Source organism: Mandrillus leucophaeus, unplaced genomic scaffold, assembly GCF_000951045.1.
Source record: "Mandrillus leucophaeus isolate KB7577 unplaced genomic scaffold, Mleu.le_1.0 Scaffold1032, whole genome shotgun sequence".
NCBI lineage: Eukaryota > Metazoa > Chordata > Mammalia > Primates > Cercopithecidae > Mandrillus > Mandrillus leucophaeus.
Window position 1 is genome coordinate 262,381 of NW_012098455.1, and position 72,089 is coordinate 334,469.

General features: G+C 40.3%; 3 protein-coding genes across 3 annotated transcripts in view; 1 reads left to right on the forward strand and 2 right to left on the reverse strand.

Moving 5' to 3' along the window:
* Nucleotides 1–1,384: 1,384 nt before the first annotated feature.
* LOC105538595 (cancer/testis antigen 55-like) lies at nucleotides 1,385–18,714 on the reverse strand. Its single transcript, XM_011978491.1, has 5 exons — nucleotides 18,618–18,714; nucleotides 16,966–17,150; nucleotides 4,470–4,614; nucleotides 2,269–2,381; nucleotides 1,385–1,576 (listed from the first exon to the last, which is right to left on the reverse strand). The coding sequence occupies exons 1-5, from the start codon at nucleotides 18,712–18,714 to the stop codon at nucleotides 1,385–1,387; spliced, it is 732 nt and encodes a 243-aa protein (XP_011833881.1).
* A 9,390-nt stretch (nucleotides 18,715–28,104) lies between these two features.
* On the forward strand, nucleotides 28,105–41,161 carry LOC105538476 (cancer/testis antigen 55). The gene is made up of 6 exons (XM_011978350.1): nucleotides 28,105–28,856; nucleotides 30,125–30,309; nucleotides 37,178–37,322; nucleotides 39,405–39,517; nucleotides 40,213–40,400; nucleotides 40,688–41,161. Exons 1-6 carry the CDS (start codon nucleotides 28,763–28,765, stop codon nucleotides 40,755–40,757), a joined length of 795 nt encoding a protein of 264 aa, XP_011833740.1. The 5' UTR covers nucleotides 28,105–28,762; the 3' UTR covers nucleotides 40,758–41,161.
* A 25,904-nt stretch (nucleotides 41,162–67,065) lies between these two features.
* ZNF75D (zinc finger protein 75D) overlaps nucleotides 67,066–72,089 on the reverse strand; it is a 10,597-nt gene continuing 5,573 nt past the window's right edge. The window contains exon 4 of the mRNA XM_011978363.1: nucleotides 67,066–69,132. Within this exon, the coding sequence (XP_011833753.1) occupies nucleotides 68,423–69,132 (710 nt within the window). The 3' untranslated portion in view covers nucleotides 67,066–68,422. The remainder of the gene's footprint in view (nucleotides 69,133–72,089) is intronic.

Consider the following 72,089-nt stretch of genomic DNA (forward strand, 5'->3'; position numbering starts at 1 on the left):
GGATGGTTAGGGGGTGGGGGCATTGAAAGAACACAAGTTCCATTAGGGCCTGGAATTTTGTCCTTTTGGTTAAGGGTATAACTCCAGAGCCTCAACAGTGCCTGGCACACCAAAGAGAGTCAGTAGGATTTTGTAGAGTGAACCAATGAGTGAAAATGGGAACTCTACGAGACCTTCACTGTTCCTATCAAGTGGGAAACAAATCCCTGGATGATTGGGAGGTCTCACTGGATCTGTAGTGGAAAGTTAAAACACAACTCTATTTAAGGACCGGGGGTAATGGTGGAATTATGAATCACAGGAGTCAGGGTCAGTTCACAACCACATTCAAGCTACGCCCATAGTTCTGAATACATCCCTTCCCCTAGGTCACAGTTACCCGGTTAACTGTTCTGTTAGATGAAAGCATGAAATTTCATGGGATGTATTTGTTGCATTTTAGTATAACCCTTCCCAGTGGGTAAGCAGGTTGTCCTTCCTTCAAAAGCTCTGTGTTTGTATTTTTCTTCATGACTGCACATGAGCTGCACCCCTGCAACAAAGTGGCTTACAGAGGCTCATTTGCAGCAGAGTCTGTTTTCCGTGATTGTTGGTGTTGTTAAAAAGTCAAGAGAGGTCTTAATGCATTGCTCAACAATTTTATTACTAAGGAACCAGTGATGAATGAAGCACAGCTAAATATCATTGCTGGCCCAATCATTCAGTCATTGAAGTTAATAACATTTTATCTGCTCCTTGAGTCTGTGACACCTTCTTCTAAGTGTTGGTGATGCTTTAATGAAAGAAAAAAGAAAAAGAAAGAAAGAAAAAACAGACCAAAACACATCCTGCCATTGTGGAGTTCACATTCTAGCATGGGGAAGAAGGAACACAAGGAAACAATAAACATTGCAAATTGTGTGAATGACAGAAGATGAAAGAGACTATGGAACAATACAGATTGTACAGACAGCATAAGGGGGACTCAAAACTGAAGTTAAATTGTAACTTTAAATCATGCCTTTAACATGCTGTCCCTGCTGCCTTTTCAGTTAAATGCTTTGGCTCCGAGGTTCCCTTTAGGGCCGCCCCAGGCCTCCGCCATCCTGAATCTGCTGCTGCTAATGGGAAACATGGAATTCAAATTTAATGGCAGTGTTCATTTTAATTAAGAACTCCTTTCCTCCAGTGCCTAGCAAGCTAATTTAGCATGCTTTTTAATTGATAAGTTATTTCCCTAAGCTGGGTTCATGGTCCAATTGAACTAGCCAGTATCTCAATTAGATTTGCCGGAAAAGCCATATGTAAAATACTATTTAGGCTTACTAAGCTAACCTTTTCAGTTAAACCACCCCCTTTACTGCTCATAGAAGGAAAGATAAACAGAATAAAAAATGCTTTGTCATTACAGTTTTTGTGCTGGGATGATAGAAACCGCTCTCCACTTAAAGCAGAACTGAGTGCTCTCCACCATAATCACATTGACGATATCATCTACTTTAGGTACATATCCATCAGGAAGTTTCACAGAATCCAAGGTGAAAAAGATATTATTACTTATCACCCCATTTCTTCCACGTACGTGAGTAACGCGGACCTGTGAGTATAAATAATGGAAATGATTATGAGAAAGCCCAATAATCACTGTAAACAGCTGTTCACCTCCTCACTCTGGGTCCTGCGGGTCACTTCGATGCGAATCAATAATTCCCAACCTGGTTGACCCGTTGCTAACACCAGGGGTGCTTTGTAAGGATCCCCATGTCCATGCTCCACCGCAGACCAATTAAATCAGGCTCTCCAGGGATGAGGCCTGGGTCTCTGATGAGAAATCCTGCTCTAAATATTACCAAAATATGTCCATTACCCTCTATTGCCCTGAATTTCCTGGTCATATTCAGGCTCCAACACCCAAATCATTCTCAGCATTTACTGTTAAGCTCAAGTACCACAACACACTTCGTTCATTCTTTCCCTACAATTTTCTGGCACAAAGATTGTTTTTCTTCCTCCTGTTGTTGGAAGATTCTAATAACATTTGGGTATCGAGTAAAATGCACAATTTAGAACTTAATCAATTAATGTGCTTGTTCTACATAATTTTCAAATTATTTCCTTTGGAAAGTCCTGCCTTTTCAATAAGGAAAGTGGCTCCTTTGTTGGCAAAGAATGTATTTCTTCATATTTTCTGGAATTCCCATTACACCAAACAGAATCTTGGGCATGAAATTTATCATGAAAGGAAGGGTTTGCAGAAACCGATGATGGGAGCAACAGGAAAGAAATTACCTCTTCCGCATGAATACAACGGGTGGGCTTCACAGAGCTTGCCTTGAAGTTTGAGAAGCCTGGTTCAGTGGAATATTCAACTTTTAACCAGTCACCCTTATAAGGCACAAAATCTAAAACAGCCATGGAGAAATGTGAGTGTCATGATCTCTTAACTAGGTCATTTGGATTTCACACGTTATTTGATAGTGTACTACTTTAAAGTCAGTTCTGCAACATCTAAAGTCATTTTTGCACACATTTAAACAGACACACTGTAAATCTCTAAGTCCGAAAAGAAGTTTATAATCCTTAGGCACTGATTCTCCTCTGCTGATTTAACAAAGTCAAATGGAGGAAAGTGTGAACTGTACATCACAGCCAATCTAAGGGAGCGGCACAGGATTTACTAAACAACTGTTCGTGTTCACAATTGCTTAGTGAGAGGCAGTCAAACATGTAGATAGGAGCACAAGTTTAAACCTGCTTACATGGCTTCGAATCTTGACACTGCCACTCACTCAGTTTGCAACCTTAGCCAAGATGTTTAATCTCTCTGTGCCTCATTTTCTTCATCTATAAAATGAGAAGCACGATAAATAGCCTTCAAGATACTGAGCTGCTGTGACACTTAATAGATATTGTTGATACACACAGAATCATCACTGGTGCATAGTAACCACCAAATAACTGTTGATTGGTAGTAGTGGTAGCAGTACCACTAGGAAATGTTGTTACTTTCAGAATGAATCCATTCTCCCTAGTGTTGTGTTCCACTGATGAACTCTTAAGTCTGTGCCTTCAGGGTTACCGTTAAGACCATCGAGGTTGAAACACAAGTTTACGATAAGTTAAAACTGACTCAAGGATAACAAGGGTACGTGAAAGAATCTGGAGCAAATGGAAATCCCAACTGCAAGTGAGACAGTAAATTGTCACAATGACTCCAGAAAACTAGCAATATCAACAAAGTGAAACATTTCTTCACCTTAGGATCCAGCATTGTAGTATGACACAAGACACCACGTTAGACCTCTCTCTCTCTCTGTATCTGTTAATTTACATACATTTCTTTTGTGTGGGTGTACCATATATCTATGGGCCAATAACTCCAAAATGTGTATGCCTCCAGCTCTAACCAACCTCAGGATCAATTATCCTTATGCTTACGCCAATCTAACATGTGTAAAGCTGAGTTGTTGGTATTCTCCGTATTCACCAACTTTTGTCTGCCTCAGACGTCTACATTGCAAACTGGCAACTCCACCCTCACCACTGCTCAAACAAGAAACTTTGGAGGTACCTTGGACTCATCTTTCCTCCACATCAAAGATCTAATCCATTACCTCCTGGGTTCTTCTCTAACTTCAAAATATATCCAGAGTCAACTCAATCCTCAGGTCCTCCACTTGTCCACTTTCATTCACATCTCCATCATTTCTCACCGGGAATATAACAACGGTTTCCTGACTGATTTCGTGACTCCACCCTCTCCCTCATAGTCTCTTCTCGACAAAGCAGACAGAGTCACCATCTTAAAACAAAATTCAGGTCAGAGTCCTGCTTTTGCCCCCAAGAAAACAAACGAGCCAGCTGCCTGTGGAAATGGAGCTAATCTACCCTTTTACACCCAAGCTATACAACTGTTGCAATGGACAAAAATAGAAAAAAAAAAAAAAAAAAAAAAGTGTATCTTTGGTTATAATCAAAATATTAGAACATATCTGCTGATTACAAAGAGAATTCAACACACACACACGCACACACACACAGCCACAAAGCACTATCTCCAATCCTAAATTTGAAGCATTTGAAGTGTATTCTTTTAAAATTTGGTACTCCACCCTGTCACAGAAACTTCTCAAGTAACCAACTACAGAAATGATCCCTGCAAGCATAGTCTCTGAAGGGTATTAAAAATAGCGTCTCTGGGTACTTGTAGGATTGTTTCCATGATTAGAAATTAAATTATCATGTGAATAAAAAATATATCCAGGCATTACTGAGGGTATTGAACAAATGAACACACAATAGATGACAGCAGACATTTTAAAATACTGCCTATTTGCCCCTATATTGTACATAATTTTAATTGGAAAGGTCTACCTCGAATATTGAAGAGCCATTGACTGAAGCCAAGTACACTGTTAAATTTGTTCTAGGACTAAAATCCTCTCAAAAAATTAAGAATTACATCATATATCACAAAACGCAAATCATACCTTCAGAAAAAATGTCCATAGGGAAATAAATGATGTTACTAATATAAATAGTATCTTCACTTATAGAAGCAACACATCCATTTAAAACTCTGAGTTTTGAGTCTGAGGGTCCATTACCGTTAAGAGGGTGAGGCACAACATCCACCTGTAAGATTTACAAAAGAGTTACTTCAAAAATAATACAAATTTAAACACAGGAACTTACATGGTTAAAACACTGGTATTCCAAAATGTTTTCAAAAACCATCCTAAACATTGGTGAATATAGTTCATGTGCTAAATGGCCATAGACTGGAGATAATGGTAAAAATCATGTGTGTGCCTTATGAATTGTGAAATGTATCCCAAAACATTAATTGCATACCCAAGTTTAACGCCCTTGTACCATTAGATTCCCAGATTTAAAAACTACTGTCGTTCGCCTACAGGAATTCACAGTGAAATGACGGTAAAGTGGAAAGATATGCAGTCATAAGCAGGTTGCGATGAAGGATATAAAACTTGTTCAAAGATAGTTTCTGTGACTTATTTAGAGGGAGAACATTTCAGACAGGGAGAAAATAGCGGCATTGCTTGGGGGAAGTCAGATTTGTGTTGGGTTGTGAAAGAAGACAGAGGTGTAACCTTGTAAACAGGGGTAGAGGAGCAGGGAGGCAGAGAGGAGATACAACACAATTAAGGAGCCTAGGGAGCAAAACCTTAACACTGGAGATCCAGGTCTAGGAGACAGAAGCACGAGATAAAGTTGGAACAATAACCTCAACTGGGGGAGGTTGAATAAACCAAGCCAAATTAGGGCTTTACTTTATCTACAATAGAGAGGCATACAAACCTTTTTCCTTATTGGAAGTGTAATAGTCCTTATTTTATAATTTTTAAAACTTACAGAAATAATGCAAGTTCATTGTACTAAAAATAGGAAAAAAACAAACCAGATATGCAGACAGCAAAAGGCGGTTACCCCATAATCCATATTCCATTACCAAGAGAATACCAGGGACTACATTTTGGCAGTAACACTCATCCTGATGTTTTTGTCTGTGCACAAATATATATACATATGTAAATGCCTGTTTTAAAAGCAAATTAGCATGGTATTCAGTATTAAAGTATCACATTAAATTAACACAAAGGTTTTTAAATAACAAGAAAGGACAGAAAGAGTCATAGGGAATCCCAATTAATGGATGTGCCATAATTTACTAACCCAATTCCACATAATTAGACATTTCACTTGTGTCCTAGCATTTGGACTACTTGCCTGACTGAACTATAGGATAAACTCCTAGGGTTGGAATTTGCTGATCAAAGACTTCTGATGGAAACTTGAGCCACTGAGTTGTAAATAATTTTCCATGGTTTTAAAGATAGCTTAGTTTGCTGCTATTCCCATTTCTTAACTGGTGTCCTTCCAGCTGTCAGTACCAATCTGATGTTTATTTTCCCCTCACTTCCTGTCATGAGGGAATGAGGCATTAGCCTCCCGTCCACGCATCTACCACCACTTCCGTCAGTATCCAGTGGATGATTCACGCACCCTCGAACCTCTTTGTTCCTTGACTCCACACCAACTCACAGACATACTGCAGACTAAAGCTTTGCCCATGTTTCGTGGCTCCCAACACTGTTTCTTATGCCTTGGAAATACCACCAACACAACAGCAGGTACAAACAGATGGAAATGTTTGCAATAATGCATTGCATGTCATAAGTGGCATTTCAATAAAATAGGGTCAAAGTGGATTATCCTATTAATGTTGAGGGACAATTGAGTAGCCAGTAGGGAAACAAGACACGGATCCTTCTCTCAGTCCTGAACACGGAAAGCAAACCCAGGCTGACTGTATGTTTAGATATCAATAAATTAATGACTTTCAGAAGAAAAGTTAAGTGAATACTTGTGTAAATTATGTGTTAGAATTAGCCTAAGGAAACTTCCTGAACCCAGAAGTCACATGGACAAGATGGACATATTTATAGTATGTAAAAATTAAACAGATGGAGGAGGAAGGGAGCAAGATGGAGAAATGGAACTGTCCAGTGATCGTCCTCCTGCAGAAAATCAATGTGAAAAACTATCCTTGTATGAAAATACCGTCACTTGAGAGAAGGAAACCAGGTGAGAGGCCATGGTACCCGGTTATAGCATGAAAATAAGAAAAGATGCATTGAAGACGGTAGTAAAGACAGTTTTACATTGCCCATATCACCCCCTCCCCAACCTTCAACAGCACAGCATGGAGACAGATACCATCCACCTGGAGGACAGAGAGAGTGGCAAGCATAGGACATTGCCTGAGAACCCAGTATCAGGCCTTCCACACTATACGCCACCACTTGACAAATGCCCATGGCACGTAGCCCCAGATGCTGAGATGGTACTTGTGGAACCAAGTCTCTAGACCCACCCTGGCACCAGACAGGAAGCCGCAGCCACATCAAAACAAACTCAATACCTGGCCCACATCTCTGCCAGTGATTCCACTGGCCTTATGCTCAGAATATTCTACAGCAACAGGGAGTCCTCTGAATGGAGCCTTGGATTCCAGACTCTCAAGGCACCAGCCTCAATAGCTAAGGGAGTGCATGCCATTGTAGCATCTGTCGCTGTGTCCCGGGGATTGGGAAGCCCCCAAGTGCTTCAATAGCTGCAGTGTTCACAAACATAAGGACCAAAAGAGACCTATATAGAGTTTCCGGACAGGCTTACTGCTAAAGGATGTCCCCTAAAAGCTAGACTGCAAAGACTGAAATGAATACCTACTTCTTCAACACACAGATATAAACACATGACCACAAAGATTAAGAACAATAAGGAAAACATGACATCACCAAACTGACAAAACAAGGTGCCAGTGATTGACCCTAGAGAGATAGGAATGCATGAGCTGTTTAACAAATAATTAAAAATATCTATTTTCCACATGCTATGTGAACCTTGAAAATAATTACAGAGAAATGATTCAGAATTTGTCAGAGTAATTTGAAAGAAAGATTGAAAGAATTTAAAAAAAATAAACAAATCAAAAAGTCGAAAAATACAATGAAAGAAGTACACAATAGAGAGCATCCACAGGAAAATTGATCGAGTAGAATAAAGAATCTGTAAACTTGGAGACAGCTTCATTGAAAATATACAGTCACAGGAGACAAAATTAAAAGGAAGGACATGGAATGAAAAAAAACTTACTGAATTTCTGGGACAATTATCAGCAGAGCAATAGTATGAGTCATTCATATTCTAGAGGGAGGAATGAAAAAGAGGTAGAAAGGTTATTTAAAAAATAATAATGGGGAGCCATCCAAACCCAGAGAAAGTTACAAATATCTAGGTACTGGATGACCAAAGTTCTGCATTCAGATACAATCCAAATAAGATTACCTCATGACATATTAAAATCAAACTCTCAAAGATGAAAAATAAAGAAAAAATCCTGAGAGCAGCAAGAGGAAAGAAGCCAATCACATATTCCAATATGCCTACCAGAAGACTTCTCAGCAGAAGCATAACAGGCTAGGAGAGAGTGTGATGATATATTCAAGGAGATCAAGGAAAAAATGTCTAACCAAGAATAATGTACCAAGGAGTAAAGCGGAGATAAAGACTTTTACAGAGAAATCATAGCTGAGGAACTTCCTCACCACCACAACTGTCTTACAAGAAATCCTATGGAGAGTTCTTCCAACTGATGTAAGGGATGCTAATGAATAATGCAAAAATATCTGAAGGTATAAAACTCACTATTAAAAGTAACCACACACATTCACAATATTCTATTAAGGTAACGGTGGTGTCCAGATCACGTATATCTTCCATGTAATGGTTAAAAATGGAACTAGTAAAAATAAAATACGTACAATAATCCATTAAGGGATATAAAATATAAAAAGTTGTAAAGTGTAAAATAGAGAACTCAAAATCTGGGCATGGAGTTAAATGGTAGAGTGTTGGTATTTTGTGATCAAAGTTATATTATCAATAAATAAACTGTTGTGATTATGTTTTTGTATGCCCCATGCTAACCACAAAGAAAAAATCAAGTAATAGACACATTTTAAAATATCTAGGAAACAAAACATACTAATGGAGAAAAATCTCTTATCCATCAAGAAAGACAGTAAAAGAGAAAGAAAGGAAGAAATTACCAACAAAATAAGTAGAAAAAAATCTAAATGACAACAGTAAATCTTTACCTATCAATAATTAACTTGATAGAAATGGATGACATTCTTCAACTAAAATACACAGAGTAGCTGAATGGATTTAAACAACAACAACAACCAACCTAGGAGAGACCCACTTCTCCTTAAAGGACATTCGTAAACTGCAAGTGAAGACATGAAAAAAGACATTCTTCCATGTAAAGGGAAACCAAAATAGAGCAGGAGCAGCTAACCTAATTTCAAATAAAATAGGCTTTAAATCACAAACTGTAAAAAGAGACCAAGAAGATCATTATATAATGGTGAAGGGGTCAATTCATCAAGAGGATATAATGATTTCCAAAAATATGCATCCAACATAGCAGCACCTAAATATATGAAGCAAATATTAAGGTCCAAATGCTGAGATAGAGTGCAATGCAATAATAGTAGGGGACTTCAACACCCAGCTTGCAGCAATGAACAGATTGTACCGATAGAACATTGACCCCCAAAAAGTCGGATTTATCTGCACTCCAGACCAAATGGACCTAACAGTCATTTACAGAACATTCCATCCAAATACTCCAAAACACATATTCTTCCAACTGCATGTGGAACATTCTGGAGGACAGATTATGAGTCAGGCCATAAAACAGGTCTTAGCAAACTAAAGGAGTTTGAAACAATATCAAATCACTTCTCTAACCGCAATAGTAAAATACTAGAAATGAATAAAAGTAGGAACTTTGGAAACTTTAGAAGTGGATGGAAATTAATGTCCTAAATAACGAATGGGTCAATGAAGAAATTAAAAGCAAAGTGTAAACGTTTCTTGGGATAAAGCAAAATGAAGGCACAACATATGAAAACCCATGAAATACAGCAAAAGCAAATCCAAAAGTGAAGTTTACATCAATAACGCCTACCTCAAAAGAAAAGATATATCTTCAATAAACAACCTCACACTGCACCTTGAGGAACTAGAAAAAAAATGCAATCCGAAAGTAGGAGGACAGAAATCATAAAGGACAGAGCAGAAATAAATCAAATAGATATGAGAAGAACAATACAAATATCAATGAAACAATCAGTTGGTTTCTTGAAGAGGTAAACCAAATCAACATAACTTTAGACAGACTAAGGAAAAAAGTAAGAAGATTCAAATAAATAAAAGCAAAGATGAAAAAGGAGACAGCAAAACTGACATCACCAAAATAAAACACATCATAAGGACTATTATGAACAATCATCTGTCTACAGTAGGACAAGCCAGAAGAAATGGATATATTCCTGGACACATGCAACCTACCAAGAAGTAATGGTGAAGAAATGGAAATTCTGAACAGACCATTAACAAGTAAGGAAAGTGATTCCGTAATAAAAAAATCCCCCATCAATGAAGAGTCTAAGACAGAATGGTTTCCCTTCCTAATACTACCAAAATTTATATATAAAGAAGAAGTAATAGCTATACTTTTAATACTATTCCAAAAAAAAAAAAAACCGACAAGAAAGGAACACTTCCAAATGCATTTTATCACACCCGCATTACCCTGGTAGAAAACCCAGACAAGGAAACACAAAGAAGAGAAAAGCAAAGAAAACCACATGCCAAAATTCCTGACGAACGCAGTTGCAAAAATCGTTAAGAAGGTGTTAGTAAACCAAATTACACAGCTCATTAAAAACACCATTCATCATGTTCTAGAGGGATTCATCCCTGGGATACAAGAAAGTTTCAACATACACAAATCAATAAATGTGCTATATCACATGAACAGAATGAAACACAAAAGCCATAGGATCATTCCAATTTAAGCAGGAAAAGCATTTAACCGAATTCCACATCCCTTCATGATAAAAACTCCACAAATTAGATATAGGAGGAGTGCACCTCAATACAGTAAAGGTCATATATGATAAAACCACGTGTAACATCATTTTCTGAATGGGGAAATGTTGCAGACTTTTCCTCTAAGACCTAAAACAGACAGAAATGCCCACTTTTGCCCTTTCTATCGCACATAGTTCTGGAAGTACTAGTCAGAGAAATTAGGCAAGAAGAAACAAAAGGCATCTAAATTTAAAAGGAAGAATTTAGATTGGCCCTGTTTGCAGATGGGAAGCTCTTACATATAAATAACCCTGAAGACACCACCAAAAACCTCCAAGGTCTAATAAACACATTCAGGAAAGTGGCAAGATACACAACCAACATATAAGAATCAGTAGCATTTCTATACACCAATAGAGAACTATCAGAAAAAGATATCAAGAAACAATCCCATTTAAAACACCTTCAAAAAAATAAAACAGGAATAAATTTCACGAAGGAGGTGAAGGATTGCAATGTCGAAAACTATAAACCATTGACGAAGCCTTAGGTTTTGCCTAAGAGTCAGCTTATCTGCTTCTTGTGCTAACAGGGCCGTTGCTGCCAGGGACCTTAGACATGGGGACCAGCCTTTGCAAACCCCGTCTAGTTGTTTTGAGAGATAGGCCACTGGCCTTGGCCAGGGCCCTACAGTCTGGGTTAAAACTCCAACTGCCTTTTTTTTTTTTTTTTGACACACAGTGTAAAAAGTTTTGTCAGGTCAGGTAGCCCCAAGGCTGGGGCCAACCTGAGTTTTTCTTCTAACTCATGAAAAGCTTGTTGCTGTTGGTTGTAATAGATGTAGTTTATCTAATTTATATTTTTATTAACTGTCATCTATCAAAATATTGACTTAAATTCTGTAACTCTTTGATTTCAAGCTTTAAATTGATCTGGTATTCCTTGCGGGGCTCCAGTTGCGTCTAAATAGATGTGAGAATTGAAAGACCTATAAGGGGCTTCTCTCACTTTACGATGTCTTATTTTTTTTTTCCTCTGGTTGGTGAAATGCCAGGGTAAAAGGGATAGCCAAATGGACTAAAGCACAAGTGCCACTCTAATTATTCAGCAGAGTGCCCAGTAAAGGTCCACCACAATACCACCACACATCCACTTGGGGATGAACAAGGGCTGACTGATAAGCTCTTGAAAATTCTTAAGCTCATCGCATCCCTTCAGGTCTCCAAGGAATGCTAAGTTTCCTCCCTGTTGTGAGAGACATGAAGTGAACTTAGTGTTGGGAGATGGAGGCTGGAAGGCCCTTGGGGGCTGACCCGCAGGGTGCTGGACTTTGGGATATAGCAGAGAGAGCTTGGCATGACTTGTTACTCCAGGCTGTAGAATCCTGGAAAAGAGCTACCATGCAGCCCATGCCTGGTTGACTGGAGGGCCACCTTAGTGGAAGGGGGACAATCTTGGCCTCTGGCCTGCCGTGTGCACAAGTATAATAATTGCTTTTGTTTAACGTGTGGATGGAATATTTGATCCATTCCAACCAGGCATTTGCATCTTGGTATGCTGTTTTAATTGCCAAAGTTTGTTTTAAGTCTTCAACTTCTATGATCCCCTAGTAAAATGAATGTTTCCTTTAGCACTTATTAGTTTTTAGACCAAAGAAAGCTAAACACCATTTTATATTTAATAATGCTTCTTGTATGATTTTTATACCAGATAAGCTAAATTTTACCTTTATATTAGTGTTATTAATGTTAAACTTAATTTTAATAAAACCTTGTAGACATATTCATCTAATTTTTCATGTTTGACCATAAGGTAAGATTTTATAGACTATTTTTAACCTTTTATAATCTTTGTGGAAGAGCATGTTAGTGCTTTAAGAAAAAACTGTTGCATTCTTACTTTAATGTCCAGTTCACAGGAAACTGGACAATACCTTTTTAACTTTAGCTAATATGTTTACACACAGAATTTTATTTACAATTAATGTTTTAAAACTTGTTTAAACTTTCAAAGCAATAATTTTTTTAACCTTTTAATGTAGGTAAAAATCCACATTCTTATGCCTCTTTATAATCCCTTTACCAAAGGCATATTTTACTTTTCTTATACACCTTGCACATAAACTCTTTCTTCAATAGTACTCAGGAGGCTTTATTACTTTTAAATTGTACAACATTTTTTGCATAAATTTTTTAATAACATTTTTGCTTTCACAGTTTTTGCAGACAATTCTTTGACATGTCTTAACTTTCTGACTTATTACAAACTTTTTTCTTTAAACAACCAGTTAATTTATTTCAGGACAAGAATTTACCATATAACACTCTTTTTACATAAATTTCGCCTCCCCCCTTTTTTCCTTTTTTTTTTTTTTTTTGAAGATAACCATTCTTTTTTTTTTTTAAGCGAAGTTTTTTTATGTCTGTGGACTAGACTGTCTAAGGTCACAAGATTAGAAGTTACTATAATACATGTTACACTGTTAACTTTTAGCAAACTTTACTTTTGTTGAAAACCTTGTAAGTTTGGGATTTCAATTATCCTTTGCTGTTAATAAGACCTTGTTTAGTCTAAATTAACTTAGAATTGGTATAGATGGCCCACACCCCCGCCTTTGTTTTTCAGATACTTCTGAACTGGTGAGGTGTGCTTACAATGAGGTTTCTTTTAAGTTACTTTTTAATTTTTTTTTTCTGTTAGCAAAGCAGCTGCCGTTACAGATTGAATGCATCTGGGCCATCCGCGGGTTACTGGGTTAAGAATTTTTGACAGAAAGGCCTCAGTACTTTCGGGATACGCCCTTGTTTACACTGACAACAAAGTGGTAATAGAGTGTTACAGGGTTACAGAGGCTATCTTTAATTATCAATTGTAACGGTTTTAAATTTACCTTGGCTTTTAAAGGAATAGGGTATACTGTTTTTTTCTTAACTGCTTGTATATTTCTCTCTTTCTCTTTTTCTTGACTCCTTCTTTGTCTCTCTGTCTCTTCCTCTCTGTCTTTTCCTCTCTCTCTTTGGCTCTTTTTCTCTCTGTCTCTTTCCTCTCTTTTTTTTTCTGCTGGTCTTTCCTTTCCTCTGCCAGCCGCTTATGCTGCTGTTCTCTTAACTACCGTGGGGGAATGGGGTCTAAAACCAGCTGTAACTCTCTATGTACTGAAACTGGTCTGCCTGCCCTGGCTTACAGGTTACCTTGTGCCATACGTTTGAAACAAGGGACCTGTCCAGGCTTCCTTCTGATGGCCAACCTACCTCTAATGCTGGCCTGTCTATTTCACACAAAGTTCTAAGTTTTCCTGGTGTCGTAGTAACACCGTAATCTCCCTTAAATCCTTTCTTGAAATTTTTCAACATAGTTCCTAGTGGGGTGGGCTTACTTTGTGCCTGACCCATGTCTCCTCGAAACAAAACACCACACTCACACCACATGCACACTACAAAACAAAGAACGGGTAAAAGGGCACACACACACTTTTATCGTTTACGTCAAACCAGAATCAAAACCAAAATCAGAGTATCAAGAAATCCAAGCCAGGTCAAAACCAAAACCAAAGTATCAAGCAATCCAAGTCAAGTCAAAAACAAAAACCAAAGTGCTGGTACAGGCACGTCGTGGGTGATCAGGCCAGCTTCCACTCAAATGGAGTAGGCAAGTTCCCAAGACCAGTCCTGTCAAGCAATTCAAACCAAGTCAAAACCAAAACCAAAGTGCCAATAAAGGCATGGCGTGGGTGATCAGGCCCCGCTTCCACTCAAATGGAGTGGGCAAGTTCCAAAGATTAGTCTTACCAAGTTTTAGATGTCTGGACTCCAAGTGCCAGTTCCTTCCCAGTGTTCAGCCACTGCGTTGATCCTCCATGGGGGCCTGCCACACACTGCTCTGGCGAGGCATCCCACTGGGGCAAATGCCTACTCGGAGTGCTCTCAGGATCCGCGTTGCTCCAGCTGGTTGGAGTCCCCCTCAGGGATGTTCCACTGTGCAGGCTAAAGCCGCCTAAGGAGCTGCCTCGACTGTCCATTAATCACCTCGCTTCCCGGTCAGGGAACCAAGAAATGTAGTAGGATGAGCTGCGGACAAAACCCCTCTGACACTGAGATAGTGAAGGGAGTGGCTTTAATCAGCTGCGAGCATCGGCCCGCTAGCGTCTTAAAATCCAAGCTTATCAGGTGCTCAACTTCTGTCCCTTTTAAGGGCTCACAACTCTAAGGGGGGTCCATGTGAGAGGGTCGTGATCGATTGAGCAAGCCAGGGGGTACGTGACAGTGGCTGCAAGCATCGGTGGTCAGAGTGAAACAGAACAGAACGGGAGGTTTCACAGTGTCCTTTCATACAATGTCTGGAATCTGTAGATAACATCAGTTGCTAGGTCAGGAGTCGAATTTTAACTACCAGGCTTAGGTCAGGCAGGCACAGGTCTGGTTCCTTGGTTTCGAGTCTGGTTTCTAGGGGCCAGACTACCTGCCTTTAGTTTCACTTCTCTTTCCTTTTCTGAGCATAAAACAACATAAAACAATATGAGAGGGTCTCTCTCTTCCCTCACATTGGCAATCTATACATCTAGTAAGGGGTCAGTTTCCAAAATGTATGAGTAACTCCAACGACTCATAGCAAGAAAACAAATAATCCTATTAAAAATGAGCAAATTCCTGAATAGCCATATCTCAAAAGGAGACATACAAATGGCCAACAGGCATATGAAAAAACAAAACAAAACAAAAAAACGCTCACGTTTTCTAATTATCAGGACAATGCAAATCAAAACCACAGAGATACCGCCTGACACATATTAGAATGACTAACATTAAAAAGAAAAGTGATGACAAGTATTGGCAAGGATGTGGAGAAATTGGAACCTTTATGCACGGTTGGTGGGATGTAAGTTGTTACAGTCATTATGGAAAACAGTATGGAAGTTCTCCAAAATGTTAACAGTGGAACTATCAAATGAACCCATGAATCACATGAATCCATGAACTACTGAGCATGTATCCAAAGACAGTGTCATCAATGTGTCAAAGAGATATCATCACTTCCATGCCTATTGCAGCCCTATTCACAATAGCCAAGAAACGAAAGCAATCTAAGTGTCCATCTGCGGATGAGTGGATAAAGGAAATGTGGTATAAATACACAATGGAATACTATTCAGCCATAAAACAGAACAAAATCTTGCCATTTGGGACAACATGGATGAACCTGAAGAATGTAAGTGAAATAAGCCGTCACACAAACACAAATAACTGCATGGGCTCATTCATATGCAGAATATAAAAATTTGACCTAATAGCAGTGTAGAGTAGAATGGTGGTTGCTAGATGCTTGGGTTGTTAGGGTTGATGGAGGAATAAGGAGATGTTGGTGAAGGGACATATCATTACCGTTATATAGAAGGAATCTTTTTTACTGTCCAGAATGGGTGAATATATACAAACAGAAAATGGATAAGTGATTTCCTGGGGCTGGATGTTGCGGGGGGAGAGGACAGTTGGGGGAGCAGGCAGAAATGGGAAAAGGCTATGAATGGTTATGGAGCTACCTTTTTGAGTGATGAAAATGTTCTAAAATTGTTTGTGGTGATGGTTGCCCAACCCTGTGAACAAACTAAAAACCACTGAATTGTACCCTGTAGATGGGTGAATTGCATGGTGAATCACGTGACTTATATCTCAATAAAGCTGTAAAAGAATGAAAGACATAAAGTAAAGACAAAAGATGGTATCGGAGGAAATACTACAAGGGCTTCATATACAGACTTTCCTATTACAAATCTAATTTTTCTACCATAGAGATAGCTGTAAATGTCCCTATTGTATAAGTAGGTCCAAGAAAGGAAACTTGCTGTAATCTCATGAAAATCCTTAATAATTCCAAATGAGCAATGTGACTGCTTTTCCCTTCTCATATTTGCAAAGATTTCAGATTGATAGTATTGTTGTCCTTGCCTATATGGGCAGATGGGCAGTCTCACCACCTATTGCTGAGAGAATCAATTAGTACAGTAGAGCTGAAGAATAATTTCATAATAGCCACTGAATGGGTAAATATCTGGACTCAGGTGCTATTCTCAGGACTCCATTAATCTGCCAAATATTATTGAATTGTACCCTTAAGAGAGTTCTGTGATTTGTGAACTATACCTCCATGAAGCTCTTTTTAAAATGTTTACAAGGCACATGGTTTCACATAGTAATTCCACTGCTATGGATGCACAGCACAGAAAACGTTTTTTTACCTGATAAGAGAAGTTGCAGGATTTTATCGAGTTCAATAATTATTATTGTTACCCATATTGTTTAAAGATTAGAAGAATACATAAGTGATTTTTATGTTTTAAAGCAGAAATCACTACAAATATTGGAACAGAAGAACCTACAGCTTCAGAGGGGTGGGGCTTCAAATTGCAGTTGACATCCACTCTATGGATCACAGCAGAGATGCTGGATTAATGCAATAGAAAGATGGAGAAAGAAAACCCATTGGGATAAGACACAATTCCCAAACTCATGCACATCTCACCTTGATTGCTCTCAATCCGTAAAGTGGTTTATCTTCTTCCACAACCACATTAACTTTCTGTCCAATTTTTAGAGGCACGTCGCCAGTCACAACATCACTACTGAAGTAGATCGACTCATCAATCATGCCATAATCATCACAGAAACTTGTGACAACTCCCTGCACAGTTGTCAACTCAGTGTCACCTACAAGATAAAGAAACAAAAGTCACATTATTAGCCTCAAATACAAACATCTACTACAAATATGTCTTACACTCACCATCTGCATAAACCTGGGCAGAGAAGTTTTTTAACGTCTCTGATCTTATTTTCATCTGTCAATCCACAACAATCAAAATTTCGCCTAATAGGGTTGTTGTAGTTTTCTTTTTTTAATTTTAAAATATTTCTAATATTTTTAATTTTTAAATTTTCAATTAATTTTTAATTTTTTGAGCAGAGTCTGGCTCTGTCGCCCAGGCTGGAGTGCAGTGGCGCGATCTCGGCTCTCAGCAACCTCTGCCTCCCAGGTTCAAGTGGTTCTCATGTCTCAGCCTCCCATGTAGCTGGGACTACAGGTGCGTGCCACCACACCCGGCTAATTTTTGTGTTTTAGTAGAGACGGGATTTTGCCATGTTATCTCAGGCTGGTCTCAAACTCCTGGACTCAAGTGATTCACCAGCCTGGAACTCGCAAGGAGCTGGGAATAGAGGCATGAGCCACCTGCCCACCTTGTATTAACTGACACATGCACATGAACTGTTGAGAGCTGTGGAGTGCCTTGCACAAGAGAGTGTAAATGTTACCTGTTATCACCATATATACATATGAGAGTCTTTAAGCTTCTGTTCCTGTTATATCCCTTCCTCATTATCACCAACATAATGAGTAGCATCTTGTATAGATACTTAACCATCTCAGCAGACAAAGCACTAAAAGGTATCTGGAGATTGATGGCCAGCCCAAAACGGCATCCAAAAGGTCTAGGTCTCCTTCTCTTTCTCCTTCTCCTCCTCCTCCCTTTTCTTTCTCTTTCTTTCTTTCTTTCTTTTCTTTCTTTCTTTCTTTCTCTCTCTCTCTTTCTTTCTTCTCTCTCTCTCTCTTTCTTTTTTTTATTCTACACAAGCCTAGCTGACCAGCAATATTTAGGGATCTGACCTCAGCAGCCCACCCGCACGATGGGTTCTCTGCTCTCCTACAGGATCAGATATGTATGAGGCATCCACTTGGCTTCAAATTAAATTTCCGCTTGGGATACAAGCCTAAATTCACTCGCAATTAGGAATTTTCTCGCCTACTGGAAATATAAACAGGCATGTGCTGCACAACCACGTTGGGGGAAGCCACAGTCTCCAAGGTGGTCTCTGACAGCGCCTTCCCACTTTAGATGGACAGGAGACTTTGGGAGTTGGTTCTCAGGGACTTGTTGGGGACGCAGGACGCCTACCCATGCACGCACAGAAGATGGAGCCGCCGTCCCGTGCTGTACCCGCCAGAGCCACCGGATCCTCATATCGGGGGTGAGGAGAGACCCTATTGGGAGGCTTCTGGGGTGGGGGACAAGGGAACACACAGAGGAATACCTTCTAGGAGCCCCTGCTGCTGTGGGCCCTGCTGCTGTGGACCCTGCTCCTGTGGGTCCTGCTGCTGTGGGCCCTGCTGCTGTGGACCCTGCTGCTGTGGGCCCTGCTGCTGTGGTCGCTGCTGCTCTGTGGGGTCAGCCGTAGTCCGGAAAAAGGCCAAAGCACTTCTCAGAAGCCTGAGCATCGTCCCCGTTGTCACCACCAGCCTGGGCACCACTTGTGACAGATGAAGCACGAGGTCTCCTCTGTAAGGGAATCCCTCAGGTCACGGCGTCTCCTCAGGGACTCGCCTCCTGCTTCTCCTCCTCAGCCTCCGTGGGATGGGACCCAGCCGTTAGTGAGCCCCCCTCAGGAAAGCCAGAGAAACCACAGCCACTTGAGGAGCTGGCAGGTGCTCCTCCCTCTGAGCATGCGCCCCTCAGGGTCTGCTTCTACCACTGTCCAGCCAATGGGCATGCAGTGGGTGGGCGGGCAGGTTCCTGTGGCCACTAAGAGGTGATGGGCATGAACATCATGGCTCCTCCCATCAAGGCTGAGGGCGCCATTAGGATGGCCTGGGGGAAATGGCTTGGGGGCTTGGGTTCTGCGTGTACTCAGGGCATATGGGGCTCTTCTCTTGGGTTCCCTGGGAGGATGGGTGCCTGAAACACTGACTGTGCAACCAAAAATCCTGCTCCTGCCCTTGTATTCATGGTGCTTAGCATAAGGACTGACCACTCAGTGGGTGGTCAATCGTTACTGCTCAGTAGGGATCAATTTTGTGGAGAGAAGGCATCATGTGGGTAGGCAATGTTTTAGTGATAGCAAGTATGTGTCTTTTGTACTAGGACTCCCATTTTGAGTCCAGTGATAATTTATAGTAGAATCCTTTTATAATCACTGCTACCATGTACTCATTGTTTACCTAATTATACCTACATTATCCTGCTATATACATTACCCTTATTCATTCATTCAGCAAAAATTTATAGAACACTAACTGTGAGCCAGACACTGTTCTGTGTTCTTAAAATTTGTTAGTGAATGAATGAGTCAAGAATCCTGGCCCTGTGAGGGTAGTTTTTTCACAGGATGACAAAAGGGCAACGCTAAGCATCACATAATAAAATGTATGATATGTTGGAAGACAATAAATGCCGTGGAAAAATACGGCAAGACAAGAGGGATCCACAGTGCTGGGCATGGGGGGTTGGATTGCACTTTACAATAGCATGGTCAGAGTAGCCCTCATTGGAAAGCAATAGTTGAGAAAGATGTTGGAGTTAGTCAGGCAGCTATTTTGGGGAGAGTCATTCAGACGGAGGGCTTAGTTTGTGCAAAGACCATACAGCAAGACTGTGCCTGATGTGTTCAAGGAAAAGCCAAGTGGTTGGAGCAGAGGCAGTGAGAGCTAGAAGAGTAGGAAGTATGGTCGGACAGGTAATAGTGTTTCAGGCTGCGCATGGCCTTGTGGGGCACTGGAGTATCTCTGGCTTTTATTGTCCATGATGTGTAAAGTCCCTGAAGGGTTTGGAGCCTTCCAGGGATCACTCCAAGTGCTTGGTTGTGAACAGGCTGGAAGAGGTCACAGCATGAAGCAAGGCAAACAGTTAGGGGCAAGCAGGAGCTGTGGCAGCACTAGGTCCCTGTGAATGTCGTCATTCAAAAGCAGCCCCACACCCTGTGGAATTACAGAGCAGTCCACGTTAGACTCAAGAGATGCAAGGGCCATGACTTCCACTACCTCCCATTTAATTCTGCAGTTTGGTTGATGTGGAAGAATGATCTCTGGGAGTTATAATGCATTATGATAAGCCCAATCAGCTGGTGATTCAGTCACAGCCGCTGTTTCACAAACTTCCTCACCGGACTGAGGATCACCTGGGAGGCAGCAGTTCAACTGGGAGGTGAGGCGGGGATTTGTTGCAGGAAGTCAGGGACCCCGAACAGAGGGACCGGAGGGACCGGCTGAAGCCGCAGCAGAAGAACATAAATTGTGAAGATTTCATGGACATTTATTAGTTCCCCAAATTAATACTTTTTTAATTTCCTATGCCTGTCTTTACTTTAATCTCTTAATCCGGTCATCTTCTTTGTAAGCTGAGGAGAATGAATGTCGCCTCAGGACCCTGTGATTGCATTAACTGCACAAATTGTTTGTAGAGCATGTGTGTTTGAACAATATGAAATCTGGGCATCTTGAAAAAAGAACAGGATAACAGCGACGTTCAGGGAACAAGAGAGGTAACTTTGAACTGGCCACCGGTAAGCCTGACGGAACAGAGCTATATTTCTTCTCTTTCAAAAGCAAATAGGAGAAATATTGCTGAATTCTTTTTCTCAGCAAGGAACATCCCTGAGAAAGAGAATGTGCCCTGAAGGTAGGCTTATAGACGACCCCTTTAAGGCATGCCGTCTTTTATGGTCCAAGCCGAAGGGATGAAATAAGCCCGGTCTCCTGTACTGCTCCCAGGCATATTAGGAGGAGGAAATTCCTGCCCAATAAATTTTGGTCAGACAGGTTGTCTGCTCTCAAACCCTGTTTCCTGATAAGATGTTATCAAGGACAATGCATGCCCGAAACTTCATTAGCAATTTTAATTTCGCCTCATCTGGTGGTCCTGTGATCTCGCCCTGCCTCCATTTGCTTTGTGATATTTTATTACCTGGTGAAGTGTGTGATCTCTGTGGCCCATACCCTATGCGTGCACTCCCTCCCCTTTTGAAAATCACTAATAAAAACTTGCTGGTTTTACAGCTCGGGGAACATCACGGATGCTACTGATATGTGATGTCTCCCCCGGATACCCAGCTTTAAATTTCTCTCTCTTGTGCTCTTTCCGTTCATTTCTCAAACCAGCTGAGACACCTAGGAAATAGAAAAGAACACACGATAAACATCGGGAGCGGGTTCTCCCGATAGGGATTGGATACATTTCCTCTATCTTCTTTCAAATAGCAAATAGCAAAGCCCAGAACCGCTTTGCTTTCATAAGGCAGACCAAGGGGCAGTACATTTTGAGTATGTTGCCTCAGGGATGTGTAAATGCCAAGGCTGTTTACCACAATTGAGGATGAATGGTCCTTGATCATCTCACCCTCATCACAGCTGTGTCCCTAAATGGATGACCTCATGGCACAAGGACAGAAGGACCCAGGGAGTAGGAAATAGTGGACTCTGTCAGAAATGTGCTTTCCCCGCGTGTGAAAGAATTGGTTTGAAAATACAGGGACCTGTCACCACGAGTTTCTGGGGCTCCAGTGTTCTGTCACAGAGCATCCAACTGGCATACCGTGAAAGCGTTGCAGATGTGCTGATATCAGATGCTTCCCAGCTCATTTAGGGATACATGCAATAAAGAAAATGAAATAAGATAATGATCTTTAGCCAGGTTTGGCAAACTATGGTCCTTATGCCAATTCTGGCCTGATGCCTGCAATGATTCTCAAAACGTAAAGTTCTATTTAGGTACCCGGAGCCTAATCATGGCCCAATAGATTGAACCTAGTGTTCTTGCCGTCATGATTATGCACACTGTTAATCAAAGGGGCACCTTGAAGTCTCTCATCATGATCGTGGTTTCATCCTCTAACCACTTGTAGTTTCTACAGGTTCTGGTTCATCATTTCACTCCTCTTCTGAGATGCATACATCTTTAACTGTACATCTGCAGAAGAGATACGCTCTGTGAACGTAAACAACTCCTCTTTGTTATGCTTAGTGTGTAGTTCTCTGTTTTGTCAAAATTTCAAATTCTGCTTAATCAGCCATATTTACAAGGATCCCTGTTCCTTTCGTGTTGGAGAATATGGTGTTTCAAATTGACATTCTTATTTCTATTGGCAAATTGAGGTTGCACATACACCTCCAGTACCATCCCAGGAATACAGAGTTTATTCTATGTTTTCCTTTCTTTCCATCTTTCCACGTGTATTGTTTCCTTCTCAGCTTTGGAGAACCCTACCTTCCATTATCCTTTGTGTATTTACTTCTTTGTGCAATCCTGCCATATATACTCTCCTACTCTGGGCAGCCTTCCATCTGTACTCTAACTCCCTGTTCTCATGGACCCTGGCTTGCACAAGGCCTCCTTGGAACCATTTTTTGGCAGACTCCCTGCCTGCCTTCCTAAACTTGGGTGCCCTGCTCTACAGAGATGGGAGGGCTAGAGAAAAAGGCTCTCCGTTGCCTTTGGAACTCCTCACAGAACTGGCTTTCAGTCACCACGTCATTGTAATAGTCACCTAGGACCGCCTGGGTTAAGTGTTTCATGAGTTTCTTTCCAGAGCTGATGGCCTGGCCAGAGGAGCGAAGTCTTGGGGTTGGTTAAGGGCTATCGGTCTAAACATCCACAACTGAGGACTCAGATTAGTTAGCACTCTTGTTGGTCTCATAAGGGGGAGGAAGTGAGTTCACCCTTCTGGGGCAACTTCATCCTACAGTGGTTTCACTTCCTAAGAGCATTGCCCCAGTTAACCCTAAATGATGTGGATTAGAAACTTCATTCCCCAAATCCTATGGATAGTTGAAGGCCTATTGTATATACCAAAGATGAAAAGCAAAACCTTGTTGTTGAAGTTCCTTTGAAAGGAAACAAAAGGTGGTTGGGCATGGTGGCTCACGCCTGTAATCTCAGCATTTTGGGATGCCGAGGCGGACTGAGCTCAGGCATTTGAGACCAGCCTGGCCAACATGATGAAACCTAATCTCTACTAAAAATCCAAAAAAATTTAGCTGGGCCTGGTGTTGGGTGCCTGTAGTCCCAGCTATTTGGGCTTGCTGAGGCAGGAGATTCCTTTGAACCCAGGAGGCCGAGGTTGCAGTGAGCCAAGATCATGCCAATGCAGTCCACCCTGGATGACGGAGGGAGACTCCATCTCAAAAAAAAAAAAGAAAAGAAAAGAAAGGAAACAAAAAGTACAATTTATTTTGACAGCATAAAGAACTTGCCTCACAGTGGTTAGGGGGACTGATCATCTGTGTTCTCCTAAAACTCCTTTGTTGAAACCGTAATCCCCAATGTGATCTATATGGAGATGGGGACTTTGGGATGCTATTAGACTTAGATGGGTTATAAGAGTAGAGTCCCATAATGGGAGTAGTATCCTTAGAAGAAGAGGAGAAGCCAGCGTTTGCTCCCGCTCCTCCATGGGAGGAAACAGCCAGAAGTTGACAATCTTCTAGCCAGAAAGAGGGCCCTTGCCCTGAATCAAATCAGTCAGCATCTTATTCTTGGACCTGCCAGCCTCCAGAACTGTGCAATATAAATGTCTGTGGTATTGTGTTATAGCTGACAAAGCTAAGACAACAGAGAGCTGACATTGACATTCTGTAACAAATAAAAGCAATCCAAACACTCATTGTGTTTTGAAAACCAAAGATATGAATTGGAAAAACTCCCATCACATGAGAATTCCAAATTTCCCATGGATGGGAATTGTCCCCATCCATTAAATCATAATGAATAATATACTTATTGATACATGTCTTCTAAAGTCTTGTCACTCTATTCTTACAGAAATATTTGTCTAAACACTAGTCCAATACTTATTTCCAGTGTAGCTTTTGTAATGGAAGGAGTAACATTTTACTCCATGGTGTAACTCATGTACACAAGGGAGGCTGAATCACTGATATGCAAGAAAACCCAATTTATTGGCCGATTTTACTTACAAGGTGCTGCTGTGGTCAGACCCTGAGGACAGGTTGCAAAGCCAGGAAAAAGCTGAGTTGAGCCGGGATCTAATGTCTTCCGAACTACAGCTCTTACCTTTACAGCCAGCTGTAACATTACCCTGAATGAGGCCAAATACTGTTTAGATAGATGCATGTAGGAAAGCAAAGTATTCAGATTTGGTGTGAATTGCCTTAAAGCCAGATTCTTTCTCAGGTTGCCTGGAATGGTTCAGGATGTTACCCTTTTGTGATTCAATTAATTGCTGTGGTATTTATTGAAAACCTACCATGGGCCCAGCACTGTTCTAGATGCTTAACGCCCAGCAGATGGAAAAAGCAACAATGAACAAAAGCTCTGCAGTCATGAAGCTGACATACAAGTGGGAAGAGACAGACAACACTCGGATAAGCATATGAATAAGTAAGAATTTCTGTCTAGCAGTTAGTGACATAAAGAAAAGTAAGCAGGTGTTTGTGATAAGAGGTTTTTGAAGGCAGTGACCACGGACAGATTGTTTTCAATATTTTCAGTCGGAGTCAGTTTCCCTGATTTGAGGGTGAAACATGCAGGTCATTAGAAGCCAAGAAGGCAAATCACATGATTATATCTTTGCTGGAATCTGGCAGTGAATGGTTGCTTCATGGATACTTGTGAAGGTGTGCATTTTGTTCATAGGAGACAGTTAAAATGTGCAAAGGTTTAATGGGGTGCATGGCATCCCTGTTCAGAATTGCTGTTAATCTACTTTGTGTCAAGCATCTGTATATGGCATGCACTGGGCTAAGGCCTTGGGACACACACGTCATTTAATCCTCACAAAGAATCCTATGAAGGAAGTCCCAGTAGCGTCGTGTCCATTCTACAGCCAAGTCAGGGACACAAACAGGCAAGATGGGGCACACAGCTGCTCTGTGACCCAGTGGAATTCATCCCCTGACATTCAGGCCCAGCAGCCATTTCTTATCTGATGTGTTCCCGGCCTCTGGAGGCACCTGCCACCACAAGAGATCATTCACAATGTTTTCAGCAGGGTGGTAGAGAAGAGCCCCTTCTTTTTTCTGCAGTATTCTCTCAGCAGAGACCTGTCTTCCTGGTGCTAGAATCTACCTGTAGCTTCTCTGCCAGCAGAGTTTGATCCCTGCAGAGGAGGCTGAGTCTTACTTAGTGAAGTTTGCCAGAGAAGGCTATTTCTTACCTCTTTCTAAGGCTATTTCTTAGCACCAATCTCTTGCTGCAGTATCCATTATTAGCTCTATTTGTGCCAGCAGGTATACATGGAAGGGTTTTGGGCATGTTTTCATGTCTGAATGGCTGCTATCTCTTTGGTTCTTTCTGCTTTCTTCTGTGCCATGATTGAAACTAACAAATTTAAGCCATTGATATTTTTCAATCATTCTTTAGAGGTGGTGAGACTACAGGTATGTTTTCAAAGGATTGATAGTTTTTGCTGATGGATGGCATGGAGTGTGTAAAGAAAATGGAGAAAACTAAGGGTTTTGGCAGGGATATGATGTTAACCCACTGTTTGAACTGAGCTGGCATCGTCTGAGATGGAGAAGATTTAAGGAAGTGCAAGGGTTGAAGGAAGCTCAGGACATGTGGAATTTTGGACACCTTACCCTTGAGATATCTATGGGATAACGATGTGTGTAACTCAGTATATACACGGGATTGGGAGTACCTGAATGTAGATGCCATAGGGCTGGCATGTGGAGAGAGAAGCCATTCAGGGCCTGAGTTCTGGAGCAGTCTTGTGGGATCCTGATAGGAGGAACATCTCCCAAAAGAGGCTGAGAAGGAGTCTTTCTAGGAGAGGGTGGTCACACAGAAGACTGAAGAACTTGTTATAAGAAATGGGGAGTCCTCAACTGTGTCAAACACTAAGAGGTTGAGTGATGAGAGCTTAGCATATTGACCACTGGATTTGGTGACGTGGAGGTTTCCTGTCATCTTAAGAGCAAATTAGGGGCATGATGGGGATAAAAGCTTAATGCCAGAGGAATAAGGAGGGAATGAGAGCTCAGGAAGTGAGCAGAGGTGATTCTTGAAATAGCATTTGCTGTGGGGGACAGGATACAGAAGAATGGGACTGAAGGGGAAATGAGGTCAAGGAAGCTTATTTATCTATGTACACTTTTAAGATGGGAGTTATTTGTGAAGTTTTTAAGATAGGTGATTCTTGTGTATGTTTGTATGTTATTCTTTTATAGGCAAAGATTAAAAAAAAAAAGATTGTTGATGCAGAATGAAGAGAGGCAATAGCAATAGAAACAACATTCTCAGAGAAAATGTGTCAAGAGAATGGTTCTATGTGCTCAGTGGAGTGTCAGCCCTGGCCAGGGGCTGCGATGTCCTTCCACTGTTACAAGAGAAAAGGAAGAGAAAGCCAGGATGGGTGTCAGGAGGTTCACAGAGGGGCTCCTGTTTCGCGGCCTGTGTTTTCTCAGAGAAATAAGAGGAAATGTCTGCGTACCTGTGTGTCTTAATTTTTCATTGATAATCGTAGAATATTGGAGTAATCAAAATGTACAAGAGCAGTTGCTATGGGTTGAATTTTGCCCTGAAAGAGATATGCTCAAGTTCTGAGCCCCAGTACCTATGAATGTGACTATTTGGAAATAGGGTCTTTGCAAAAAAAAAAAAAAAAAAAAATCAAGTTAAGATGAGGTCCTACAGCATTGGGATTAGTCATACATCCCTAATCCAATGAGTGGTGTCCTTATAAGAAGAAGTACATCGCACACACAGACAGATGGGGAAGAACACCATGGGATGAAGGAGGAAGAGACTGGAGTGATGCATCTGCAACCGAAGGAAAGCCAACCAATTACTACTGGCAACCTACAGAATCTTGGAATAAACTCTCCCTCAGAGCTTGCCAGAAAGAACCAACCTCACTGAAACCTTGATTTCAGACTCATAGCCTGCAGAACTGCCAGAGAATAAATTTCTGTTGTTTAAAGCCACGTAGTTGTAGTAATGTGCTGTGGCCTCCCTAGGAAATTAACACAGCTGTGTTACATCTTGAGACATAGATAACCCTCAACCGATCCTGTTAACCAGATGCTAAACTTTGGCAAGGCTCTTACTTGTTCTCATAGTAGGAGAGGAAAGACAAACAGCTTTCATGCACAGTGCCCATGGGTTGCAGCAGAATCATCCAAACTGTTCTCCTTGCTTCCTGCTCTGACCTCTTCCAGCCTGTTCACAACCAAGCACCTGTGATCCCTGGAAGACTCCAAATCCTTCAGGGACTTTACACATCATGGACAATAAAAGTGAAAGGACTTCCAGTGTCCCACTATCCCACATGCAGCCTGAACCTCTATTACCTCTCTTACCATACTTCCTACTCTTCTAGCTATTCACTGCCTCTGCTCTAATCACTTGGCTTTTCCTTGAGTACATCAGGCACAGTCTTGCTGTATGGTCTTTGCACAAACTAAGCCCTCCGTCTGAATGACTCTCCCCAAAATAGCTGCCTGACTAACTCCAACATCTTTCTCAACTATTGCTTTCCAATGAGGGCTACTCTGACCATGCTATTGTAAAGTGCAATCCAACCCCCCATGCCCAGCACTGTGGATCCCTCTTGTCTTGCCGTATTTTTCCATGGCATTTATTGTCTTCCAACATATCATATATTTTATTATGTGATGCTTAGTGTCGCCCTTTTGTCATCCTGTGAAAAAACTACCCTTACGGGGTGAAGATTCTTGACTCATTCATTCACTAACAAATTTTAAGAACACAGAACAGTGTCTGGCTCACAGTTAGTGCCCTACGAGTTTTGCTGAATGAATGAATAAGGGTAATGTGTATAGCAGAGTAATGTAAGTATAACCAGGTAAGCGATGAGTTCATGGTAGCAATGATCATAAAAGGATTCTATTATAAATTATCACTGGACTCAAAATGGGAATCCTAGTACAAAAGACACGTACTTGCCATCACTAAAACATTGCCTACTCACATGATGCCTTTTCTCCACAAAATTGATCCCTGGTGAGGACTAACTATTGACTGCCCACTGAGTGGTGACTCCTTATACTAAGCACCACGAATACAGGGGCAAGAGAAGGATGTTTGGCTGCACAGACGGTGTTTTAGGCACCCATCCTCCCAGGGAACCCAAGAGAAGAGCCCTGTATCTCCTTAGTATATGGAGAACCCAAGCTCCCAAGCCATTTCCCCCAGGCCATCCTAATGGCACCCTCAGCCTTGGTGGGAGAAGCGACAATGTTCCCACCCATCACCTTTTAATAGCCACAGGAACCTGCCCGCCCACCCACTGCACGCCCATTGGCTGGACAGTGGTAGAGGCGAGCCCTGATGAGCGCATGCTCAAAGGGAGAAGTCAGAGGGGAGCCTGGGAGCTCCTTTGGAGGCTGCGATGTCCCTGACTCTCCCGAGGGGGCTCACTTACGTCTGGGTCCCATGCCACAGAGGCTGAGGAGGAGAAGCAGGAGGTGAGTCCCTGAGGAGACGCCGTGACCTGAGGGCTTCCCTTACTGAGGAGACCTCGTGCTTCCTCTGTCACAAGCGGTGCCCAGGCTGGTGGTGACAACTGGGACGATGCTCAGGCTTCTGAGACTTGCTTTGGCCTTCTACGGGAGAACGGCCGACCCTGCAGAGCAACAGGGCCCACAGCAGCAGGGGCTCCCACAAGGTATTCATCTGTGTGTCCACTTTTCCCCCACCCCAGAAGCCTCCCAGTAGGAGTTCTCCTCACCCCTGGAATGAGGCTGTGGTAACTCGAGCGGGTACAGCATGTGACGGCGGCTCCATCTTGTGTGTGCATGGGGAGGCAACCCTAGTCCTCAACAAGTCCCTGAGAACCAACTCCCAAACTCTCCTGTCCATCTAAAGCGGGAAAGGTGTTGACAGAGAAGACCTTGGGGGCTGTACCTCCTGTGCTTTCCCCCCACGTGGTTGTGCAGCACATGCCTATTTATATTTCCAGTAGGCGAGAAACTCCCTAATTTGCGAGTGAATTTAGGCTTGTATCCCAAATGGGAATGTAATTTGAAGCCAAGTTGATACCTTATACTTATCCGATCCCGAAGGCACAGAACTCCTGTGGGGCAACTGCTGAGGTTTGATCCCTAAGTATTGCTGTCAGCTAGGCTTGTGCAGAACAAAAAAAATAAATAAATAAATAAAGAAAACCATTCAGATGCCGTTTTGGGCTAGCCTTCAATCTCCAGATATCTTTTAGTCTGCTGAGACAGTTAAGTATCTATAGAAAGTGCTACTCATCATAATTGGTGATAATGATGAAGGAATATAATAGGAGCAGAAGCTTGACTCATATGTAGACATGGTGCTAACAGGTAACATTTACACACTCTTGTGCAAGGCACTCACAGCTCTCGACAGTTGGTGTGCATGTTAATATTAATATTCACAAGCTGGGCTCGGTGGCTCACACCTGTAATCCCAGCTCTTTGGGAGTTCCAGGTAGGTGGATCACTTGAGGCCAGGAGTTGGAGACCAGCCTGGGCAACATGGCTAAACCCCATCTCTACTAACAATTCAAAAATTAGCTGGGTGTGGCGGCACACACCTGTAGTCCCAGTTGCTTGGGAGGCTGAGACATGAGAACCACTTGAACCTGGGAGGCAGAGGTTGCCGCTAGCCCAGATTGCGCCACTGCACTGCAGCCTTGGCGACAAAGCCAGACTCTGCTCAAAAAATTAAAAAATAATTTAAAATTTTAACATTTAAATTTTGATAAATTTTAAAAAATATTTTAAAAACCTACAACAACCCTATTAGGCGAAATTGTGATTGTTGTGGATTGACAGATGAAAACGAGGTCAGAGATGTTATAAAACTTCTCTGTCCAGGGTTATGCAGATGGTGAGTGTAAGACTTATTTGTAGTAGGTGTTTGCATTTGAGGCCAATAATATGACCTAGTTTCTTTATCTTGTAGGTGACACCCAGTTGAAAACTGTGCAGGGAGTTGTCACAAGTTTCTGTGGTGATTATGGCATAATTGATGAGTCGATCTTCTTCAGTAGTGATGTTGTGAGTGGCAACGTGCCTCTAAAAGTTGGACAAAAAGTAAATGTGGTTGTGGAAGATGATAAACCACTTTATGGATTCAGAGCAATCAAGGTGAGATGTGCATGAGTTTGGAAATTGTGTGTTATCCCAGTGGGCTTTCTTTCCGCATCTTTCTTTTCTTGTATTAATCCAACATCTCTCCTGTGATCCGTAGAGGGGATGTAGACCGCAATTTGAAGCCCCACCCCTCTGAATCTGTGGGTTCTTCTGTTCTAATAGTTGTAGTAATTTGTGCTGTAAAACATAAAAATTCCTTATCTATTATTCTAATCTTTAAGCCATATGGGTAACAGTAATAATTACTGAACTCTTTATAATCCTGCAACTTCCCTTATCAGGTAAAAAAACATTTTCTGTAGTGCGCATTCACAGCAGTGGAATTTCTATGTCAAACCATGTGCGTTGTAAATATTTTAAAAAGAGCTTCATGGAATTATAATTCCATGAAGAATGTCATTTGTATTTTCATAGGAGTTGCATTGAATCTGTAGATTGCTTTAGGTTACGGACATTTAACAATATTTATTCTTCCTGTCCATGAACATATGATGTATTTTCATTCATTCCTGCCTCCTTCAATTTCCTTTGTCAATGGTTTATAGTTTTCAGTGTTGCAATCCTTCACCTCCTTGGTTAAATTTATTCCTATTTTAATTTTTTTGAAGGTGTTGTAAATGGGATTGTTTCTTGATATCTTTCTCAGATAGTTCCCTATTGTTATATAGAAATGCTACTGATTCTTGTATGTTGTTTGTGTGTCGTGCCACTTTCCTGAATTTGTTTATTAGACCTAGTAGCTTTTTGGTGATGTTTTCAGGGTTATTTATATATAAGAGCTTCCCATCTGCAAACAGGGTCAATCTAAATTCTTCCTTTTGAATTTAGATGCCTTTTGTTTCTTCTTGCCTAATTTTTCTGGCTAGCACTTCCAGAAGTATGTGTGATAGAATGGGCAAAAGTGGGCATTTCTGTCCTGTTCCCGGTCTTAGAGGAAAAGCCTGGAACATTTCCCCATTCAGTATGTTGTTACCTGTGGGTTTATCATGTATGACCTTTATTGTGTTGAGGTGCACTCCTCCTATATCTAATTTGTGGAGTTTTTAATCACGAAGGAGTGTGGAATTTGATCAAATGCTTATCCTGCTTAAATTGGAATGATCCTATGACTTTTGTCCTTTATTCTGTTCATGTGATATAGCACATTTATTGATTTGTGTATGTAGAAAATTCCTTGCTTCCCAGGGCTGAATCCCTCTAGAACATGGTGAATGATTTTTTTAATGTGCTGTGGAATTTGCTTTACTAATACTTTGTTAAAGATTTTGCAACTGTGTTGATCAGGAATTTTGGCATGTAGTTTTCTTCGGTTTTCTCTTCTTTGTGTTTCCTTGTCTGGGTTTTCCACCAGGGTAATGCGTTGTGACAGAATGAGTTTGGAAGTGTTCCTCTCTTGCCCGTTTTTTTTTTTTTTGGAATAGGTTTAAAAGTATAGCTATTAATTATTCTTCTTTATATATAAATTTGGTAGTATTAGGAAGGGAAGTCATTCTATCTTAGACTCTTCACTGATGGGGGATTTTTTATTACTGAATCACTTTCCTTACTCATTAATGATCTGTTCAGATTTTCTATTTATTCACCATTACATCTCGGCAGGTTGTATGTGTCCAGGAATGTATTCATTTCTTCTAACTTCTCCTATTTGTAGCCAGATGATTGTTCATAATCTTCCTTATGATACGTTTTGTTTTGGTGATGTCAGTTGTGCTGTCTCCTTTTTCATCTTTGATTTTAGTTATTTGAATCTTCTCTCTTTTTTCCTTAGTCTAGCTAAAGTTTTGTTGATTTGCTTTACCTCTTCAAGAAACCAAGTCATTGTTTCATTGATATTTGTATTGTTCTTCTCATTTCTATTTCATTTATTTCTGCTCTGATCTTTATGATTTAGGCCCTAATTTTGCATTGCAATTTTTTCTTGTTTGTCTAGTTCCTCAAGGTGCAGTGTGAGCTTGTTTATTGAAGATGCATATTTTATTTTGAGGTAGGCTTAATTGATGTAAACTTCACTTTTAGAATTGCTTTTGTTGTATTTCATGGGTTTTCATATGTTGTGCCTTCATTTTGCTTCAACTCAAGAAATGTTTACACTTTGCTTCTGATTTCTTCATTGATCCATTGGTTATTTAGGAGCATGTTTTTTAATTTCCATCCACTTCTAAAGTTTCCACAGTTCCTACTTTTATTGATTTCTAATACTTTACCATTGTGGTTAAAGAACTGATTTGATCTTATTTCAAACTCCTTTAATTTGCTAGTATCTGTTTTATGGCCTGCCGCATAATCTATCCTCGAGAATGTTCCACATGCAGTTGGAAAGGATATGTGTTTTGGAGTATTTGGATGGAATGTTCTGTAAATGACTGTCAGGTCCATTTGGTCCAGAGTGCAGATAAATTCCACTTTTTGTGGAGTCAGTGTTCTGTTGGGGCAATCTGTTCATTGCTGCAAGTTGGGTGTTGAAGTCCCCTACTATTATTGCATTGCACTCTACCTCACCATTTAGACCTTAATATCTGCTTCATATATTTAGGTGCTGCTATGTTGGGTCCATAGTTTTGGAAATCATTATATCCTCTTGATGAATTGACTCCTTCATCATTATATAATGGTCTTGGTCTCTTTTTACAGTTTGTGATATGAATCTTATTTTATTTGAAATCAGTTTAGCACCTCCTGCGCTCTTTTGGTTTCCCTTTACATGGAAGAATATCTTTTCATGCCTTCATTTTCAGTTTACAAATGTCTTTTAAGGAGAAGTGGGTCTCTCATAGGTTTGGTTGTTGCTGTTGTTGCTTTTTAAATTTATTCAGCTACTCTGCATTTTAGTTGGAGAATGTCATCCATTACTATCAAGGTAATTATTGATAGGTAAGGATTTACTGTTGTCACTTAGAGAATTTTTTCTACCTATTTTGTAGGTAATTTCTTCCTTTCTTCCTCTTTTACTGTTTTCCTTGATGGATAAGAGATTTTTCTCTATTAGTATGTTTTGCTTTTTTATTTGTTTCAGTGTGTCTATTACAGGATTTTTTTCTTTGTGGATAGCATGAGGCTTACAGAAACATAATCACAGCAGTTTATTTTACTGATAACATAACTTTGATCACAAAATGCAAACACTCTACCGTTTAACTCCACCCGTGGATTTTGGGTTTTCTGTTTCACACTTTACTACAATTTCTTATATTTTATATCCCTTAATTAATTATTGTACTTATTTTATTTTTACTAGTTCAGTTCTTTAACCTTTACATGAAAGATATAAGTGATCTGGAAACCACCATTACCTTATTAGAATATTCTGAATTTGTGTAGTTACGTTTACTGGTGAGTTTTATACCTTCATATAATGTTTTTGCATTACTCATTAGCGTCCCTTATGCCAGTTGGAAGAACTCTCCTTAGCATTTCTTGTAAGACAGTTGTGGCGGTGAGGAAGTTTCTCAGCTGTGATTTCTCTGTAAAAGTCTTTATCTCCCCTTCACTTCTGGGTACATTATTCTTGATTAGAGATTTTTTTCCTTGCGTTCCTAAAATAGACTATCCCACTCTTTCCTGGCCTTTTATGCTTCTGCTGAGAAGTCTTCTGGTAGGCATATTGGAAGTGCCTTATATATGATTTGCTTCGTTCTTCTTGCTGCTCTTGGGATTCTTTATTTTTCATCTTTGACAGTTTGATTTTAACATGTCAGGGGGTAATCTTATTTGGATTGTATCTGCATGCAGAACTTTGGTCATCCAGTACCTAGATGTTTGTAACTTTCTCTGAGTTTGGATGGCTCTCCTTTATTATTTGAGATTGGATGGCTCTCTATTATTATTTTTTAAATGATCTTTTTACTCCTCCCGCTTGAATGTGAATGACTCATACTATTGCTCTTCTGATATTGTCCCAGAAATCCAGTAAGTTTTTTTTTTCTTTCCGTGCCATTCCTTTTAATTTTGTCTCCTCTGACTGTATATTTTCAATGAAGCTATCTCCAAGTTTCCAGATTCTTTATTTTGCTCGATCAGTTGTTCTTTGGATGTTCTCTATTGTGTACTTCCTTCATTGTATTTTTCAACTTCTGGATTTGCTTGGTTTTTTAAAAATTCTTTCAATCTTTCTTTCAAATTACTCTGATAAATTCTGAATCATTTCTGTGTAATTGTTTTCAAGGTTCACATAGCATGTGGAAAATAAATATTTTGAATTATTTGTTAAACAACTCATACATTCCTATCACTCTAGGGTCAATTGCTGGCGCCTTGTTTTGTCAGTTTGGTGATGTCATGTTTTCCTTATTGTTCTTAATCTTTGTGGTCATGTGTTTGTATCTGTGTATTGAAGAAGTAGGTATTCATTTCAGTCTTTACAGTCTAGCTTTTAGGGGACATCCTTTAGCAGTAAGCCTGTCCGGAAACTCTACATAGGTCTCTTTTGGTCCTTATGCTTGTGAACACTACAGCTATTGAAGTCCTAGGGGGCTGCCTATTCCCAGGGACACAACGACAGATGCTACAATGGCTGAGATTCCCTTGGTTATGGAGGCTGGTCCCTTGTGAGACTGGAATCCAAACCTCCATTCACTGAGAACTCCCTGTGGCTGTAGAATATTCTGAGCATAAGGCCACTGGAATCACTCGACAGAGATGTAGACCAGGTATTGAGTTTGTTTTGCTGTGGTTGTGGCTTTCTGTCTGGTGCCAGGGTGGGTCTAGAGACTCTGTCCACAAGTACCATCTGAGAGTCAGGGGCCATGGGCGTCTGTCAAGTGGTGACCTGATATTGGGTTCCCAGGCAATGTCCTATGCTTGCTACTATCTCTCTCCTCTGGGTGGATGGTATCTCTCTCCATGCTGTGCTGTTGAAGGTCGGGGAAGGGGTGATATGGGTAATGTAAAACTGTTCTTACTACCCTCCTCAATGCGTCTTTTCTTATTTTCATGCTATAACTGGGTACCATGGTCTCTCATCTGGTTTCCTTATGTCAAATGAGGGTATTTTCATACAAGGATAGTTTTTCACATTGATGTTTCTGCAGGAGGACGATCACTGGAGAGTCCTATTTTTCCCTCTTGCTCCCCTCCTCCTCCATCTATTTAATTTTTACATGCTATAAATATGTCCATCTTGTCCACGTGGCTTCTGTGTTCAGGAAGTATCCTTAGGCTAATTCTAAGACATAATTTACAGGAGTATTCACTTAGCTTTTCTTCTGAAAGTCATTCATTTATTTATATCTAAACATACAGCCAGTCTGGGTTTGCTTTTCATGTGCAGGACTGAGAGAAGGATCCACATCTTGTTTCACTACTGGCTACTCAGTTGTCCCTCAACATTATCTGTTTGTACCTGCTGTTGTGTTGGTGGCATTTGCAAGGCATGAGAAAGAGAGTTGGGAGCCATGAGACATGGGCAAAGTTTTAGTCTGCAATATGTCTGTGAGTTGGCATGGAGTCAAGGCTCAGAGAGGTCCAAGGGTCCTGTGGATCACCCACTTGGATACTGTCGAAAGTGGGGATAGATACATGGGCAGGAGACTGGTGCCTCATTCCTTCATGATAGTAGGTGAGGGGAAAATAAACATCAGATTGGTATTGACAGTTGGAAAGGCACCAGTTAAGAAATGGGAATAGCAGCAAACTAGGCTATTTTTAAAACCATGAAAAATTACTGACAACTCAGTGGCTCAAGTTTCCATCAGAAGTCTTTGATCAGCAAATTCCAACCCTAGGAGTTTATCCTATAGTTCAGTCAGGCAAGTAGTCCAAATGCTAGGACACAAGTGAAATGTCTAATTACGTGGAATTGGGTTAGTAAATTACAGCACATCCATTAATTGGGATTCCCTATGACTCTTACTGTCCTTTCTTGTTATTTAAAAACCTTTGTGTTAATTTAATGTGATACTTTAATACTGAATACCATGCTAATTTGCTTTTAAAACAGGCATTTACATATGTATATATATATTTGTGCACAGACAAAAACATCAGGATGAGTGTTACTGCCAAAATGTAGTCCCTGGTGGTCTCTTGGTAATGGAATATGGATTATGGGGTAACCGCCTTTTGCTGTCTGCATATCTGGTTTTTGTTTTTCCTATTTTTAGTACAATGAACTTGCATTATTTCTGTAAGTTTTAAGGATTATAAAATAAGGACTATTACACTTCCAATAAGGAAAAAGGTTTGTATGCCTCTTTATTGTAGATCAAGTAAAGCCCTAATTTGGCTTGGTTTTTTGAACCTTCCCCAGTTGAGGTTATTGCTCCAACTTTATCTTGTGCTTCTCTCTCCTAGGCCTGGATCTCGAATGTTAGGATTTTGCTCCCTAGGCTCCTAACTTCTGTTGTTGTTTTCTCTCCGCCTCCGTGCTCCTCTACCCCAGTTTACAAGGTTACACCTCTGTCTTCTTTCACAACCCAGCACAAATCTGACTTCCCCCAAGCAATGCCCCTATTTTCTCCCTGTCTGAAATGTTCTCCCTCTAGATAATTCACAGAAACCATTTTGAACTAGTTTTATATCCTTCATCGCAACCTGCTTATGACTACATACCTTTCCACTTTACCGTCATTTCATTGTGAATTTCTGCAGGCTAAGGACGGTATTTTTTAAATCTTGGAATCTAATGGTACAGGAGCATTAAACTCAGGTAGGCAATTAATGTTTTGGGATACATTTCACAATTCTTGAAGCACACACATGACTTTTACCATCATCTCAAGTCAATGGTCCATTTGCCAAGTGAACTATATTCACCAGTGTTTAGGATGGCTGTTGAAAATATTTTTGAATACAAGTGTTTTAATCATGCAATTTCCATGTTTAAATTTGTATTATTTTTGAAGTAACTCTTTCCTAAATCTTACAGGTGGATGTTGTGCCTCACCGCCTTTATGGTGCTGTACCCTCAGACTCAGGAACCAGAGTTTTAATTGGATGTGTTACTTCTATAAGTGAAGATATTATTTATATTAGTAACAGCATTTATTTTTCCATAGACATTTTTTCTGAAGGTATGATTTACATTTTGAGATATACGATCTAATTCTTAAATTTTTGAGAGGATTTTAGTCCTGGAACAACTTTTACAGTGTACTTGGCTTCAGTCAATGGCTCTTCAATGTTAGAAGTAGACCGTTCCAATCAAAATTAGGTACAATATAGGGGCAAATAGACAGTATTATAAATTGTGTGCTGTCGGCTATTGTGTGTTCATTTGTTCAATGCCCTCAGCAATGCCTGGATATATTTTTCATTCACATAAGAATTTAATTTCTAATCATGGAAACAACCCTACAAGTACATAGAGACACTATTTTTAATACCCTTCAAGAACTATACTTGAAGGGATCATTTCTGTAGTTGGTTACTAGAGAAGTTTCTGTGACAGGGTAGATTACCAAATTTTAAAAGAATACACTTCAAATGCTTCAAATTTAGGATTGGAGATAGCGCCCTGTGAGTGTGTGTGTGTGTGTGTTGTTGTTGTTGAATTCTCTTTGTAATCAGCAGATATATTCTAATATTTAGCTTCTACCCAATGATATTTTTTTTGTCTGTTTTGTCTACTGCTGCTGTCATATAGCTTGGGTATAAATGGGGAGATTAGCTCTGCTTCCCCAGGCAGCTTACTGGTTTGTTTTCTTAGGTGCAAAAGCAGGACTCTGACCTGAATTTTGTTTTAAGATGTTGACACTGTCTGCTTTGTGGAGAAGAGACTATGAGGGAAAGGGTGGAGTCAGGAAATCAGTTAGGAAAATGTTGTAATATTCCTGGTGAGAGATGATGGAGATGTGAATGAAAATGGAGAAGTGGAGGACCTGAGGATTGAGTTGACTCTGGATATATTTTGAAGTTAGAGAAGAACCCAGGAGGTAATGGATTAGATCTTTGATGTGGAGGAGAAATGAGTCTAAGGTACCTCCAAAGTTTTTGGTTTGAGCAGTGGTGAGAGTGTAGTTGCCAGTTTGTGATGTAGATGACTGAAGTAAACAAAAGTTGGTGAGTACGGAGAATACCAGCAACTCAGCTTTACACATGTTAGATTGGTGTAAGCATAAGGATTATTGATCCTGAGGTTGGTTAGAGCTGGAGGTATATACATTTTGGAGTTATAAGCATATAGATATATGTTAAACCCACACAAAATAAATGTATGTAAATTATCAGAGAAAGAGAGAGAGAGAGACAGAAGAGGTCTAACACTGTGTCTTGTGTCATTCTACAGTGTTAGGTCCTAAGGTGAAGAAATGTTTCACTTTGTTGATATTGCTAGTTTTCTGGAGTCATTGTGGCAATTTACTGTCTCACTTGCAGTTGGGATTTCCATTTGCTCCAGATTCTTTCATGTAACTTTGTTATCCTGTGACTCACTTTTAACTTACTGCAAACTTCTGTTTGAAACTCAGTGGTCTTAACTGTAACCTGTGAGGCAGATACTTAAGAGTTCATCAGCCGAACACAACACCAGGGGAAATTCATTCATTCTGAAAGTAACAACATTTTCTTGTGGTACTGCTACCACTACTACCAATCAACTGTTATTTGGTGGTTACTATGCACCAGGAATGATTCTGTGTGTATTGCACATATCAACTAATTCTCACAGCAGCTGCGTATCATGAAGGCTACTTACTGTGCTTCTCATTTTATAGATGAAGAAAACGAGGCACAGACAGTTTAACCACCTTTCTTAAGGTTGCACACTGAGTGAGTGGCAGTGTCAAGATTCGAAGCCACGTAGCCAGGGTCAAACTTGTGCTCTTACCTACATGTTTGACTGCCTCTCACTAAGCAATTGTGAACACGAACAGTTGTTTAGTAAATCCTGTGCCGCTCCCTCAGATTGGCTGTGATGCATAGTTGACACTTTCCTCCATTTAAATTTGTTAAATCAGTAGAGGAGAATCAATGCCTAAGGATTATAAATTTCTTTTTGGACTTAGAGATTTGCAGTGTCTGTTTAAATATGCACAAAATGGACTTTAGTTCTAGCAGAACTGACTTTAAAGTAGTACACTATCAAATAACGTGTGAAATTAAACGTGACCTAGTTAAGAGATCATGACACTCACATTTCTCCATGGCTGTTTTAGATTTTGTGCCTTATAAGGGTGACTTGTTAGAAGTTGAATATTCCACTGAGCCAGGCATCTCAAACATCAAGGCAACTTCTGTGAAGCCCACCCGTTGTATTCATGTGGAAGAGGTAATTTCTTTCCTGTTGCTCCTGTCAGCAGTTTCTGATAACCCTTCCTTTGGTGAGAATTTACGTGACCAGGATTCTGTTGGGTGTAATGGGAATAACAGAAAATATGAAGAAATACATTCTTTGCCAACAAAGGAGCCACTTTTCTTATTGAAAAGGCAGGATCTTCCAAAGGAAATAATTAGAAAATTACGTAGAACGAGCACATGATTAAGTTCTAAATTGTGCATTTTACTCAATATCCAAGTGTTATTAGAATCTTCCAATGACAGGAGGAAGAAAAACAATCTTTGTGCCAGAAAATTTTAGGGAAAGAATGAGCGGAATGTGTTGTGGGACTTGAGCTTACCAGTAAATGCTGAGGATGACTTGGGTATTAAAGCCTGAATATGCGCAGGTAATTCAAGGCCACAGAGGGTAATGGACATATTTTGGTAATATTTAGAGCTGGATTTCTCATTTGAGACCCGGGCCTCATTCCCAGAGAGTCTGATTTAATTGTTCTGAGGTGGAGCGTGGACATGGGTATTCTTACAAAGCACCCCTCGTGTTAGCAACGGGCCAACCAGTTTGGAAATCAATGATTTGCATCGAAGTGACCTGCACTCACGCAGGACCCAGAGTGAGGAGGTACAAAGCTGGTTACAGTAATTATTGGGCTTTTTCATAATCATTTCCATTATTTATACTCACAGGTCTGCGTTACTAGCGTACATGGAAGAAATGGGGTGATAGATTATACTATCTTTTTCACCTTGGATTCTGTGAAACTTCCTGATGGATACATACCTCAAGTATACGATATCGTCAATGTGGTCATGGTGGAGAGCATTCAGTTCTGCTATATTTGGAGAGCGGTTTCTGTCACCCCAGCTCAAAAATCGTAATGACAAAGCATTTTTATTCTGCTTATCTTTCCTTTTATGAGCAGTAAAGGGACTGGTTTAACTGAAAAGGTTAGCTTAATAAGCCTAAATAGTATTTTACATATGGCTTTTCTGGTAAATCTAATTGAGATACTGGCTAGTTCAATTGGACCATGAACCCAGCTTAGGGAAGTGCCTTATCAATTAAAAACCACGCGAAAATAGCTCGCTAGTCACTGGAGGAAAGGAGTTCTTAATTAAAATGAACACTGCCATTAAATTTGAATTCCATATTTCCCATTAGCAGCAGTGGATTCCAGGATGATGGAGGCCTGGGACGGCCCAAAAAGGAACGTCGGAGCCAAAGCATTTAACTGAAAAGGCATCAGGGACAGCATGTTAAAGGCATGATTTAAAGTTACAATTTGACTTCAGTTTTGAGCCCCCTTTATGCTGTCTGTACAATCTGTATTGTTCCATAGTCTCTTTCATCTTCTTTCACCCACATAACTCGCGCTGTTTATTGTTTCAATATGTTCCTTATTCCCCATGCTAGAATGTAAACTCCACAATGGCAGGATGTGTTTTGATCTTTTTGTTGTTGTTGTTGTTCTTTTTTTTTTCTGTTGTCATTAAAGCATCTCCAAGCACTTAGAAGAGTGCCTAACATAAAATGTTATTAAGCTCTATGACTGAATGATTGGGCCATCTATGATGTTTAGCTGCGGTTCATTCATCACTAGTTCCTTAGGAATAAAATTGTTGAGCAACGCATTAAGACCTCTGTCGATTTTTAAATAACACCAACAACCATAGAAAGCCGACTCTGCTGTACGTGAGCCTCCGTGAGCCACTTTGCTGCAGGGGTGCAGCTCATGTGAAGTCACGAAGAAACGTACAAACACAGAGCCCGTCGAAGGAAGGATAAGCTACTTACTCACTGGGAAAGGTTATACTAAAATTCCACAAGTAAACCCCATGAAACTTCATGCTTTCGTCTAATAGAACATTTAACTAGGTAGCTGTGACCTAGGGGAACGGATGTATTCAGACCTTTGAGCATAGCTTGAGTGTCGTTGTGAACTTACCCTGAGTCCTGTGATTCATAATTTCACCACTACCACTGGTCCTTGAATAAACAGAGTTGTGTTTTTACTTTACACTACAGATCCAGTGAGACGTCTCAGTCATCCAGGGATTTGTTTCCCACTTGATAGGGACAGTGAAGGTCTTGTAAAATTCCCATTTTCACTCATTGGTTCACTCTACAAAATCCTACTGACTCTCTTTGATGTGCCAGGCACTGTTGAGGCTCTAGAGTTATACCCTCAACCAAAAGGACAAAATTCCAGGCCCTAATGGAACTTGTGTTCTTTCAATGCCCCCACCCCCTAACCGTCCTTGGCTTCCTGACCCATGCAGCAGTAGCTCCTATGATTGAAAGGGGCAAGCGGGAGATGTGGCAACACCAGGTGCCTGTGAATGTCGTCATTCAAAAGCAGCCCCACACCCTGTGGAATTACAGAGCAGTCCACGTTATACTTGAGAAATGCAAGGGCCATGACCTCCACTACCTCCCACTTAATTCTGCAGTTTGGTTGATGTGGAAGAATGGTCTCTGGGAGTTATAATGCATTATGATAAGCCCAATCAGCTGGTGATTCAGTCACAGCCGCTGTTTCACAAACTTCCTCACCGGACTGAGGATCACCTGGGTGGCAGCAGTTCAGCTGGGCAGGTGGTGGGGATTGGATACATTTCCTCTACTTTCAAATAGCAAAGCCCAGAACTGCTTTGCTTTCATAAGGCCGACCAAGCGGCGGTGCATTTTGAATATTTTCCCTCAGAGATGAGCTAACTCCAAGGTTCTTTCCCACAACTGAGAATGAATTGTGTTTGATCATCTCACCCTCATCACATCTGTGTCCCTAAATGGATGACCTCATGGCACAAGGACAGATGGACCCAGGGAGTAGGAAATAGTGGACTCTGTCAGAAATGTGCTTTCCCCAGGTACAAAAGAATTGGATTGAAAACACAGGGACCTGTCACCACGAGTTTCTGGGGCTCCAGTATTCTGCCACGGAGCTTCCAACTGGCATACCATGAAGGTGTTGCAGATGTGCTGATATCAGATGCTTCTCTGCTCATTTAGGGATACATGCAATGAAGAAAATGAAATAAGATAATGATCTTTAGCCTGGTTTGGAAAACTATGGCCCTTATGCCAATTCTGGCCTGATGCTGCAATGATTCTCAAAACATAAAGTTCTATTTAGGTACCCAGAGCCTAATCTTGGCCCAATAGATTGAACCTAGTGTTCTTGCCATCATGATTATGCACACTGTTAATCAAAGGGGCACCTTGAAATTTCTCATCGTGATCATGGTTTCATCCTCTAACTACCTGTAGCTTTCAGAGGTTCTGGTTCATCATTTCACTCCTCTTGTGGGATGCATAAATCTTTAACTGTACATCTGCCAAAGGGATATGCTCTGTGAATATAAACAACTCTTCTTTGTTATGCTTAGTGTGTAGTTCTCTGTTTTGTCAAAATTTCAAATTCTACTTAATCAGCCATATTTACAAGGATCCCTGTTCCCTTGGTGTTGGAGAATATGGTGTTTTGAATCGAAGCTCTTATTTCTATTGGCAAACTTGAGGTTGCACGTAGACTTCCAATACCAGCCCAGGAATATGGAGTTTATACTATGTTTTCCTCTCTTTCCACCTTTCCACCTATGTTGCTTCCTTCTCAGCTTTGGAGAACCCTAACTTCCATTATCCTCTGTGTATTTACTTCTTTGCACAATCCTGCCATATATGCTCTCCTACTCCGGGCAGCCTTCCATCTGTACTCTAACTCCCTGTTCTCATGGACCCTGGCTTGCAGGAGGCCTCCTTGGAACCACTTTTTGGCAGGCTCCCTGCCTGCCTTCAAATCCTTGGGTGCCCTCCTCTACAGGGAAGGGCCCTAAGAAGCATATGAAAAAAATGCTCTACATCACTAATCATCACATAAATGCAAATTAAAACCTCAATGTGAGACCATGTCACACCAGTCAGTCAGAATGGCTATCATTAAAAAGTCAGAAAATAATAGAAGCTGGCATGACTGTGGAGAAGAGGGAATGCTCATACACTGCTGGTGGGAATGTAAACTAGTTCAGCCACCGTGGAAAGCAGTTTGGAGATTTCTCAAAGAACTTACACAGAACTACCAATCAACCCACCAATCCCATTACTGGATCCCATGTACCTAACTAATTATATAAATCCTTGTGCCATACAGACTCATGCACACATATGTTCACTGCAGCACTATTCACAATAGCAAATACATGGAATCCACATAAATGGCCGTCAATGGTAGACTGAATAAAGAATATCTGGGGTATCTATATCATGGAATACTACACAGTCAGCAAAAAGAATGAGATTGTGTCCTTTGCAGCAATGTGATGGGGCTGGAGGCCATTATCCTAAATGAATAAATGCGGGAACAGAAAACTTAGTACTATGTTTTCTCACTTACAAGTGTGAGCCAAACCTTGAGTATACATGGACACAAACAATAGACAAATAGACACCTGGGCCTATGTGATGGTGGGGGGTGGGAGGAGGGTGAGGGTAGAAAAACTACGTGATGGGTACTATGTTTATTTTCTGTGTGATGAACTAATTTGTATATGAAGCCCCCATGACATGCCATTTTCCATATAACAAACTTGTGCATGTACCCCCTGAACCTGAAATAAAAGTTGGAAAAAATTTTTAAAAGGTGGCTCTTTGACAAGATCAATACAATTTTGAACCTCTAGCTAGGCTAAGTTAAAAAGAGACAGAGAGAGAGAACACAAATACTGACATCAGAAGTGAAACAGGGGCCACCACCAATGATCCCATATGCATTAAATGAATAATAAATAACTCCCACAGATTCCATAACCTAGATGAAATAAAACAATTCTGAAAAGGCACAATCTATCAAAACACACAGAAGAAGAGGCAGATACTTTCAATAAGCCTGTGTCTATCAAGAAAATTGAATCAATAATCAATACCTTCTAAAAGAGAAATCAGGAAACCCGGCTGGGTTTACTGGGAAATTCTACCAAACATTTAAGTTTTAATTATACGAATTGTCTACAATCTCTTCAAAAGTTTGAATCAAAGAGAATTCTTCCTAACTCACTCCTTGAGGCCAGTATTACCTTAATACCAAAATCAGACAAAGATGTTATAAGGAAGGAAAACTATAGGCTAATATCTCTCATGAACACCAACGTAAATATTCCCAATAATACATTATCAAATTGAATCCAATAATGTATATAAAGAAATATACGCCATGACCAAGTGTGATTGATTACATTTGTCAAAGCCCATAGACTATGCAACACAATGAGTGAGCCCCACATAAATTACCAGCTTTAGTTAATAATAATGTATCAATACTGGCTCTTTGGTGGAAACAAATGTCCCACACTAGTGCAAGATGTGAATCATAGGGGAGACGGTGGTGGTGGGCATATGTGAACTGTCAGTACTTTCCACTCGATTTTTCTTTAAAACAAAAATAGTGTATTAGCCTAAAAATCTTGAGTATGTAGATTAAGTGAACAATTGAGAAATAATCTAGCACTGCTATTACAATCTAACAAGTCTATGTGTGTCAGGTGATGAATGGATTTGTCTAACAATGTATCCATAACGTCCTGGGTCCCATCATGCTCTTACTCGGTAGATGCTGTGGTGTCCCTGCTGCTTCCCACACACTGGTCTGACTGCATTCTTTAACTCAGAGCAGTAGAGCCTCACATTTTTATTTTGGTGACATGGGATACAGGTGGGCTTTCTATGCCTTGGAAAAGCTGAGGCTGAAAGTGGACCTGTTCCTTCCTAAAATCTCCTGAACCACAACCTGTCTGGTACAATTCAGAGACCCCCAGAAGTGCAGTCATGGAGCCCCAGTGAGGGATCCCTATCACCTCCTTCTGTGTGAAGCAAATCCCTCCCCCGTGTTTCTAAATGGCCACAGATACATGCCAAGCCTTGTCCTGATCTGTCAAACACCCCCTCTCTCCAGGGTCTTTACCACTCCCTGGGGAGGTTCTTGAATGAAGGGAGGAAGAAAGAAGTAGAAGAATGGGTGTCTGCACTCAGCAGGTAACTGGCCTCAGGCTGCTGAGTCAAACACTGTGCTTATGGGCACTGATGACAGAGCCAGGCTGCTTGGACCCAAATCCCAATTCTCCCAGGCTTGGGGCCTTTAGGCAAGTTGTTCAACTTCCTTAGGCATTCGGTTCCTCATCTACAAAAAAAGCAGTGATAATAACCCCTGCCTTGCAGAGCTTTGAGGACTAAATTAGTTGTCACACATAATGGACACAAAACTGTGTCCAGCATAGATTACACACTCTATGAGTCTTTGCAATCACAAGTATCATAAAGAAGGAGTCTGCATTCACCTTTCTTCCCCTCTCTTATGTTTTTCATGCTGAGGCTTGATGAAAGGACAGGCCACGCACTCTATGCTCCTTTACCACCCCAATTCATTCTCATGACTCTCAGCAATCCTCTACGTTCACTGAACCCTTCCAACCCGCTGCACTGGGGACTCCTGTCCTCCACCCTGTAGACCTCTCTTGATGCCCCAGCACTGCTTCCACTTGGTTCTTAAGACCCTCACTTTCCCCCCTCCCTCAGTGTGATCATCTTTTGCAGTGATCATGCCTGTTTTCTCTACAGGAGATGAAAGACAGAATACATTCACAGTGCCAAGGAATTACAGAAGACCCATCCTAACTGGTCACCCTGCTTCATGTTTTGGCTCCTTCCAGCCTGTTCACAACTACACAGCCTGAGGGATCACTGGAAAGCTCTAAACCTTTCAGGGATTTCAAATATCATGTACAGTAACGTCCAAAACACTTTCAGTACCCTACAAGACCCCGCAGAGACCAAAACTTTATTACCTCTCATGACATTTCTCTCTATATTTTGCAAATTTAATATCATGTCATTTTTTTAATAGAGATGGCTTTTAACCTTCCACTTCAAAAACTCCTTTCTTTTCTTTTTTTTCCCTGTATTGACTTGGCTCGAATGTCTAGTGCAATACTGAATAGACGTAGTAAAGTTGGCATCCTGATCTTGTTCCTGATGTCAGGGAAAAAGCTTTCAGTCTTACCAAACTCTATGCTCCTACAAGAGACTCACCTCATATTAAAGAAGCACGTAGACTGAAAGTGAAGGGATTGAAAAATATATTCTATAAAAACAGAAACCAAAAAGAGAGTATCTTTACCCATATCAGATGAAATAACTAAATCAAAAGAGAGAAAAGGAGACAAAGAAAGTCATTCTATAATAATAAAGACATCCATTACTCAAGATAATTTAACAATTATAAGTACACTCAATATGAGACCACCAGCATGCATAAAGGAAATATTAGTAGATCTGAAGGGAAAGATGAGCCACAATACAATAATAGTAGGGGAGTTTAAATACCCACTTTCAATAATAGAAAGATCATCCAGACAAAAGGAACACTGAACTTAAACTACACTTTAGACCAAATGGACCTAACAGACTTCTACAGAACATTCCATCGGAGAGTAACAGAAATACACATTTTTCTCCAGTGCACACAGAACATTCTCCAGGATAGATTGGTCCTATGTTTGGCCACAAGACAAGTCAAAACAATTGATTGTGAGGACTGAAATCATATCAAGTATGTTTTCTGATCACAATCTAGAAACCAATAATTGGGGCAATCAGGAAATTCATAAACATGTGGAAATTGATGCACAAGCCACCGAACAAGAAACGGGCCAAGGAGGAACGCAAAAGTGAGATAAAAAATACCTTGACACAAACAAAAATGGAAATATAACATACCAAAATGTATGGGATGAAGTAAAAGCCTTTCCAAGTGAGAAATTCATAGCAGCAAATGCCTGTATCAAGAAAGCAAAAATATCTTAAATAAAAAAGCTAACATTAAACCTCAAGGAACTAGAGAAAGACAAGCACATTAAGAACAAATTAGCACAAGGAAGAACACAACAAAAATCAGAGCAAAAATAAATGAAAAAGAGACTATAAAAGGAATAGAAAATGCAATTAAATCAAGAGTTGGATTTTTGAAAAGATAAACAAATTCGTCTTAGCTAGACTAAGAAAAACAGAAAGAAGACAACATAAAGAAAACCAGAAATAAAAGAGGGGACATTACAATTGGTACCACAGAAATACAAAGGATCATAAGAGATTACTATCAAAAATTATATGCCAACGAATTGGAAGACCTAGAAACAATGGGAAAATTCCTAGATACATATAAGCTACCAACAGAGAATCAAGAATAAATAGAAACTGGAGGACATTATGTTAAGGGAAATAAGCTTGGCACAGGAAGACACATTTTGACACATTTTGCCTCTTCTCACTCATTTGTGAGAGCTAAAAATTAAAACAATTGAACTCTGAGAACAAAGAGGAGGTTTCTCTGCCCGACTCTTGCTTGTGGGTTCTGGGCTTGAGAGGCACCTCTGGGTTTGAGCTCTCCAGTGTCTCTGCTAGACAGGGATTCTGACAGTCCACAGACGTTGTGTCACCCAGTAGCTGCTCTTGGGGGGGTGGGGAGGGGCCGGAGGGCGGAGGGGGGGCGGTGATGCTCAGGCTGTTCACAGTCTTTTTGTAAATTGCGACCATGAAGTGCATTCCTGTCTAAAGGGAAGAAAATGAAAACATGCTCGCCAGTTTTTGTTTTCTGCTCTGACATATTTTCTTCATTTTCTCTGCCAATATCAAACCCGAGAGGAGAGATAGGAATTGTAGATATCACCCTGCTCCAAGGAGAACAGAGAGATGGGGAAGAAGAAGAGCCATCCTCGATGCCTAGTGGAAAGGTAGAAGCTCCCAAGCGACATCCTAAACCTCTTTACCGTGATTAAGGCTGCATTTTTCTTTTCTTTCTTCCCGGGTGTTCAGTGAACACTTGCCCACCTCCCTTGGGACCAGGTAACTGAATCACGCTCTTTGAATCCTGCAGTTCTCAGTGCAGACAATGTTTTGCTTGAGAGAAGCTACTTTCTAGGCACCTCAACATTCATTCAAGAGAGCTGCCTCACAAGTGCCCTGAATGCGGGAAAGGATTCATTCCCCCATAGGTCCAACGATTATCGGCACCAGCCAGTTCACGTGTGGGAGGCCTTTTTAAGGAAGTTGGAGTTTGGTTACCCAACCAAAACTCCAGCTGTGGCCTAAAGTGACCACAACACGCTTCATCAAAGAGCAGCCGAGTACATTCTGGGACTTTCCCAGATTTCATCCAGTAGTGCAAGGAAGAAATCGCCTTGTGAACAGGATTGAAGAGCCGTATGAGAGGAATCAAGAGGGGTGGTTGTTATTGTTTTAGCTTTTTGTTTTGCTATGTTTTCTGTTTGCAAATTTGCAATATAGTTCTCTCAACATGTGGCTAGGTCGGAATGTGTCGTGCACATTAACAATCCTATGAATGTCGTGCTATTCCTGTTCACATTTACAAATTATTGATATCACATTTAGTAAGCACCCTCTATGCATGAGTTCTATTGTGATGGGGATACAGTGACAAAGATGGACCTAAAGATGAGACTTAGAGATGGTCAAAGCCTGGCCCACTGTCACACAGCCAGTGAATTACAAAGCCTTGGCTGTGCACTGCCCATCCCTGGCTTGTCCCTTGGTTCTGGTCTCTACTCCAATAACCCCCAAGAGATGCCTTCCTTGACAACCCTAGTATTGACTCCCTTGCTGGGCACACTGCACACCCTTACCTTGTTCATGGTTTCTCAAAGTACTTATTCCTATTGAAATTTCATATTCTTACAGGTTTGGTTGGTTATTGACAGTGTCCCCCACCCAGAATGTAAGCTGTGAAGCTGTGGGAAGGGGGCTTTTGTCTTGGTCACGGGTCTGACCCTAGCCCCCAGCAGCACAGTCTGGCATATGGGTGGCATTTATTGGAAGGATGGGTCCTTAGAATCTCGGCATAGACTGCAATTCCCCTGACCCAGTTCCTGCTCTCAGTTTGGCCTCAATTTCTCTGTGCTCCTACAACAATCAGTACTACTTCTGCCCTAACATTAATTCTACTCCCTTGTAGCTATTTGCTCATGTGTGTGGCCCACTAGACAGTAAGGACCCCACATCTGTCTCATTTATCCATTATAGCCCAGCATGCAGCACAGACCCGGGCACACAGTGCAGGTGTAGAAACTATGTATTGGATTAAGTGGTTGAATGAGAATATACTTGGAAATGTGTGGAAGATCAAGAAGTGTTAGTAATTAGGGAATTGTGCTTTTTATATAGAAGGTTAATTGTAAACTTTTGTTGAATTGACTTGGATTTCAGCATAATGTTTAATATAATCAGAATACTTTTGATAAATTTTACGTTCCTTTCATGCCCCTCCTCAGTCCCATTGACCTCCTTCTTTCCCTAGAAGCAATCACTGTCATGATGTCATTGCCAGTCATAATTTCTTATTTCACGAAATGTTAGCCATAAATGACAGGCCAATGTTGAGTGTTGAATCTGGGGTAACAGTGCCACAGGAATACTACTGCCTCCATGATGGTCCTCAGCAGCAGAAACAACAGACACACAGCCACTGCTTCTGCCTCTGCCTCTCACTACCCCTCGCCCTCCTGTGGGTGAACCTAACTCCTGTTTCCACCCCAGTCCCTTTGGATATGCATTTCTGGTCACAGCAATTTACTTTTGGCCATGGAGTGTGGTTGTGTGTAGCTTCAGCTCCATTTTTCCTCTGTTCTTTGCATCCCCTTTTGGTCCATGGAGATGGTTATCTCACTTTTATGCAGGAATATATCTTTTTTACCTCTTTACAAAATATACCTCCTCTATCATTGTTGTGGACTTGGAGAAGATGGAGGATTTTTTTTCCCTGTGAAAGGTTACTATTTTGCTCTCCATTGAACATTTCTCCCTAGTGTAGCATATCTGAAATCAAGATGTGTATTATATTCTATGACCTTTTAGATTTGATGAAATGTGATAATTATACAATGATATTGCACATTTCTCAATATCTGGTTCACACTATTATATATAAAAATAAATGGCCAGATTTGTAACATGCTATCTGTAATCACTTTTGGTGGTGCCTGTTTTAAATGCAGAGAGAATCAGGATACTTTTGAGAAGTATTGATCTGATGATATAAATGTTGAATTGTTACTGAGAAGTGCAGACTCCTCTGTCTTTTATGTTTCTGGGAGAATGAATTTGGCCAAGAGACAATTGAGCCACAAAAGAGAAATTATTGAAGGAAAATAGCAGAGAGTTTATTTAGAGAGACAACACATTCTCAATGATGAGGCAGAGCAGGCTGCTGTAAGAGAACAAGCCAACAGCAGTGAGAGTTCTGTGTTGCCATTTTAATTATGTGCTGTTTTCTCGTGAAGTCCCCGCCTCTATCTTAAGCCTCTGTCTTTTTCTTTGTCTAGTTTTCCCAAGTCCCTGCCTTTTTCTTGCCTAGTTCCCACCCCAGGGTTGTGGGATTCTCCCTTACTGTCAGTTGATGCACATGTGTTGGCCCAATGTTGGATATGAATTCTACCTAATGGGTGCATTGCTCATTATCACCACCCCAGGAATGTTGTAGAGTGGTTAAATCAGTGTGTATTGCACCAGCATATCGCTTAGGAATTTCTCCTTTGCCGTCTTTCTTTTTTACTTCTTTACAAAATATAGCTCCTCTATCTGGAGCTATATTTTGTAGCTAGCTACATTCTGACAGATTAACTGCAGAGTGAGCGATTACTGGGCATCTTAAGGGCCATTTCTTTGTGCATAGGTATTTCCCGTCTTCTCTGCTCATATCTACCATATGCGTTTTGGGTGGTCTCCGGGGTGTCAGATTTTCCAGATCTCATTTTTTTCAAGGGCTCCTCCTCCTCCTTGTGTCATGCCCCTCCTCAGTCCCATTGACCTCCTTTCCTCCCTAGAAGCAACCATTGTCATGATGTCCTTTCAGGTCATAATCACTTACTTCTATTCCACAAAAAGTTAGCCATAAATGATAGGCCAATGTTGAGTGTTGAACCTGGGGTAATGGTGCCACAGGAAAACGACTGCCTACATGATGGTTCTCAGCAGCAGAAACAACAGACACACAGCCACTGCCTCTGCCTCTCATTACCCCTCGCCATCCTGTGGGTAAACCTGACTCCTGTCCCCACCCCACCCCCACCAAGACCCTTTGGATATGAATTTATGGCCATAGCAATTTACTTTTGCTCATGAAGCCAAACAGGCTGTAACTTCAGCTCCATTTTTCCTCTGTTCTTTGCATCCCATATTGGTCCATGGAGATGATTATCTCACTTTTACTCAGGGATATATTTTTTGGCCTCTTTACAAAACATAGTTCCTCTATCATTGTTGTGGACTTGGAGAAGACGGAGGATTTTTTCCCTATGAAAGGTTACTATTCTGCTATCCATTGAATGTTTCTCCCTAGTGTGGCATATCTAAAATCAGGATGTATACTATATTCAATGACCTTTTAGATTTGATGATATCTGATAGAGAATTGTACAATGATATTATGCATTTCTTAATATCTGGTTCACACTATTAAAAATAAAAATAAATGGCCAGATTTGTAACATGCTACCTGTAATCTCTTTTGGTAGTGTCTGTTTTAAATGCAGAGAAAATCAGGATTCATTTGCAAAGTATTGATCTGATGATATAAAAGTTGAATTGTTACTGGGAAGTGCAGAGTCCTCAGTCCTTTGTCTTTCTTGGGAGAATGAATTTGGGCAAAAGATATTTGAGCCAAAAAAAGAGAATTTATTGAAGGAAAATAACAGAGAGTTTATTTAGAGAGACAGAACACCCTGAAAGAGGAGGCAGTGTGAGCTGCCGAAAGAGAATGAGCCAACAGCAGTGAGAGTTCTGTATTGCGGGCTTTATTAGGCCAGGTTTTTTTCTTGACCTTCCTGCCTCTGTCTTAAGTTTCTGCCTTTTTGGCTAGTTTTTCTGCCCCTACCTTAAGTCTCTCATCTAGTTCACTCCCCAGGGTTGTGGGATTCTTCCTAACTGTCAGTTGATGTACATGAGCAGGCCTGTGTACTATATGAATTCTACCTAGTGGCTGCATTGATTATTACCACCACATCTAGAATGTTATATAAAACTAAATCTGTATTTACTGCACCTGCATATCTCTTAAGAATTTCTCCTTTTCCCTTTCTCTTCTTACCGGCATGTAACTAGCTACATTTTGACCTGCTAACTTCAGAGTGAGTGATTACTGGGTGTCTTAAGGGGCATTACTTCCTGCATAGGTATTTCCCCTCTTCTCTGCTCATATCTAGAATGTCGGTTTCTGGTGGTCTCTAAGGTGTGAGATTTTCCAGATTTCCTTTTTATCTCAGGGTTTCCCCCTCCTACTCATGTCCAGCTATCTGCCTACTCTAACAGAATCAGTAGAGGAGTTTCAAGGACAAGAACATGTAGATATCATAATTTGAACTGTATGCAACCGTGTTTTTGGTGGGGGAAAACACCGTGTGTTGAAGTCATTTGAGTTTTATTAGTTGTGTTTTCATTACTTTCAAATATACAAAGCAGAGACTGAACAGTAACCCAGAACAGCATTTTAGGCTTATCTGAGTTGTGGGATGAAAATGTCTCAAGTGTAAATTAGATTTCTTTAAAAATTCAAAGTGCGGAACACAATAAATTTGGGGAAAGAACTCCAGGTAAAGGTAGTAAAAGCACTAGAGAAGTGAGGCAAGAGAATAGGGTCTGGAGGAAGAGAACACAAGGCCAACTCATGCTGACTTCCTAGAACTAAATCAAATGGAAACACTTCAGCTATGACAGGAAATATCCTCTCCATTTACACAGGTCGTACACCTAGTAAATGACTTCGTAACTACTTTATTCTCTTCATTTATGTAGGGTGTATACCAAGTAACCAATGGAAACCTCTAGAAGGTATTTAAACCCCAGAAAATGTTGTAATCAGGCTCTTAAGCCCCCTATCCTCAGGCCCACTCCCACCCTGTGGAGTGTACTTTCATTTTCAATACATCTCTGCTTTTGATGCTTCACTCTTTCCTTGCTTTGTTTGTGTGTTCTGTCCAATTCTTCGTTCAAGATGCCAAGAACCTGGACACCCTTCATTATGACATATTCTGGTGAGCCAGCCAGGAGGTAAGCCCAAAGTTTGGGATTTATTTTTCACCTTTTCCTTTCTGCTCCATACAGGGGAATATCTCCCTCTCTCTCTCTTTTCCTTTCCAACTCGGTACCCTTGATGAGCAGCGCCTAAACATGGAGGCAACTGCTGGTTTCTGGCTGGGGCCACTCTGAAGGACTCTTTCCTGTCTTTTTTGGTTGTGGTCTTTGATCCCTAATTGTGGAACAGCTCAGGGCAAACTCACAGCTCAGGGCGAACTCACACATGTTTCAGGTAACCTAAACCTTCTTTTCTTATGTTAAATTCTTCCCTAATCGTACTCAACTGACTTAGGACAAAAGAAGCCCACCCAGCCTCCATTCCTATTATTATAGTTCATGGTTATCACTCTAGTGGAACAGAAAGCATGGGAAAGCATGGCCTTATCAAATTATAAGGATACTAAAAGTTGGGGATTACAAACAGGAACCAAAGGAAAGCTAATAGTAGGCAATTGCCTCTGGAGGAAAGACATGCAAAGCAGCACCAGTGCCCAGTCTGACACTCTTAAGAGTGGACCCCAAAAAGGGTTACCCCAGGGGATCTTCTGGACCTCAACCTCTCCAAGGGGAATCCCCTCGGCAAAGGCTCTGAGGCCTAATACTAAGCCCTCCTTAGAATTTTATCTTGCCGTTGCAATACTGTTGGCCCCCATATTGTTTGGAATCTGGAGTTTGCTGTTGAATGGGAAAATGGAATGGAATTGCATGTATCCAGGCTTTGGTGCTGCTGTTCTAAGCAGGGTCAGGCCTAATTAGTATGTGATGTTCTCCTTTGGTGCTGTTTGGCCCCAGTGTTCTTTAGAGTCTGAAGAAGGTTGGCCTTTAAAAATCAAACTGCCACGGTAATTGCTTTACCCAAAATTTTGATTCACAGCCTTCATTGGATTACTTATTGAGGCAAACAAAATAAAACCGGTGAGCTTGTATTGCTATCTCGTGGCTAGGGTTCCAAGGTAAAAGCTATTGAATCTTTGTTTGTGTATGTATATGCATGTCTAGATATGTTTATTTGTATGTACACTTATAGCTATATGTTGTGTCCACCAAATTGGCTTGTAAGTAAAAGAGCGTTCATAAATTAAGTAATTAAGTCTAAGCAATTTTCAAGTTCACATGACTTAAGTGTAACTTTACTAAACATGCTGGTTTTTAAATTATTGGTAAAATAAAAATCGAAATGCCTTCAGAATTGTCAGCATAGATTTTTGTCTGGATTTTATATTTGTCTCTGCTAGATATTTTGAAGTGCCAGGGTTTGGCATAGAAGGTAATAAAACTATAAACCCAGTCAAAGCAAAATGTTCTTAGTTTGCATGCCTATTTTTGTGAAAAATAAGAGTAATTTAATGTTAGCTAAATCTTCTGAGTTATTGGCAAAAATACCCATGTATTTAACTTTGAGACTCTTACTTAGGTTTACATGAGCACCTAAATGATGCTCACTGTTTATTAAAAGTATGGTTAACAAGGAATTAGCTAACTTTAAATGATAGTGTCTAATATCTCAGTATACAGAAATAATCTAGATAAACTGTTAAAAGTGAAAGAATTGTGTACAATGAATGGGATAAATGTTTTAGGCAAACTTGTGTGTAAATTAAAATCTTAAAATTATTTTTGACGCACACTTAATATCTGCGTCATTTCCAATAAAGAAAGGGTTGTGATATGGTGAAATATGTTTCTAAAATCATGTATTGTTCTTATCTATAAATGCCCATATCTGATAGTTCAGGGTTTCTTGCTCTTTAGGGTTTCACTACAGTTTTAGGTTACTAAAGATAAGAATTCTAGTTAACACATAATTCTGCATACAAAATGTGCCAGAAAATGTTGTGCTAATAGTGAGAAAAAAGTAATTTTGTCTAATTCATAAGTTCCTAAAAGTTAGTTCAAATTACAGATTTGAAAAGGTTATCTATGAAACAATGTAGTAAGGAACCAGTAAATATGGGGAAAAGATGTAGAAAAAGTTTAGATAATAAAATTTTCTTTAAAATATGATAGAGAATTGGCTAATTAACATTTTCATAGTTAAAGCTCTTAGTCTTGATTAATGCAAAATAAGTATTGTAAAGAAAGGCATCAGCAGTTTGGCAAATTTTTAAAATATAGTTAAGCATGAAGTTGGATTTAGTGTGGAGCCAAATTTATCACATGCATGCTTCACGCTATGTTTAATGTTTTGCATGTATAGTGCTGGCACTGGAGTACTTATTGGTTGTTTGCCCAGAGTAAATCTCTTGATTACACAGGATGTATGAAGATATTGGTGAACTTAAGGTTATTATATTGTGTATCAGGAATAAAGCATTCATTGTGTGGGTTTTTTGGGGCTGTGCGTAACACGCCTCCAAGGTAGATTGAGTAGAAAAAATGTAGATTTGGTTTCCTGTTTGTTTTTGTTTCTAATTTTTATTCATTTGCTGTTTATTTTCCTCTGGCTTTGCTTGTATATGCACATATCAAACCATATTATATATATAAGTTTCTAGTGGAAGGCTTTTATTTGTTTCTGTGAATTGATATTTTGTTTCCTATGCATTTCTGGCAAGTCATCGTTTGTTCCATTTATCTGAAATTCCTAGGCTAACTTGGTTGGGACCACAGGAGTTGATAGAGCACACCAGCTTTTTAACCTTACACTAGCTTTTGGGATTTTAGGCTTCCTGATACTTTATATATGTTGAGTATACTTTCATAAACAGAATTTGAGTCATATTTCTCTTTCTGCCTGATTTCTCAAAAATTTGTAAGCTATTTGAAAATATTCTTAATTCATGGCAATGGTTTGCATACAGTCAAGCAGGGTCACTAGGGCCGCTCAGGGAGACAGAACCCAAAAATCTGGCAAGACAGCAAAAGGGTAAACATTTCTTACCATTCAGACTCTGGCCTCTCTCTCTCTCTCTGTGTGCAAATTGGTTAAATGAATGGTAAAAGTCACCATTTATCTCCTCTGTAAAGTTTTGATTAATACAAAAGAGAATTCTGAGGCTGGTCTTAAGCTGTAGTGAATCTGGTGTGTTTTGTGTGTCTTTCTGTATTGCTCTGTCATAAAGAGGAGTACCTTAGGATAAAATGCATGCCTAGAAAGGAACTTCCTCAATCTGATAAAGGGTATCTATGAAAAACCTACAGCTAATATAAAATTTAATGGTATAAGACAGAAAGCTTTCCTCTTGAATTCGAGAATAAGACAAATACACCCCCTTTAACCACTTCTATTCAACATTGTACTGGAAGTTCTGGCCAAAGCAATCAGGAAAAAAGTCCATTCAAATTGGAAGAAATAAAACTATCTCTATTCCCAGATGATACGATCTTATCATAGAAAATCCTAAAGAATCAAAAAAAAAAAAAAATCAGAGCTAATATATAAATTCAGCAAAGTTGTAGAATATAAGATCAACACACAAAATTCAGTCATATACCTACATACAAGCAATGACCAATCTGAAAATAAATTAATTCCATTTACATTATCAAAACATAAAATACAGTGAAATAACTTCAACCAGGGAGGTGCAAGACTTGGACAATATGTACTATACAATAGTGCTGAAAGAAATTTTAAAAACATCTAAAAATGGAAAGACATTCTGTGTCCATGGACTAAAAGACTTAGTAGTCCTGAAATGGCAATACTGCACAAAACAATCTACAAATTCAATACAATCTCTATCAAAATTCCAAAAATTTTTTTTGCAGAAATGGAAAAGCCAACACTAAAGTTCACATGGAATTGCAAGACACATCCAATAGCCAAAACAATCTTGAAAAAGAGGAACAATACTGGAGGACTCTCACTTCCTTATTTTGAAATTACTGTAAAACCTATAATAATTAAAAACAGTGTTGTACTGGCATAAGGGTAGGCATATAGACAAATAGAACAAAATTGAGACCCCATAAATAAAATCATACTTTTTTATATACCACATTTTCTTTATTCATCTACTCATGAACACTTAGGTTGATTTCATATCATGCCTATTGAGAATAGTGCAGCAGGAAATATAAGAGTACAGCTACATCTTTGACATATTGATTTCATTTCCTTTGAACAAATACCTAGTAGTGGGACTGCTGGATCATATGATTAGTTATATTTCTTTCTTTTTTAAATTATACTTTAAGTTCTGGGATACATGTGCAGGTTTGTTACATAGGTATACACGTGCCATGGTGGTTTGCTGCACCCATCAACCCATCATCTACATTACATATTTCTCCTAATGCTATCCCTCCCCTAAGCCCCCACCCCCAGACAGACCCCAGTGTGTGATGTTCCCCCCACTCCCGTGTCCATTTGTTCTCATTGTCCAACTTCCACTTATGAGTGAGAACATGCAGTGTTTGGTTTTCTGTTCCTGTGTGTGTTTGCTGAGAATGATGGTTTCCAGCTTCATCCATGTCTCTGCAAAGGACATGAACTCATCCTTTTTTATGACTGCATAGTATTCCATGGTATATATGTGCCACTTTTTCTTTATCCCTATTATTGATGGACATTTGGGTTGGTTCAAGTCTTTGCTATTGTGAACAGTGCTGCAATAAACACACATGTGCATGTGTCTTTATAGTAGAATGATTTATAATCCTTCAGGTATATACCCAGTAATGGAATTGCTGGGTCAAATGGTATTTCTGGTTCTAGATCCTTGAGGAATCGCCACACTGTCTTCCACAGTGGTTGAACTAATTTGCACTCCCACCAACAGTGTAAAAGGGTTCCTATTTCTCCAATCCTCTCTAGCATCTGTTGTTTCCTGTCTTTTTAATGACCACCATTCTAACTTGTGTGAGATGATATCTCTTGGTGGTTTTGATTTGCATTTCTTTAATGACCAGTGATGATGAGCTTTTTTTTTAATAGTTTGTTGGCCGCATAAATGTCCTCTTTTGAAAAGTATCTGTTCATATCCTTCATCCACTTTTTGATGGGGTTGTTTTTTTCTTGTAAATTTGTTTAAGTACATTGTAGATTCTGTATATTAGCCCCTTATCAGATGGATAGATTGCAAAAATTATCTCCCATTCTATAGGATGCTGGTTCACTCTGATGATAGTTTCTTTAGCTGTGCAGAAGCTCTTTTGTTTAATTAGATCCCATTTGTCAATTTTGGCTTTTGTTGCCATTGCTTTTGGCATTTTAGCCATGAAGTCTTTTCCCATGCCTATGTCCTGAATCATATTGCCTAGGTTTTCTTCTAGGGTTTTTATGGTTTTAGGTCTTACATTTAAGTCTTTAATCCATCTTGAGTTAATTTTTGTATAAGGTGTAAGGAACGGGTCCAGTTATGGTTTTCTGCATATGGCTAGCCAGTTTTCCCAACATCATTTATTAAATAGGGAATCCTTTCCCCACTGCTTGTTTTTGTCAGGTTTCTCAAAGATCAGATGGTTGTAGATGGGTGGTGTTATTTCTGAGGGCTCTGTTCTGTTCCATTGGTCTATATATCTGTTTTGGTACCAGTACCATGCTGTTTTGGTTACTGTTGCCTTGTAGTATAGCTTGAAGTCATGTAGCGTGATGTCTCCAGCTTTGTTCTTTTTGCTTAGGATTGTTTGGTTATATGGGCTCTTTTTTTTTGTTCCATATAAAATTTAAAGTAGTTTTGTGTGTGTGTGTGTAATTCTGTGAAGAAAGTCAGTGGTAGCTTGATGAGGATGGCATTGAATCTATAAATTACTTTGGGCAGTATGGCCATTTTCACAATATTGATTCTTCCTATCCATGATCATGGAATGATTCTCCATTTGTTTGTGTCTTCTTTTATTTCCTTGAGCAGTGGTTTGTAGTTCTCCTTGAAGAGGTCCTTCAAATCCCTTATAAGTTGGATTCCTAGGTATTTTACTCTCTTTGTAGCAATCGTGAATGGGAGTTCACTCATGATTTGGTTCTCTGTCTATTATTGGTGTATAGGAATGTTTGTGATTTTTGCACATTGATTTTGTATCCTGAGACTTTGCTGAAGTTGCTTATCAGCTTAAGGAGATTTGGGGCTGAGATGATGGGGTTTTCAAAATATACAATCATGTCATCTGCAAACAGAGACAATTTGACTTCCTCTCTTTCCATTTGAATACCGTTTATTTCTTTCTCTTGCCTGATTGCCCTGGCCAGAACTTCCAATACTATGTTGAATAGGAGTGGTGAGAGAGGGCATCCTTGTCTTTTGGTGGTTTCCAAAGGGAATGCTCCCAGCTTTTGCCCATTCAGTATGATATTGACTGTGGGTTTGTCATAAATAGCCCTTATTATTTTGAGATACGTTCCATCAATACCTAGTTTATTGAGAGTTTTTAGCATGTAGGAGTGTTGAATTTTATCGAAGGCCTTTTCTGCATCTATTGAGATAATCATGTGGTTTTTGTCATCGGTACTGTTTAAGTGATGGATTATGTTTATTGATTTGCATATGTTGAACCATACTTGCATCCCAGGGATGAAGCTGACTTGAACGTGGTGGATAAGTTTTCTGATGTGCTGCTGGATTTGGTTTGCCAGTATTTTATTGAGGATTTTTTCATTGATGTTTATCAGGAATATTGGCCTAAAATCTTTTGTGTGTGTGTGTGTCTCTGCCAGGTTTTGGTGTCAGGATGATGTTGGCCTCATAAAATGAGTTAGGGAGGAGTCCCTCTTTTTCTATTGTTTGGAATAGTTGCAGAAGGAATGGTACCAGCTCCTCTTTGTACCTCTGGTAGAACTCGGCTGTGAATCTGTCTGGTCCTGGGCTTTTTTGGTTGGTAGGTTATTAATTACTGCCTAAATTTCAGAACTTACTATTGGTCTATTCAGGGATTTGACTTCTGCCTTGTGTAGTCTTGGGAGGGTGTATGTGTCCAGGAATTTATCCATTTCTTCTAGATTTTGTAGTTTATTTGCATAGAGGTATTTATAGTATTCTCTGATGGTAGTTTGTATTTCTGTGGGATCAGTTCCCCTTTATCATTTTTTATTGTGTCTATTTGATTTTTCTCTCTTCTTCTTTATTAGCCTGGCTAGCAGTCTATCTATTTTGTTAATCTTTAAAAAAAAAAAAAAAGAAAGAAAAGAAAAGAAAAGAAAAAAAACAGCTCCTGGATTCATTGATTTTTTGAAAGGTTTTTCGTGTCTCCATCTCCTTCAGTTCTGCTCTGATCTTAGTTATTTCTTGTCTTCTGCTAGCTTTTGAATTTGTTTGCTCTTGCTTCTCGAGTTCTTTTAATTGTGATGTTAGGGTGTCGATTTTAGATCTTTCTTGCTTTCTCCTGTGGGTATTTAGTGCTATAAATTTCCTTCTAAACATTGCTTTAGCTGTGTCCCAGAGATTCTAGTACGTTGTGTCTTTGTTCTCGTTGGTTTCAAAGAACTTATTTCTACCTTAATTTTGTTATTTACTCAGTAGTCATTCAGGAGCAGGTTGTTCAGCTTCCATGTAGTTGTGAGGTTTTGAGTGAGTTTCTTAATCCTGAGTTCTAATTTGATTGCACTGTGGTCTGAGAGACTGTTGGTTAGGATTTCCATTATTTTGCATTTGCTGAGGTTTGTTTTACTTCCAATTGTGGCATCAATTTTAGATAAGTGTGATGTGGTACTGAGAAGAATGTATATTCTGTTGATTTGAGGTGTAGAGTTCTGCAGATATCTATTAGGTCTGCTTGGTCCAGAGCTGAGTTCAAGTCCTGAATATCCTTGTTAATTTTCTGTCTTGTTGATCTGTCTAATATTGACAGTGGGGTGTTAAAGTCTCCCAATATTATTGTGTGGGAGTCTACGTCTCTTTGTAAGTCTCAAGAACTTGCTTTATGAATCTGGGTGCTCCTGTATTGGGTGCATATATGTTTAGGATAGTTATCTCTTCTTGTTGCATTGATCCCTTTACCATTACGTAATGCCCTTCTTTGTGTTTTTTGATCTTTGTTGGTTTAAAGTCTGTTTTATCAGAGACTAGTTTTTTTTTTTTAATCAGAAAACCCCTTCTTTTTTTCATTTGTTTGTTTCCATTTGCTTGGTAAATATTTCTCCATCCCTTTAACTTGAGCCTATGTGTGTCTTTGCATGTGAGATGGGTCTCCTGAATACAGTATAGTGATCAGTCTTGACTCTTTGTCCAATTTGCCAATCTCTGTGTTTTAATTGGGGCATTTAGCCCACTTACATTTAAGGTTAATATTGTTATGTGTGAATTTGATCCTGTCATTATGATGCCAGCTTGTTATTTTGCCCATTCCTTGATGCAGTTTCTTCATAGCGTCAATGGTCTTTACAATTTTGTATGTTTTTGCAGTGGCTGGTACCAGTTTTTCCTTTCCATATTTAGTGCTTCCTTCAGGAGCTCTTCTAAGGTAGGCCTGGTGGTGACAAAAATCTCTCAGCATTTTCTTGTCTGTAAAGGATTTTATTTCTCCTTCGCTTATTAAGCTTGGTTTGTTTGGATATGAAATTCTGGGTTGAAAATTCTTTTAAGAGATCCACTGTTAGTCTGATGAGCTTCCCTTTGTAGGTAATCTGACCTTTCTCTCTGGCTGCCCTTAACATTTTTTCCTTCATTTCAGCCTTGGTGAATCTGACGATTATGTGTCTTGGGGTTGCTCTTCTCAAGGAGTATCTTTGTGGTGTTCTCTGTATTTCCTGAATTTGAATGTTGGCCTGTCTTGCAAGGTTGGGGAAGTTCTCCTAGATAATATCCTGAAGAGTGTTTACCAACTTGCTTCCATTCTCCTGGTCACTTTCAGGTACACCAGTGAAATGTAGGTTTGGTCTTTTCATATAGTCCCATATTTCTTGGAGGCTTTGTTCCTTTTCATTATCTTTTCTCTAATCTTGTCTTCATGCTTTATTTCATTAAATTGATCTTCAATCTCTGATATCCTTTCTTCCACTTGATCGATTTAGCTATTGATACTTGTGTATGCTTCATGAAGTTCTTGTGCTGTGTTTTTCAGCTCCTTCGGGTCATTTGTGTTCTTCTCTAAACTGGTCATTCTAGTTTGCAATTTCTCGCACTTTTTTGCAATGTTCTTAGCTTCCTTGCATTGGGTTAGAACATGCTCCTTTAGCTCAGAGGTGTTTGTTATTACCCACCTTCTGAAGTCTACTTCTGTCAATTTGTCAAATTCATTCTCTGTCCAGTTTTGTTCTCTTGCTGCCGAGGAGTCGTGATCCTTTGGAGGAAAAGAGGCATTATGGTTTTTGGAATTTTCAGCCTTTTTGTGCTGTTTTTTCCTCATCTTCGTGGATTTATCTTCCTTTGGTCTTTGATGTTGGTGATCTTCAGATGGGCTTTTTGTGTAGACGTCCTTTTTGTTGATGTTGATACTATTCCTTTCTGTTTGTTAGTTTTCCTTCTAACAGTCAGGCCTCTCTGCTGCAGGTCTGCTGGAGTTTGCTGGTGGTCCACTCCAGACCTCGTCTGCCTGTGTATCACCAGCAGAGGCTGCAGAACAGCAAAGACTGCTGCCTGTTCTTTCCTCTGGAAGCTTCGTCCCAGAGGGGCACCTGCCAGATGCCAGCTGGAGCTTTCCTTTATGAGGTGTCTGTCCACCCCTGCTGGGAGGTGTCTCCCAGTCATGAGGCACGGGGATCAGGGACCCACTTGAGAAGCAGTCTGTCCCTTAGCAGAGCTCGAGCGCTGTGCTGTGAGATTTGTTACTCCTTCAGAGACGGTAGGCAGGAATGTTTAAGTCTGCTGAAGCTGCGCCCACAGCTGCCCCTTCCCCCAGGTGCTCTGTCCCAGGCAGTTGGGAGTTTCATCTATAAGCCCCTGACTGGGGCTGCTGCCTTTCTTACAGAGATGTCCTGCCCAGAGAGGAGGAATCTAGAGAGGCAGTCTGGCTACAGTGGCTTTGTTGAGCTGTGGTGGGCTCCACGGAGTTTTAACTTCCTGGTGGCTTTGTTTACACTGTGAGGGGAAAACCGCCTACTCAAGCCTTAATAATGGTGGATGCCCCTCCCCCCACCAAGCTCAAGCATACCAGGTCGACTTCAGACTGCTGTGCTGGCAGCAAGAATTTAAAACCTGTGGATCTTAGCTTGCTGGGTTCCATGGGGGTTGGATCCACTGAGCTAGTCCACTTGGTTCCCTGGCTTCAGCCCCTTTCCAGGGAGTGAAAAGTTCTGTCTTACTGGCTTTCTAGGTACCACTGGGTTATAACAAAAACTCCTGCAGCTAGCTCGGTGTCTGCCCAAACAATTGCCCAGTTTTGTGGTTGAAACCTAGGGCCCTGGTCACGTAGGCACCCTAGGGAATCTCCTGGTCTGTGGGTTGTGAAGACTGTGGGAAAAGTGTAGTATCTGGGCCAGAATGCACCATCCCTCAAGGCACAGTCCCTCAGGGCTTCCCGTGGCTAGGGGAGGGAGTTCTCCCAACCCCTTGCACTTCCCAGGTAAGGTGACACCTCATCTTGCTTCTGCTCACCCTCTGTGAGCTGCACCCACTGTCTAACCAGTCCCAATGAGATAAGCTGGGTACCTCAGTTGGAAATGCAGAAATCACCCGTCTTCTGCATTGATCTCACTGGAAGCTGCAGATCAGAGCTGTTCCTATTCGGCCATCTTGCCAGTCACCAAAATCATACATTTATGGTCAACTAATCATCCCAAGTCTCACACTGAGATACACAGAGCCTAAAGAGGGACAAGGAAAATCTTTCTTGGCATTGCACAGGTCCTCCTCCCTACTTCCTCCCTAACTCCCAGCCCTGGAGCAGAACTGCTTCTCAAAGCTGACCTGGCCTCCTTCCCTCCCTTCTTTCCCTGGTTGTCCAGATCTAAGAGTGATATTGTCCCTCTGCTGCCCTCAAACATGGCTCCTGACCTCTCCCTTTATATCTCATGATTGCTGGTCCTTGAGAGTTTCCCTGGCTCCCTGTCCCTTCTTCCCCACCAGTGTCCCATGTTTGAACCCACAATGGTAGGAAGGATCAGGCAGCATGGAGGGAGAAGAGGAAGGCAAAGAAAACAAGAATGAGAATGGGAGGGCTTCGCTGTTGAGCCAAGAACAGAAGTTTGTAGGTGACCCCCTCCTTTAAATGAGGAACAGCTTCCTCCCCAACATGGTCATCACCATGCCCACCTACCTGCCATTTAGTTTTTTTCAAGGATTAAAGGGGAGGTAGCAAGGAGAGCCTTTAAATTACTTGACAAAAGACTAGGCCATGATTCCGTTTTGTTTATTCTTCTCTCCCTAACTCTGCCTTTCCACTCTCAGTTATTGTGCCCATTCCTCTGGGAACAGTGGAACACAATAACACTCACTACACCCTGTCTTTGGGCCCCTCCTCTCCTTCCCTGAAACAATGGAAGTGGCAAAGTGGCAGGAGCAGGATTGGCCTGTGGCAGACGGAACAAGGCAATGAAGGAGGAAGAGGTTTCTTGGGAGTGGAGAAGGAGCTAGAAGGAACCCAAAAAGGCCCATGGGTAGAAGCCATGTCATTGTTTGCTGGGAGGGAAAAAGTGGAGACCTGAGTCTGTCATAGGGTAGGCTTGCCCCACTCACAAGCTCTTGTGTCTCATCCACAGCAAGCAATGGCATTCTACTCCCTGAGTCCCTGACTTCCAATCTCAGTCCTCACAAATGCATACAAGTGGAAAAAGCCTGCTGTCCTCTGCTCTCCCAGACCCTTTCTTATCTTTTTCTGCTCAGCTCATCTTCTCTGGGAGCACAGAGACTGGAAAACGAGTTCACACCCCCTCACACTTGGCTCAGGTCTTCAGTTCCATCTCTGCCTGTGGGATCAAGAGTTGGAGCATTCTGCCTCTTCACTCTATCCCATGAATGAATAATCTGTCCATCTCTTCAGTTCCTGAGCTTTTGTATGCTGTCTTTCTCTTGTGTCCTCAGAAAGGCAATGGAGCTCCTGTCTATTAGCCATGTGCTGAGAAGATGGTGGGCAGTTATGCAATAGAACGACATCTCTTCCCTTTATCTCATTCTGCCATTTATTTCCTTACTTCCCATGTCTCCATGGACACACGTTTCTCCTCTTTTTCTGAGTTGGCAAGGGATGACATGAGTAGTCAGGATGCATGGGGAATGTGGCCCTAGGAGACTGTCAGAGGGCTGAAAAGGCAGACTGGGCACTAATGAGTCAGCCAGGAGCCCTGATTTCTAGGTCCTGTTCCACAGCCTCAGGGATAAGAATGTGCTTTTTCCTGGAGCCCTTGTATTCAAATGATGGTGGAGTATCTGAACTTGGAATAACAAATCTCAATTCTCTGTTTCTGCTCAGACCCATCTAAAGGCAGTCACTTCCTGCCACTTGCCTTAAATAATTGATCTCTCAAATAGAACCCATGTTCCCTTCTCTCAAACCCTGCTGATAATGATGCCAGTGTAGATGAGGACCTGCACGATAAGCTTTGAAGGTAACAGGCATTATAACAGGGGTAAGCAGCTTTGGGAAAGTGGAGTGCTCTTTTGCTGACTTGTTCTGGGGGACTTTGCTGATTCTCGTGAGTATAACTGCTGGGTCCATTGATCTAGTACATCCTTGAATTTTTGAGTTTATAAAAATTCTTTATAAACTTATTTATAAAAGCCACATGAATAAATTTATTTGAATGGTGGTATGATAGCAGCTATCCAGGATGCTAGCAAACATGAATTCACACAAAGAGAATGGAGTCCCCTGCAAGAAGTTGAATTTCCCCTTTTAGTTTCAAAGCACAATCTGAGATCATTCTGGGTTCGGGGAGTGATGAGGCAGTCACAGTCTCCAAGCCTTTAGGAATATAATGAGATCCTTTCCTCCCAGGTCACTTCCTCCTTTTGGCTTAGCACTTTCATTCTTTATAGAGGCCATTATATGAGGTCACCCCTTTCCTCTTTCATTTCCACTTTATTGGCTTGAGGATGCACCTAATAGCATAAATACTGTCCACAAAAATTCCACCCCTAGCCATCACCTCCCCTCCATTTTCAGGAATCTCAAGTTGAGGGTTTGTAGTATATTTTGGTTTTGTTACTCATGAACAGTATACCTAGCTGAACTGGGACATCAGTGTATTGTTTCAGGCTGACTAGAGAGGAGCACCTCTAGAACAGAATGAATGTCATGTCAGAAGGCTACCATTCTGACCATCATTAGGGGGCCTAAAAAAACCAGCTAGAAATGATGGAAAACTCATTAATGAAGAACGCTTGAAAGCTGGGCAAGTAGACAAAGTTTATTTTCTTTTCTAAATAACTAGCTGAAGGAAGAATGAGGAAAGTTCCAAATGTTTAGGAAACACCGACTGTGGCCAATCATTGTGTCAGGCATGCTCACATGTGCGCATTTAATCCTCACAGTAGCCCTAAGAAGTAGGAATTATAATCCTCATTTTATACATTTGGAAACAGGCTTAGAACGGTCTCCTGGTGGAAAAAATATCTGAAGACGTCCATTTCAAAAAAGCAAATATTGGCCATTTCTGAGTGATTTGGTGACAAAGTTTTCTTTATTGTCTAAATTTAACATAAAACATGTCATTTTCATTACAAAGTACAATTTTATGGAATACTAAATAAACATATATAAATAAGCCTTGGCCAACATTATAAACCAGGATCTGACATAGATATAAATCCATGACTTCCAACTTCCCTTGACGTCACATTATCTTCTCTTAAGAGATAGTCACTTTGGCTAATAGGGAAAAGAAGACCAGTAACATCAGAAAGCAATTTCCATCTGGCCTGGTTCTGACTGGGGTCATCACTCTAAGCCATATGCCTTACTTTGCTCTGACACTTCAGGATGTTCCCTCCTGGTATCAGCTGTGCACCAAAGCTAAAAGTTCACAAGGTTCTCCTTGCCATTCTCAATAAATCAGTTTTGCAAAATCTCCAGGCCTTCTTGCAGAGTATTCAGGCATATAGGGTTGTACTTGATCAGCCATAAAGATGGGGCTCCCTTTAGGTCCTGCAGCAGTATGGCACCAGTTTGAAAGCCTCCACACAGTCCACATAATAATGAAAGTCAGAAAAAGACCATTCACCACTTATCTGTGCTTTCTACAAAAACAAAACAAAACAAAACAGATACCTGGATGAGGGCCGAGACTGCCTCCCTCATCATTTCATTGTATGTCTATGTTGAAACAGTCAGCAAGAGGAGAGATATCAAGTGCTTGCAAGGTCCCTAGGTCTGTCCTTACATTCAGACCTTTCCTTGCTACTTGTAATTCCTTGACAGAGACACTGTGGTAGTGGGTACTCAGGAGAGAAGCAATGAGAATGGGACAATTCTCTCAGGGCAAACATTGAATCCTCTCTTTCTATTACAGAGTAAAGTTCCCTGAGTCCTGGCCTCGATTGTTCATGTAGATAGAATGGTAGCTATTGAAATTGTCCCTAGTTTAGTAATTCTCTCTGAGCTCCCTTAAGAGGGCCCAAGTACTCTTTCCATTTCTCTTGACAAAGAATAAAGAATGAGACTAAGAGCCTTGACCATCATATGTCTGTTGAGCACTTGATACTTGAAAAATTTAGATGACTGGGGGTGTGGAAGTTTTGAATAACCAGATATATACATATAGATAGATAGCTAAAGGTATTTCATCACTACATTTTCATTTTTTTATTTATAAAATACTCCTTATGTATCACTCTTGTGCTAGGCACAGAAGATGCAATGCTGAATAAGACAATCAGCTTAGATTCCTTTTTGTGAAGTGTAACATGTACCCTTCCCAAATGTTCTATTAATGACAGATTCCTATCATTGGGTGCCTCATAATTTTGTATTATTCCATCACTTCTAAAGTCAAGGTCTACATGGTAATTTTCCTCAGTTTGAAGACAGTAGACATGCTTCCTTTCTTCTGTGGAGTTTCTGGTGTCTAAGAAGGCTTGATCGCCTACTAAAGTTTCTCTTGCATATGCTACATGTATAAGGCTGCTCACCTGTGTGAGTTCTCTGGTGTTTAATAAGGTGGGAGTTCTGAATGAATCTTTTTCCACATTCACCACATTTAAAGGGCTTCTCTCCTGTGTGAATTCTTTGGTGTGTGTGTAGATTTGTGTTATGACTAAAGCTTTTCCCACACCATGAGCATCTATATGGTTTTATTCCTTGATGGGTCATGAAGTGCTTATTAAGATCTGAACTCCATCTAAACCTCTTGTCACATTGTTGACATTTATAGGGTTTCTCTCCAGTGTGAATTCTCTGGTGTTTAATAAGATCAGAGCTAACTCTGAAGCTTTTCCCACATTCCTGACATTTAAAAGGTTTCTCCCCTGTGGGGCCTTTCCCATGAAGATCCATAAGTTTTGGAAACTCTTGTTTACAAGTTGCAAGTTTCTTTCTTTTCTTCCTTGGAAAAGCTCGATGCCATTTCTGTACACTGTGTGTATCACCAGGATTTTCCCTGCCCATTGTTTTCTGGGCAATTTTCATTCTGGTCTTTTTTGATACTTTGCATCCTGATGTTTGTATTTCTGATGTAGAAACAGATATAGGATGATCATTTCCAGTGTCATTTTTTAGCTTTAACCCTGTCAGAATAAACAGAACAATCAGCCATCTGTGTCCCAGTGCAAGAAAGCTACATAAATGGAGAGAAAAGTCAATGATGATTGCTTTAAAAGAAATACAGGAACAAGTGATTTCTGGTCCAGTCTGGACAAAATGGCATAGACCCATTTCTCCTTGATCCTCCCTGATAGGCACAACAATAAACCCACTAAGTAATATGAGATAACTAAAAGAAAATTCTTAAAATGTTAAGAAAAAGACAAACTGGTTTGGGACCCCACAACAAGAAAAATAACATAGCAGGGTGGCTTATATCCCCACACCCAACAGAAGAAGGTAATTATCAACAGAAGCCTGCCTGGGTAGGCTTATTGTTTCCTGAATGTAAAAAGAAGTGCAAATAAAGCCTTGTTGATTGAACTCTGGATAAAATAGAATATGTGACTAACACCAATGTGCAGTTCGTCTTGGGCAAACATACATGATTATATAACTTTAGCACTGGAGCTGCTGGAAAGGTAAAAGCTAAATGGAGTTTCTGCTCTTCTTTACGTTTTCCATGAACTAATGACAACTTCAGAAGACTAGTAGGATTGTGTATTTTGTAGTTCAGATGGCTACATTTTTGAGCATTAACTTGCAGCATATTTCACTATATTTGTAATTTTCTATTTATTACAACTGGACAGCTCCAAACTCTTATTACTATTTATTATCTTGTAGCTAGGTAATAGTTCACTTTTTGCTTAATTTCTGCAAGCCAATAAAAGAAAATGTATTTAAGTATCCAGATGTTCAAAGGAAAGAGTAAAAAGTATTCATGGGGAAAAAGCTCTGTTTAACACGTTTTATTGGATTGCATTATTAGCTGATTTCACTCACTTTATATTTGCAAAATAATTGACATTTCTAATATTTATTGAAATTGCTTAATTTGCACACCCTGTACTCTACACACAAAAATGTATCAAATATAAGAATGAAGTTAAAATTGTGACTGATTCACTTTAGCAGCATGAATTGCCCAGCTTTTTGAAGATACAAGCTATAATATTTGTACTTCCCTATGTCTGTGCCATAAATGCTTGAAAACATTAAAGTTTTCTGGTTTTATCTTTTATATCAAAATAATCAGTGTAAACCTTGGTTGGTCCCTGAGTTCACTGATATTTGAGGTAATGGGGACCTGTAGACATTCTGACTAGATTTACTACCATGTGCCTTTGCCTACTTCTCTTTGATATAGCAAAATATTTAATTGAGAAATCACTTTATGTTACCATGGTGGATTTCCACTGTGCTATAGCCGTTTTCCTTTGGATTCCCATCAGTGGTGCTGCTCAGTGGCTTGCATATAGACTTGCTATGAAGAAATGCAGAGGCAGCCCATGCTGCCCTGTTTCAAAGTTGAACTCTTTAAGCCCTTGAGAGTGGGCTTCACCCACTATTGCAGAGGCATTTTGCATTTGTCTGTAGCAAGAAATTCACCTTCTCAGGCCAGGCGCAGTGGCTCATGCCTGTAATCCCAGCACTTTGGGAGGCTAAGGCAGGCGATCACTTGAGGTCAGGAGTTCGAGACCAGCCAAGCCAACATGGTGAAACCATGTCTCTAATAAAAATACAAAAATTAGCCAGACGTGGTGGCACACACCTGTAGTCCCAGCTACTCAGGATGCTGAGGCAGGAAAATTGCTCGAGCCTAAGAGGTGGAGGTAGGAGTGAGCCAAGATTGCATCACTGCACTCCAGCCTGGGTGATAGAGTGAGACTCTGACACACACACACACACACACACACACACACACACACACATACAGAGAAATTCACCTTCTCAAACCAGTAAAATACAGACTTAATTCATAAGGACTGGAGCTACACATTGATATGTATCACCTTAGAGCAAGAGCTATGTTCTAGGAACCAAATCACAATTTTCAGTCATGGAACAATATATCCCATGGCAGAAGACTTTACGTGTGATCTGCTCTACTTTCATGCGATAATTTAAACTTTGATTGCCCAGTAGTCCTTTAAGTTAACATTTCTGTCTACTGCTACTGGATTTTTGTTGCAAAAATATATTAATGACCCACATGAAACATACTAAGTGAATCGTTATAAACAAAAGGGAAAAATGATTAAGAGAAAATTAAGTGATTATGTTACACCACTTATCCCAAACCAGAGAATAAGCCATTTCAAGCAACATCTTTGAAGAGTCGTATGGTGTGAATTGGTTTGTATATGTTGGTATGTATTTATTCACACATTCATATACACTCAAGATACAGTTGGCCTAATTATAAATGGGGGCATTGGTAAAACTTACGAAGTGTCCTCATACTGAATTGTAATTTTCTCTTACCTGTAAAGTAAAATTTAGATCAATCCCATGTCTTTGTTAAATATATTTTTTACCAGTCCTAAATTTAGGGTTTATTTCTAACTAGATCAAAATAAATGTAAGTTGTGGAACTCATTTTGAATATGATGGATATGCTCTACATTTGAATTTCAAGAGGCAATAATACTATTGGAATTATGTGAATTCTAACTCATTTTAACAAGGCAACCTGACCTGCACAGGATCACTTGAATGTTATCTTTTTTAGGATTACACTAATATTCTTCTCACAAAAGGTCTATAAAATATTGTAGTTGGAAAAATAATTATATCAAAATGTTTGGAAATTAGAAACTTTTCCTTAACTTTTATTGATATTGACTTGAATTATTATTTTCTAAACTAAGAGCCATATGCCTACCTGTAAATCTTTCCACATATCATTTAAATTTTTGTTTGTATTGTTATTGTTGTTGATTTAGAGATTAGTTATTAATTTTTTGTAGAATAATGCCATTGATGTGCATGCTTTTATGTTTTTTAGAAAAGGGTGTGTTTAGGCTGGGCGCGGTGGCTCAAGCCTGTAATCCCAGCACTTTGGGAGGCCGAGGCGGGTGGATCACGAGGTCAGGAG

Bases quoted from the DNA above. Each gene is read 5' to 3' on its own strand.
- LOC105538595 (XM_011978491.1), bottom strand. From the start codon at position 18,714: ATGCTCAGGCTTCTGAGAAGTGCTTTGGCCTTTTTCCGGACTACGGCT. The intron at 4,615-16,965 runs GTGAGATGTGCA...TAAATCTTACAG, and splicing joins ACGGATTGAGAGCAATCAAG to GTGGATGTTGTGCCTCACCC. The intron at 2,382-4,469 runs GTATGATTTGCG...TGGCTGTTTTAG, and splicing joins TATGGACATTTTTTCTGAAG to ATTTTGTGCCTTATAAGGGT.
- LOC105538476 (XM_011978350.1), top strand. From the start codon at position 28,763: ATGCTCAGGCTTCTGAGACTTGCTTTGGCCTTCTACGGGAGAACGGCC. The intron at 30,310-37,177 runs GTGAGATGTGCA...TAAATCTTACAG, and splicing joins ATGGATTCAGAGCAATCAAG to GTGGATGTTGTGCCTCACCG. The intron at 37,323-39,404 runs GTATGATTTACA...TGGCTGTTTTAG, and splicing joins CATAGACATTTTTTCTGAAG to ATTTTGTGCCTTATAAGGGT.